A 71,658-nucleotide genomic window follows, 5' to 3' on the forward strand; every position below is an offset into this window, starting at 1 on the left:
GCTTAGAGAACCACCCACCCCCATGTACAAGACCCCAGACCACAAGAGAATAAAAGCTGCCCCCCAAGCCCAGATCCTCAATCCCTTAAGTCCCTCTCTCAAATTAAAAAAAAAAAAAAAAAAAAGTAACCGCTTAATGGCCATTTTTCACATTCTTTGGCAAGAGGGTGGTGGCTCTGTTCATGCATTTATTCACCCAGTCATCCATCCATTCATTCCATGAACATTGGGTGAGCCTTGTGGCCTTGGTGCTTTCTGTGGTGGATGAGGGGATGGGAAGTAGACCCTCAATCTCACACAGGCAACAGTTACCTTGAGTCTTAGACCCTTAACTCGATGGTCAGGTATAGACCTTGAACTTGGACAGACCAGGGTTAAGATCCTGGTTCTTCCACTTCTGAGCTCTGACTGCACAGGAGGGACTAAACCACCGAACCCTGTGCAAGAACTGGGGGTGTTCTTACCTCCCTCTCATTCCTGTTGGGAGTGGTCAGTAGAATAGTGTGGGCAAAGCACTTTGCACAAAGTGGAGCACTGGATCAAGCCCAGAAAACTGTATCCACCCTCAGAATCACCATCAACATCCCTGTTGTTATTGGGAGAATCTGATCAGGTACACCTTCATGTTGATAAAGCTGACACAGATTTAGAAAAAGTCACCCCTAGTGTGTTCCCTCTTTTTTAAAGATTTAATACCAGGAAACACTGTACTTTTTTCTAGGCCCCTTGATATTTGTTACAATCTCAAAAGCCAAAATTATTTGAATCAGAAAAGAAAAAAGCAGAGAGAGAGAGACTTTTCCTTTCACCAAGATCCTCTGAGATTGTGAGAAAACACAGAGCAGAAATAACAAGGATCTTGGCAGTGCTAGGCTGACAGCAGTGGGAAGTGGGCCGAACCCCTGGTCTGGACGTCAGGACTTTGGAATGCTGGGCCTAGCTCAGTAATCCTTTTAGAAGAAAAAAATGACAGGCACAGAACGTTCAGAAAGAAATAAAATTAAAAACAACAACAATACATACACACACACCACATCTTGTGCCTTTGTGAGGCTTTACAATCAAGGGCTTAGCAGAGATGGGGGTGGGGGGGTGGGGGGGTGGGGGAGTGGATAGATGGGGGTGCCGTTAGGGAAGCTGAGCTGGTTCTCCTTAATCCTATTTTGGCCTGTAAATTACCAAAGCAGAGAAACAAGGAGGAAAAATGAGTATTTTTTCACCATTTCTGACAACTTTGCAACTTTGAAAACCTTGTAATTAATTACCACCCAGTGATATCGCGTGGTGTAGAAAAATCAGAATATATCTGATTTAATAGTTTTTAATTAATAAACAAGTTTTATTTTTTCATAATTCTCCCAACTGGAGGTAAACACTGAAAAGTTGGTCAATGTGCATCTGCCCCCCCCGCCCCGCCTCCAGCGCCCCAGTCTTTCTCTCACCATATAAAGCGAGCACACAAAGTGTACTTTCTCACCTCGTGTAGCAGGGTTAATAGTTAAGACCAGGCAGTCTGAAGCCCCAGGGCCTGGCTTTCAATCCAGGCTCTGCCTTGCCAGCTGTGTGACTTTCGACAAGGGCTTCCCTCCTTCTGCCTGCATTTGTGTCTTCTGTGAAATAGGGTTCTTTTTTTCTCTTTTTAAAGATTTTATTTATTTATTTGAGGGAGAAAGAGAGAGAGAGTGAGAGCGAGGGAGTACAGGTGTGTGTGTGTGTCTGTGTGTGTGTGTGTGTGTGTGTGTGTGTGTGTGATTGGGGGTGGGGGAGACAGAGAAACAGACTCCCCACTGAACAGGGAGCCCAATGTGGGGCTCGATCCCAGGACTCTGAGATCATGACCTGAGTCAAAGGCAGACACTTAACCCACTGAGCCACCCAGGTGCCCCTTCTTTTCTTTTCTTTTAAATATTTATTTATTTACTTTTATTTAAGAGAGAGAGAGTGCAACAAGTGTGCAAGGGTGGGGAGGGGCAGAGAGAGACTCTCCAGCAGACTCCCCACTGAGCACAGGGCCCAGATATGGGGCTTGATTTCATGACCCATGAGATCGTGACTTGAGCTTAAATCACGAGTCGGACACTTAATTGACTGAGCCACCCAGGGGCCTCTGCATGTGTATGTTTTTAAGTACTCAAACCTAGCAATATACTCCATTATCACTTTTGTCCTGGAAGTCATAAAGTCCTTCTCTACCTGTCAAATGATAACAATATACTTTTTCATTTTCTTCTAAAACATTTATAATTTTATTTTTTACATTTAAAAATCAGATTTATATCAAATTTGCTTTGCAACTTGTATCTAATATGTGTGGTCTCACCTCTAGACTCAACAATTCTATAAACCGATCATTAACCAAGTTGGTTAATTTCTTTGAACGTCAATACTTTCCCTCCAAAAAGTGAAAATAAGGAAGTTCTTCTGCTTGTTATGTTGTAAATAAACACGTGTTGAGAAGTATTGAATGGCATAGCCGTGTACACAATTACTGCCAAATTCAGGACGTGAAAGGAGCGAGACACAGAAATGCAAGGTTTTCCGAGTTCTTCTAAGACCGTGAAAAGAAGCGAGAATTCCCAACTGTCAGCTTCCCTGATTCTGAGGGGCCCATAGGTTCATTCAAGTTCCCGAAGCTGGGTTCAGGGAGGCATTTGGGATTATTCAAGTGTGTCAATGACACTTTATCCTTTAGAATATCACAGAATTGACTTCGGGTGCTGTCCAAAGGGGGGGGGGGGGGGAAGAAACTCGAATTCTAGAACTTAAAAAACTAGAAGTTAACCACTATTATCACACATTTCAGTTCTTTTCAGAACTTCGATTTCCTAAATGACTCTGATTCTCCGGAAGCCCCGTGCCAAATGTATCAGAATCACGCAGGATTGCCACTTCTATTGCACAATATTTGCAAACTTTCGCCTTGTTCTTTTCTCTAAGGAGAACGGCGCCGCTAGGAACAGGCCGGAGGCGGTCAGCCCGGCCGCTGCTCGGCCCTTGGGGTCCCGGGGTGGGCTCGGGGCGGCCTCCGCCTCTACCGGTGCTCGGGATCCAGCACCCCAGGGGGCGACGGCAAGAGCCAACAAGCACCCACCGTTTTGCTTCCTCCTTTGGTCCTTAATAGAGATAAATCGTGCCTCTGACAGCTGTCATGGACTCAACTTCAAAGACAGAGACGTTACTTAAGGGGAAACAGCACCAAGTTTATGAGCCAACAGTTAAGAAGCTGCTTTTAAAGTTTCTGAAAGGATGCGAGAACCTGCTGAATAATCCACAGTCATCCATCTCTTTTATTGTTCGTTTGCTCAAGGTCCTGCAGGACATTATCAGAAACATGAGACATCTCGAATGGTATTCAAGGATGTGAACTAAAGGCTCCCTCATTCTTTCAGATGAGTGTCGGTAAATTTAGCAATGAGAGATACAAGAGGGCAGTGTTCCACCCTCATTATGCAGCCACGATTGAATTTTGAGTAAGAAATGTTGATTCTCTGGTGTACCATGTGTTCTTTCATTTCATGCTTTTTCCTTTCTGTGCTATTGGACACTTTCGAAGATACGTCTTTTTTTTTTTTTCTTTTAAGAAAAGCAAGAAATAAGTGTGACAACACTTTTTTAATGAATCCGAGTTTGTCCTACTTATATAAAAAGTACAAAATAACAGCTGCCACTTCCTATGTGCCTGGTATATGCCAGGCGCTTTATACGTGTATCTAATTGCTGTAACCCCCTGTTAAGGTCAATATTATTACTGTTTTCCTGGTGAGGAAAGGCATCTCAGAAGAATTAAGTGACTTGCCTGAATTGTCGGATATGGGATTTGAACTGTGCGCAGTCTCAGTCCAGAACCTTTGCTCTTTACACTCCCCAGGGCTGACTTTTCCCGAACCTGACCTTCAAAAAGCATCTAACAGGCATTTCTCTCTTTTTCTCTTTCATGCAGGACACAAGAAGAGGAAACAGACCCTTGCCGAGTTTTTAAATCGTGAAAACATCTTCAGCCATCGATTCTATGAGTTTGGGTTTGTTTGAGGTTTCTATAAGATAGAAGCAGTTGCACTGCTTGGTCACGTCTTCTTCTCGTTTTACAATCTATCCCTGGAGAATTACAATTCTATTTTCCTGATCACTTGGTTGATGGTTCATCCCCACCGGGCGATCTTCCTTCTGCTTTCTTATTACTCTAAACTCTGGCAGGGTCTCGAATCTATATATTGCTTTTGCCTGTAAAGTATGGATTTTTGATCTACTGTGATACAAACTAAAATTGTGCAATTCAATCTTAATGGTCCCCCAGAGAGTTGAATGAGTGGACATCCTATGTGCTGCCAGAGAGGGACTCAACATTAAGAAGACCATAGTTCAATATTTGTGAGTTATTCAGACGGCACAGAGCACTTACAACTGTTGACATGGCTTTCTACCCAATGAGTCTGTTCTCAAAGTGAACGAGGCAGAAACCATACATACATGCAACAGAAAAGAGAAGATTTAAAACACAGGGATCCTTCCTAGCAAATCATTGCAGGACTTTAAATATATATTATCTTTCAACTGTTTGAAACTTTTCAAAGAGCACAACACTATTAAAGACATCAACAGTTTTCTTCTTTTTCTTTTTTCTATTGCACTAGAGGTGCAAATACAAATTACATACAAAATATAGTAAGCATTTGGTAAGTATCTATCGGAAAAATTAATGAATACTTGAAACAATAATTTAAACAAAGAATATATTCAGCTCTGCCCTTCAGCTTATTATTCATTCAACTAATATTATATCCAGTTGAAAAGTATGGAAAAGACACTGAGAATATAACTTTAAAATACACATGTAATTCCTATCCTCATGTAACTTTTCTATGTAACCGTCTGTGTAACCTAGGGCAATGCCTTCATAGTCCCTTTCTTCATGTAAAATGAGAGGAATAACAGCCTTTTTGAATATCCCTGAGGCGATGTTGTGAAAATGAAGTAACATAATGTGATTTGTAAACTGTCAAGTTATATACTAATATATCATCTATAAACTATATCAGCAAGTTACAGAAAGCCTCACTCAAAATGTCTTAAACCACTAAGTGAATTTGTTAGCTCAAGTTTAACTGAAAATGGTAGAGGTCAGTAATATTGCCTTCCAGCAAGCCTTGATCCAGTAGCTCAACAATGTCACCAAGAATCTGATTTCTTCCCAGCTTTTCACTTTGCCCTTTTGGGGGTCAAATTCTCAGGCTTACTTCCTTTCGGTCCCCTATGGCTTCCAGCAACTCTCAGAGATGGTACTTCCTCATTCTAATCCACAAGGGAAGAGAGAGCCCCCCTGCCCAAGCTTTCCAAGGAAAATTTGAAGATTTATTCTGATTGGGCCCCCTAAGGTCACATGCCCACCCTGTGACCAGTGTTTATGCCCAGAGAAATGAAAGGGACTTATTGGCTTAGCTTACACTACATGCCCCAACCCCGGAGATGGGGGTGAAATCAGATTCCCCCCAGCTTCATGAATTCCCAGTAGAAAGTGGTTGGCTGCTGGGTAGAGAATGAGGATGGAGATGGATGGATGATGAATGTGTGCTAACAACCTGTTCAGTTAGCTGGATTTGAAACTTGAGTTAACCAGTAATACTGCCAGAAATCCATTTTATGGTCCCAGGTGAACTGAAAAAAATCTCAATCTTTGGAAAAATTAGAGACTAGAATAGACATACCATGATGCATATCAATGTTATTTACATATACATGCTCTAAAAAGTAAGATAGTAAGTAGAATCATTTACACAATCCACTATTTTACTCTAAATCCTGGTCATATAGTTTAAGGGAATTTTTGACATTTATTAAAATTATTAGAAAAAAAAGAAGGACCTGCCTGTCTGATCATAGATATGTCCAAGGATTTTTTTTTTTTAAGATTTTCCTGTTTAAACCCCTTATTCAGATCGCTGGTTAGTCAGATATGATGATTCTCATTTCCTTAGAAAGATAAAATACCTTTCACCTCTGAATAATCTGGATAAGGTTTTGCCACCCCTAGGTCAGCCTCATATAGGCATATATACATCCCAAAGAAAAGAAAGTCTAAATCTATAAAACTTGTGAAGTGATATACATCCTCACTGAAAGTACTGCAAAGGCCCTAAGAAAGCCTTACACAGAGTAACACAAAAAGACAAACAAGCCTTTGTATTCAACCATTGCCCACTACATGGGCAGGAGACAAGTGGCGTCCCTCACCTGATATGCCTCTTGCATCAGGGCCATATCCACAGTCAGGAGAGATACACAGACAGTAATTGTAAAGCATCTCTTTGTAGGTGGAACTCAGAGCCCCTATACTCACTACAGGTTTGAAATACTTTAGTTTGAAGTATGAGACCCACCTTACCAGGTCATCAGAGAAAACTTGGGGAAGTAGATGGGCTTTCCCTGAGCAGAGCCAGTAATGAATGGCATAGTAACTTCCTGAGCTCAGAAAACGTCAGTTCTCTGCATATGAACTGAGATCCTTTTTCCCAGAGCCAAAAATAGAAATTTCAAGGAAGGTCCAAAAGAGGTTCCAAGTTTCTCAATGGGAAAAAAGTGATCTGTCACTGGTGGAGGCAACGGGCTATTGGGATCGTGGTGCCAACTGTCAAGGCATCTGGCTGCTGCTGACGCTAAGCCATGATATAAATGTTGGTGAGTGGTTTTCACACCACGCTCCTCAGAGTCCTGGACACTCCCTGCAGCCTCCCCACAGGCCATTGTGAGAGAGAAGGGAAGCTGACTTGTGGAGTCTCCACCCTTGCTTCAGCCACAGTGCCTCATTTTATCTTTTACGTCCCAAACTTCTGTCAAGGTTTTATCTGAAGCCTTGCTTTTTCAAGATCATGGCAAAAACACCTACAACGACCTATCCTCCAGCATCAGGTTTTCAGAGATGATAGAAAATGTACGTAATGGAACAATACTCAGAAAACTAGAAGGGGAATTTTTGGTGAACCAGAAACTGTGAAAATCCCTAAAAGAAGAATGGATCAGATGGACGGGAAAGAAAGCCTAAGATGTGTGCGAAGGGTCCTGCACCAAGCAGAGGCAGCACCAAGTATCTGTCCCACGTGAGAGGTGGAAGCCAGGAGCCAAGGTGGCTCAGACACAAGGGCATGTTTGCTTATTTGGGAAAGGAGGACCAGAACCACCCTGGCTGGACCCCTTTCTACTCACAATGTGAAGTAGAGCGCAGTAGGAGGCAGCCACTCCCACCTCTCCTGTCAGCCATCTGGGCAGACAGCCATCGGATATATCCTGGTTGATAAATAAACCCCAGCAGGTGGGCCAAATATCCAAATGGATGCAGGTGAATGATGGAGGAAAATCCCTCAGAAAGCAACACAAAGGGATAAAGAAATGGAATACAAGAAATGAAGAGTAATCTTTTAAGAGTTCCAAGGAGGAAAAAAATTGAGAGAAGGGAGCAGAGGTCACATTTAAAGAAATGAGAGAGAGGAATTTCTGAAAACTGAAGTCCTCAAATTGAATATATCTGGAAGGACAAAACAAGATACATTTAAAAACAAAATGAGGGACGCCTGGGTGGCTCAGCAGTTGAGCATCTGCCTTTGGCTCAGGGCATGATCCTGGAGTCCTAGGATTGAGTCCCACATCAGGCTTCTTGCATGGAGCCCACTTCTCCCTCTATGTCTCTGCCTCCCTCTCTCTGTGTCTCTTGTGAGTAACTAAATAAAATCTTTTTTAAAAATGAGGCAAATTCACCCCTAATGACACTGGTATCAGAATATTAGGGATAAATAAAAATTTCTAGAATCTTCCAGAGAAGTAGGTCATCTATTGCAGAATGTGAAACAGTCTGACATCATAGTTCATCAGCAGCACCCAGAGCAAGGATGCAATGGGGTAGCAACTTTCTGAAATGTTGAGGAAAGTGACTTTTTCTAGAATTCTCCATGCAACCACACTATCAAACTATCTTTCTAGTGTGAGGGCAAAAACTAAGGTACTTTTGAACATGTCAGAGCTGAGAAAATGTTCCATCCACAGACTTACCTGAAAGGATTGCCAGAAGATCTAATCTAACAAGAAGGAAAATCAATCAGAAGAGAGTTTTTAAAAATAAAGATGGGGACAAGCTTCTGCTGTATGTCACCTCTGGGCCAGTGTCCCTGCTGCCAACTCTGTCCACAGGATGTGTTTTCACTTATCCTCGGGGTGGCAGGAGGAGGACAAAGTGAATCAGCGGAGTTGCCTTGACCATCCCCAATAAGCATTACCTGTCCCCTCTGCCCTCCAAGATGGGACAGGAGAGACCATCCATCAGATAGATAGATGGTCACGAGGAAGGGGCCAGGCACCCCCTCCTTGACCTCTTCAGACCAAGCACCTGCTGGGAGGGAGTCCTAAAATTGTCCTCACACACTGCAGACATGAAGAACTCTCCTTCTCTCCTCCAGCTCTGGACTCAACATTTCCCTCAAAGTCCTCGTTCTCTCTCTACATTAACTTTTTAACAACTTTTACAAAATTGCAGTGAAATACACATAACTTAAAATTTCCATTTTAACCATTTGAATTTTTTTGAATTTCAAAAAAATACAAGTAACATAAAATTTATCATCTTCACCATTTTTACGTGTACAATTCAGTGGCGTTCGGTACGTTCTTGCTGTCGTGCAACCATCGCCACCACCCATCTCCAGAGCTCTCCCGCCATCCCAAGCTGAAACCCTGTCTCCATTAAACAACAACTCCCCACCCACCCCACCAAGTCCCTGGCAACCGCCATCCTACTTTCCATCTGTATGAATCTGACTACTCTAGCTCCCTCCTAAGATTGGAATCCTAGAGTATTTGACTTTCTGCATCTGGCTTATCTCACTTGGCCTATGTTTATAAGATTGATCTATGTTGTAGCATCTGCCAGAATTTCCTTCCTTTTTAAGGATGGATAATATTCCATTGTGTGGATAGACCACATTTTATTTACCCATTCATCATCAATGGACATTTGGGTTGTGTCCATCTTTTAGCTACTGTGAGTCGTGCTGCTAAGAACATTGGTATCTGAGTATCTGTTCGAGTTCTTGCTTTCAATCCTTCTGTGTATATACCCAGAAGTGGAATTGCTGGATCATGATTTTCTGTTTGACTTCTGAAGGAACTGACATCTTGTTTTCCACAGCAGTTGGACCATTTGACAGCCCCAGAAGCAGTGTGCACAGGTTCTAATTCTTCCACCTCCTTCCCAAAACTTGTCACTTTCTGGTTTAGGTGAGGTGGTTGTTTTTTATAATAGCCACAGGAATGGGTGTGAAGTGGTATCTCACAGTGGTTTTGATTTGCATTTCCCTCATGATGAGTGATGTTGAGCACATTTTCATATGCTTGTTGGCCATCTATGTATCTTTAAAAAAAAAAAGATTTATTTATTTATTCATTCAGAGAGAGCGAGAGAGAGGCAGAGACACAGGCAGAGAGAGAAGCAGGCTCCATGCAGGAAGCCCAATGTAGGACTCAATCCCAGGTCTCCAGGATCACACCCCAGGCTGCAGGCTGCGCTAAACTGCTGCGCCACCGGGGTTACCCTCTATATATCTTTTTTGGAGCAATTTCTATTCAACTCTTGCCCATTTTTTTATCAAGGTTTTTTTTTTTTCTGTTGCTGTTGAGTTGTAAGAGCTCTTTATATATCCCAGATATGAATTCCTTAGTAGATATATTATTTGCAAATATTTTCTCTGAGTCCATGGGTTGCCTTTTCACTCTTTTGATTGTGTCCTTTGATGCATACAAAACCCTCCCTACCTGCACCCAGCTCCTTCTCTCAAGCTGCCTGGCACCCCCCACAGGGTTAGCTGGTGTATCCTCCTACCTCTCAGGGTGGGCTCAAGGGTGGGTGCTTCAGTTCCATTCACTGTGATTTCAGCCCCCCAGTGGGGCTGCCTCAGGGCAACTTCCAACACTTAAACATCAAGACAATAGCCTACCATCAGGACTTACTAACAGCTTCTTAAAAATATGAAAATGGGTTGTGAGCTTATTTTAGGAATTTTTTTTAAGATTTTATTTATTTATTCATGAGAGACACTGAGAAAGAGAGAGAGAGAGCGAGAGAGGCGGAGACACAGGAAGAGGAAGAAGCAGGCTCCATGCAGGGAGCCTGATGTGGGACTCAATCCCAGGACCCCAGGATTAGACCCTTAGCTGAAGGCAGGTGCCAAACCGCGGAGCCTCCCAGCATTTTTTCTTTCTTTCTTTCTTTCTTTCTTTTTTTTTTTTTTTTTTTTTAAAGCAACCTGTGTTTTTGAAGATGGAGGGAATGTAACAACTCCTCTGCCCCAGCCTGAGGGAGAGCGCTCTGCTGAAAAGTGAGTGGTAGCAACTGAACAAGATAAAAAGGCAAATGTCTGCCTGAAGACTATGAGGGAGACAGTGAGGATGGCTCGAGGAAACCCAGGTCAGGAGACACACCTGTGGGTTCCACTTCAGCCCCCCCACCACCACCAACACCCCTGGGAAGCCTCTGGTGCTGGTCCAAGGTAGTCCTTGGCGGCCTCTGGGTGAGGCCACCTGACGCAGATGAGAGAGCCCAGGAGTGAGGAAACAGACCACTCTGTGGGTCCAGCTTAACTGTCATGATTTGGAGCTGTGTACACTGTACCCTCCCTGAGCCTCAGTTTCTTACAAGGAAAATCAAATCAATAATCATTATAAATCTCATTCCTTTGTTATATGATACAATTTACACAGTGCTTTGTATGCATTATCCAATTTAAGAAAATACTACAGAGCGAAGCACTTTGAAAATAATAAAATGCTTAACATATGTAAGAAATTCTTTTCTTTCTTTGAAAACTGCTCTGGGTGGTTCCGCTATTGTTTAGTTAAGAGAATTATACAATTTTGAGACATGGTTCCTTATCTTGTGTAGACTGAAAGGCAATTAAACAATTATTCATGTCAGAATGTGAGGTAAGGAGAAGGCTGCTTCAAAGGGTCCACTTGACAAAGTGAAAAGCAGTTGAGTAGAAACAGAGAGCAGTATATAATTTCCTTCTGGAATATCCACTCCATATGGCCCAGAGCAAGAATTTCAAACTCATCTGTGGGGAGAAAGAGACAGAAATAAAAACATCAAATTTTTTGCTCTGATTTCTCTCAGCCATTTTCTGAATAGGCTATGAAAACCACCCATTCCTGTACACAGAAACCCACTAAGAGACTGCACGGATGTTTTTTTCTCTACGTGTAGGGATTGTTCAGTCATGAATTAATGTCTTTTTCCAAACCAAGGTGCAAACAACAAAAGTTGATCATACAGAGGGTGTTAAACTCTAGTGTTCTCTTCATTGGCCTCTCCCACTTCCAACTGCCAAGAACAGAGGCAACCAGAGTGTATTGAAGGCACCTACCCCATAGCCCACTGGCCGGGTAACGGGGACCCCAGCTCCCCTGGCAGAAGAATATTAAGTTTATGGCAAACACATTTGCACATATACCAATGCCAGCCCTCACTAGCACTGTTGCCTATTCACCCCAAGTCCTCACGTCCCCCTCAGCCTTTTACTTTTCTTCCATAGGTGCTCTTGTATTCTGGTGCCCAGGGCATACAGAACCTTCTGCAGGCATGCCCTGTTGAGACGAGTGGGTCCGTTATCCATTCCCACATGTGTTCTTCACCCAACCTGGACCCTCATGGAGAAGCCAAACACAGTCCTCCATCCCAAAGGAATTTCAAAGTAACTCCAATTTTTTACTCATTTTCCTAAAAACCAAAGGGGATCCACAGACATCGTCCATAGTATACTTTAAGGAAGTATCCTCTGCCATATATATATTTCCAGCCCACACCAAAGTTTCTCACTCCACAACTACACCCAAACCTCATCCAAACACCTGGCCCCCTGCCTCTTTTCTCTCCTCTCCCTGCACCTGGTTCCCACCCTATTCTATTTCTATAGCTTGACCCAATGTCTACCCCTCGAGGTTTTTTACTCTTTGGAGGAGGGTGTGGGTAACCACTGGGCGTGGCTGGGACAAGAGTGTCTGATGAGTTGAGTGGGTGAGTGGCTGAGTAGGGCTCGGAATACCACCCCCGCATAAGTGACTGTACCATCCTCGAGTGCTTTAGTTCCTTGGACTCCTCCAAGCCCTCCACCTGGGAGTGGTAACAGCTTCAAAGCCTGAGCTCCTGCCTGGACATCTGGGGGGAATGGCAGCTCCAACTAAAGCTCAGTTTGAAAGATCTGGAGAACTCTAAAGAAAGTTCTCCTTACTGCCCCCCTCCTCATCCCCACTGCAGCCCCTCCCTATGCTCCCTTTTGAAATCTACTTTTCCTGGCAGGAAAATGTGACGTAGATGGGCTTCCACTAGTGGGGAGTTTATTGTAAGCCCGCCCCAAGGTCATGCCCCCCACGGAGCCCCACTGGGTAGAACTGTCCCTGGATGGAGCTGAGATTCACCATTGTGCCACTTCTAGAATCTTTCTCATTACCGCCTCTGGGAGGTAGAGGGCACAGAATTGGAGAGAGGTGGGGGAAAGCTGGGACTTCTTTTTAACTAAATGTAACCTTGGCTACAAGGACAGCTGTTCCCCTTTGAAAGAATGTATCAAATGAGCATTTGGTGTGCCTAGTAAACCTTGCTGTAATACAGCTTTTAGCATTAGTCATCCTGCTGGGAAAGAAGTTAGAAGTTCAGAAATAAGGATATTGCAGAATGGGAGAATGGGACCGTGTGGTTCACGAAACCACAGGGGAAAGGGTGGAGAAGCAGCCGGTGCCGGCTTAAAGGTCACAAAGCATTATTTCTGCTTGCTATCCAGAGTCCAAGTGAAGTAAACTGAGAAGGTTAAGATCTAAGTGAAAATTAACTGTGAGGGTAACTGTATCATTCTGACTCTGAGAACACGTGTGCAGACCACCTCCCTCTCTTTCCATGAGCAGAGCTGAAGAAGGACTAGGTATTAACAAGGAGAGATATAAAGGGAAAAAATGTTGGACACCTGGGTTGTTCAGTGGTTGAGCATCTGCCCTTGGCTCTGGTCATGATCCCGGGGTCCTGGGATCGAGTCCTGCATCGGGCTCCCCACAGGGAGCCTGCTTCTCCCTCTGCCTGTGTCTCTGTCTCTCTCTGTGTGTCTCTCATGAATAAGTAAATAAAATCTTTAAAAAAGAAGAAAAGGAAAGGAAAGGAAAAATGCTAATTATTGGTACAAAATGGCAAGAAAAGTCTGTAGAATTCATTTCCTTGCAGATTCTTGGAACAAGACAGATGTGTGAGTTAGGTACCGATGCTGCCTGGGAATGAACCAACTTCTTTCCCCAGGACTAGGAACTGTGCTGCGTGTAAGTCTGAGTTCTCAAGGTGGCCCTGGCCTGGGTGAGTCATTCTAGCAGTGCAGGGTGCCATAGGCTAATGCAAACCCATTGGCTCCGAGCCGCCCACACCTGGAAGGGCTGTGGGTGCTCTGACCTCCTTTTTCCTGGCAGAGTCTCTGGGAGGTCATATCCTCTTCTTGGTGATTAATAAAGATTTCTTGTCTCTCTCCAGCCTATGACTTAATGGCCTTAATTTGCCACCATTTCTGTTGCAGATGGTCAGGCTTGCATCTGTATCAGTCCAATCGTTCTTCCAGCTGTTGAGTTGGCTTTCCTGCACTGGATGTTCACAGAGAAGGGGGTAAGAAGCTCTCCTCACCAGTGTTTCTAATAAAAAAAGGGTCCCCCTGCATTCTTAGCTCGTTGCTGCATTTCTGCTGCTGGAGCTAACCATATGTTTTCTGGCAATTGAAGGAAATACGTGGGCACCTTCCTCAACACACCTCTCTCAACAACACTCAATTCGCCCTCCAGGACAGATGTGATGAACAAGAAATCTATACCAAGGACTTTTCACATACAAGACACAATACTAAATGCTCTACAAGTATTAACTCGTTTGATCTTTTCTTCAACCTCATAATCATCATTATTCCTCTTCCACAGATGAGGACTCAGTTGGGCAGAGACTCTGTGACAGTACATTGAGAGGGTGGAAGCAGCCTGTCCTTCAAGTTCAAGAGGAATTTTCACCGTGTTGCAGTACAGTGCTCATTGTCATCATTCTGCCTGTCAAGTGTCCCTTGGGTCATCAGGGCAGTAGGTTTCAGGGGATGTCACTGGTGTGCCTGGTGTGTAGGTGGACATTAGGCTCACTACATTACATGCACTGATAACTCTTGATTTTCCTTTGGTTACAGTGCAAAAAATGCAGATAAAAACTCAAGAATAGGAAAGGTAGCCCGAAGAACAACAAAGGCCAGGATCCCAAGTATTTAATATTCATGTTCTGTTCCATGAGGACTCAGTCTTCTTAACAACCCTAGGAAATGGGGACTATTATTGTTAAGAGTTACTTAGACAATTAGGTAATCAGGGCCAGGGTCCTCAACAAGAAGATATGGAGTCAGGACAGCTCAAATAAAACTACTACCACCCACTTTGCAGCTTAGACAGGACCCCACTGGCATTCTGCTTTGCAGCCTTTGTAGAAGTGACTTCCGGAAAAGGTCCTAAATAAGACAATTAACCACAAGGCATTTGTCCTTACTGCAGGCAAGGGGCAGTTAAGCCCCCAGACATCAGGAAAAAAAAAAAAAAAAGGACCATCAGCATGTTGACATTAACCTAATAAGTAGACAGATCCATGACCCAAGCCCTGATCGGCACAACTCAGCACACCCTGCTTGTTTAAGATTGTTCCACAAAAGAGCTCCTACAAACCCCTAAACTTAGGAACTCTGAGGGCAACTCTCTCGGGTCCCCCTCCCTCTCCAAGAGCTTTATACTGTTGCTTAATAAACTTTGCTTTACTGACCCAAAGTCAGATTCCCCCAGCAGAAATTCATCTGGTCTACCTTTTCATTCTCTGAAGGGTGTTACCAGAACCCTGGGCACTAATGGCAGAGAAATCCTGCAATATTGCTATCCCCATTTTATAGGCATAGAGAAGTTAAGTAACTTGTACAAGATTGCACAGCTCTTAAGTGGAGAGGCCAGCATTCAAACCCAGCAATGTGAGCCTGTTCCTTGCAAATGCCAAATACAGTAAATCTTTCAATCTTCTTGTTTCTTATCACACTTCAGAAAAGAATACACTGAAAACATCAGAATTAAAATAGGATGTGAGAAGTAGCTAAAGCAAGGGCTCCAGTCCAAGGAGTAGTGTGGGGAGACCGGGCTTGGTCCCTTCTCTCGGTTCCGCAAGAATATGATACTAGATATAAAAGTGTAACCAAATGCAAAGAGGCGAGCCAGCAAGTGCCCTGAGAAGAATACACATACAGCCATGTAGGAGCTTAGGTAACAAAAGACTCCCCCGACCCACTCCTTAACAGAAGAGGCACCTTTAAATTAGGTCTTGAGGGCAGCCCGGGTTGCTCAGCGGTTTAGCACCACCTTCAGCCCAGGGCCTGTTCCTGGAGACCGGGGATCGAGTCCCATGTCAGGCTCCCTGCATGGAGCCTGCTTCTCCCTCTGCCTGTGTCTCTGCCTGTCTCTCTGTGTGTGTATCTCTCATGAATAAATAAATATAAATCTTAAAAAAAAACAAACAAACAAAAACTAGGTCTTGAACAATCACTAGCATCTCCATGGGTGGACATGAGCATTGAAAGCTGAAAAACAACTTTGTGGCAGCAGTATTCTGGGGTCCAGAAATAGTTACTGGGATTCCTCCAAGGAGGACAGAAGAGATGATTCCAACAAGAAAAGATGCCAGGATTTACAAGAATGCAGGTGAAGTTAGCAACATTTCCAGCATACACAGGGCCTCCAAAAAGCCCTCAGTAATGAATGGCCCAGGGGACAGAAGAACTACATCTGTCTGGGGGAAACCTAGGTGGCTATTTGCCATGATGTCCTGATTTACACCTGCTATTCTGGCATCCCATCCAGTGAGTAGCCCTGTCCACCCTCAAAAGAGACCTTGCATGGACAGTAAATTATGTGTCTACCCTGTACCTGGCAGACTGAAAAAGTCAAGAGGTAGGGCCCAATACTTAGGCGTATGAAAAATGCTTAGGAGGTTATGTCTTCAAAAGTCTGTGACACAATGCTAGCTAAGCGTTATAAGGAAGATAGGGTCATTGGCATTTGTACTTGTAAGCAATTGCAACCACAGTTAGTTTTGACAGCCAGGACCAGTTATTCTTCCCCCCACCTTATTTGGTCTGGGCCCAATTTTACACAGAATAACCCCAGCCAGTACCTATCACAAAGATATACAGGAAGGGCCAGCTCTTTGATAAATATCCCATCCATCCACAGCCAGTTATAGCAAGGAGAAAGCTTACAGCAGGTTTAAAACACACTCTGACACAAACTGATAATGCTAATTTTTATCCAGCCACACTTTTGAGTTTAAAATAACTGAATTCAAAGAAGTTAATTAAAACCAGATATAGTTGTCAGGGAGTTTAAAAATCAAACACTGAGGACTTTGAAACAATGAGACTTACTACCTCTGTGGTAGACAAGTGAGCTAGATTTTGCAGAGGAGCCAGCCTATTTGTATAGGGGCTAAAATACTTTCAGAAAAGAAAGAAAATTGCAAAGTGTTTGCAGAGCAGAGAGCTCAACAAGGAGGAGGCGTTTCTAACCATCCTTTCAACTTGGAAGTGGAATCTGTCTGCAGGGCTCCCCCAGGGGTGAGTGCAGACTCCTTTAGTGAAGTCTTATTTAGTTGATTGATGCTAGGTTGTTGCTGGGTTTTATTACTATGTGAAGTTGAAAGGCATCTGATGTTAAGGCATCTTAAACTTCAAGCCTGGCCATGCATGCTCGCACTTACACTTGCCTGTGTTGGTCAGCTCCTTTATTGATAACACAGCTTGTGTGTTTCTGCCATCCTCCAATATGTGAGGTGTGCTTTGAGCATTGAGACAGGGAATGCTCTTTCTCGGACTCTCTTCTGATTCTTCTGTTGTTTGTTCATTGGAAAAAAATCACAAATAATGATAAAAGTTATTAATAAATTGTCCTCCCCCCACTCCCCTCCCCCCCCCCCCCCCCCCCCCCGCCAAAGCCTTATATTTAAAAGAATGTGGAATGAAAGCAATGAAAATAAAGCAACTTGAACTAATTTACGCTATGAATAGGGAATATGGAATTTGGGCCTTCCTTAATTTTGGATTCCAGATTCCAAACATTTCATAAATAAAATATGACTAGCTGCATGAAATTGCAAGGTATGTACCCTGTGAATTATATACACAGAGAGAGGTTGTTTTAAAAAGTTCCTGCTGGCAAAGTCAGACTTCTCATTGCCACTTTTAACCTTGTCAAATAAAATCATTCCAGATCGGGAGGTTGGAGAGACTTCATGGTACATTTTAATATGAAAGCTTAAAATTTGCACTCTAGAGTAGGAGAAAATCTGATTACATTCATTTACTCTCTATTAGGGGCATCACACCTAGCTATATTTTTAAAGCAAAAAAAAGCATGTCATTTCCTTTGTACATGTATCATATAAATGAACATTTGGAAGTTGGTATCAGGTGTCAGTAAAATGCCATAGGACAGAAATAAGATCACCTATATAAAATATACCTTTATAAAAATTGCACTCTTATAAATGCACATCTTTTTATCCTAATAAATATTATGAAATTTACACATAAAAGGTTATCTCATAAATAAAATCCAAGTTATTTTCAGATGCTGAGGGTCTGAGAAGACCTCACTCTGGGGAAGAAAAAAAAGCCTTCAAACATATTTGCTTTATTCCTAGATAACTCCTGCATACTTAAAATGGGGTAAGTTGGGAAAATGGCATAAAATGCTATAACAGATATCTCTGAGGGAAAGCATGAAACTATTTAATTAGTCGGGTAGCTATTTTCATAGTCAAGGGATGCTGAAAACATTGAGCTTATTGCAAACACATATCAACCTTTCTTCAGAATCAAGTGGATAGAGAGTGCTTGAGTGCAAGGTTCAGTTCCAAATCCTCAGATACAAGTTACATGAACGCGAACACCCACTGAACTCTGACTGTGTGCCAAGTACTGTTAGCTCCTGAGAGATAAATGAAGAATACTGTAGTGGGCTAAGGGGTGACCTCCCCCAAAAAGGATACAACTACAGCCTAATCCCTAGAAACTGTGAATGGGATCTTATTTGAAAAAAGTCTTTGCAAATGTAATAAGTGAAGGACTTTTAGAAGAGCTCATGCTGGATTAGCTGTGTGGTCCCTAAATTCAATGACAAGCGTTGTCCTAAGAGATGCACAGGGAGGAGGAGACACAGGGACAGGAGTGGTACAGCCACAGGTCAAGGAATATCTGGAGTGAGCCACCAGAAGCTGGGAGGAGCAAGGAAGGCTTCTCCCCTAAAGCCTTCAGAGGGAGTCACAACTGAGCTAATGCCTTCACTCTGGATCTCTGGCCTCCAGAACTGTGAGAGAATAAATTTCTATTGTTTTTAAGCCACCAAGTCTGTGTCCGTTTGTTACCAGCTCCAGGAGACTAATACAAACACCATCTCAACATCCAGGAGCTTAAAGACAATATTCAGGGCAGGGAAAGGTCTGATAAAATTTACTTTATAAGTAGCTTCTTCATAACAAAGAAAACAATAGGCAGAAAAAAAAATTTTTTTTTGATTAATGGTATGGTTTTTTTTTTTTTTTTGAAAATTCAAGCTAGATGGGGGCTCCCACATCCAACCTTGAGCGCTGGAGTCCTGGGCTGCCTGGAGTTGGGTCCAAGATCACGGCACAGTGTCTTTCCCAGCAGAGCTGGAGCGGTCTTTGCAAGGGGCCCCGAGGAACAGGCTTGAGGAGGAAATACTTTCTTGCACGCGCTTATTGGTATACAGCCTCTGCAGAATAAGGGATCTGATGGTTGTTGTGCACGCTGGGGTGGGCCTGGGCTACACCCACTGCATGCACGCGGGCTTCAGGCCAGGACTGGGTGTGTCCGGCACACTAGTGAATTGTGGACTGGATCCAACAGTTAAGAAAGCAAGACTAAGAAAATTCTTGCAAGACAATTCTTTCCTAGGAGGATTCTTCCTCAGAGGCCCAGGCATGGACTTCTAAAGTCTGTGAACATCTGTCTCTGAAGTGCTGGCATGTGTGCCTGTGCTCTTCTGGGACCTCACCTTTTCCAAAGGCTCTATACCCTTCCCTCACCTCGCCCCCATAGTAGTTAGGGTTTGTGTCCTCAGAACCGAGAGGAACTCAGAGAGCATGATGCCTTAGGACAGCCTCCATTGTCAGAGAAGAGTAGGTTTCCAGGTACAAAGATGCAGCTTTGACCCAGGGGGGCAGGGCTGGGCCCAAGGTGATGAGAGAAGACCTAAGCAATAATCGAAAGGCTGAGAGACGAGAGCCCAAACAGCCTGGCTTCTGGGGTCCCATGAGGCCTAAGGAATTCTCCATCCCTCCACCTTGCACCCAGGAAAGGATGAGCACACTGAGCCTTCAGGAGCCACCAGTGGAGAACGCCTGCACCTGCAGCACAGCATGCTCGTGAGATGCCCCTGGAGACACCCAGAAACCTGCAGGTAAAGCTGAGCACCCTGCTGCAGGAGGTAATGGGGTCAAGCAGAATTCAGGTGGTAATGTTTTATAAACCCCTTTCCTCCCACAGACATGGGAACATTTGGGTGACACACCACTATGTCACAGGATCTGTACCCCCCAAAAGACTACACAAATGTACCTGTGTCAATCAGTGCTCATTACATTGGTGACACATTTTAATATTCAACCCCATTTGCAAAAATCCCTGCTCAGATTCTCGTGACCAACACAACAAGAACGGTAATGCTCATTCCCTAACGTGCCAGAGGACTAGAATGTTCCCTGAACACTACAGAATGAAGAACCGCTCTGTGCATGTGGAGAGCCCTGGGGTTATGAGGACTCGCGCATCCCCACGGCCGCGGTTGCGCGCATCTCCAGGGTGCTGGGCTGGGAGGCCTGCTGTGTGGACGTGGGCAAGCCAGGCCTCCGCAGCAGCGCGGCTCCACCGCCCAGAGCCCTCGCCTCGAGGTGAACCAGAAAACAGGCTCTTTTCTCAAAACACTTACAAAAAACCCCAAACCCAAACCCCAAATGCCAAGTTGCCGTTTTGCTTGTTTTTTTTTTTTACGCTCTCATCAGAGCCAGGTAAGGGCTAGAATTTACATTTACACAGAATGGTTTTTTGATAAAATAGAAAAGGAGCTTAGGGAGTTTCCATTTTGTGATTTGCTTAAAAAAACAAAAAAGCTAAAGCCTCAGCCCTAGTCTCTATTGAAAAGGGGTGGAAAAAACGGCAGAAAAGAGGAACTTGTTGCAAAGTGGAGTGAATGCTGGCTTCTTCCCTCCGGCCCACTCCAGCCCGTCACCATGGAGATTCCTGAAGGTTCCAGGAATGACTCACGCGATTCGCTGGCGAAGCCTTTGAAATGGAAGCAGCGCCGCGGCACAAAGGCAAGTTAGACCGCAGCCCTTGAAGAAAGAGCCTTTGACTTCTGACTGACTGACTGGCTGACTGGCTGACGACTGGCTGACTGACTGGCTGACTGGCTGCCCGGGCAGCTCGGCCTTCCCCCTTCCCTCCGCCCCGGGGCCTCGTTCCCCGGGCCCTTGCTCACCAGAGCAAAGATCAGAAAACACTTTAGCCTCGGATGAGGCTGTCCCCACTGTGGGAGAAACAGGGGTGTCAGCCCCACCTGGGAGGGCAAAGGCTGGAAAGGGGAGGTGGCCTGGAGGCTGGGGTGGGAGTGGGGTGGGAGGCCTGGCTCGGAGCCTAGGGAAGGCCGGTTCCAGAAGCACAGGGCTGGGAGTCCACACAGAGAAGGGGGTGATCAGCATCTTCCTGAGGAGACTCCCCTGCCACGTCCCCGGGGGCTTCTCTCTTCAGGACCTCACTGACACAGCAGGGCCTCTTTCCCCAGGGCGCCTTGTCAGCGCCCCACCTCAGGGGTGACCCCGGGTGCCAGTGGCTGCTGCCCGTGCCCTACGTGCCCCGGGGCGCTCCCTGCCAGGGGACTTGTCTGAGGCGTTGGGGCTCCCTTGGGCAGCTGTCATGACCAGCTGGGCTGTCCCCGGCTAACGGCTCCAACGCCTGCCAGCCACAGGGGAAAACCTAAGGACATGGAGAAATTTCTGGCCTTGTCTCTGACTGAACAAAAGCACTAGCCTGAGACCCCGCGCGAACACACCAGGTTTGCCTCCACCACACTTTTCCAAGACAGAAGCTCACCAGAATTCGAGTCCAAGAGGCAGGGAAACTGCCCCCTTTCTTCCCTCGAAGGGGAGGACCAAGGGGGAAGACGTGTACTCTTTCCTCCTCGCCCCTAAATCTACATGCTGGTGACTGCAGACCTGCTTAAGCAGGCAAACAAATAAGAAATAAAGGTCTGAGCAGAAGCCCCAGACGTCTCCTCTCAACTATTTATTCTGATTTCTCGACAAGTGAGTTAATTGGATGGGCCCCCGTGACAGACATTCCATACTAAAATTCATAGCTTTCTGCCAAAACAACATATTGTGCGCTGCTATATTTTCCACGTTGGAACTTGGAACTGACGTGGATCCTGAGCAGTTTTATGTGGGAAAAGGGAGACCGAAGGCGTAGAAACGCAGGCGGCAGCTCCAGAGGTTCCGGGCCAGCCTGGGAAGGGCAGCAGCCTGTCCCCTGCCCTCGGCCACAGCACCTGCTTCTTTGCAGTTTCCTCACTGCTGGGGCTTTACAGGGTTGCGGTTCAAAGGAAGCCACAGGGAGTGAAGAGCAGATGCGTCCCCAGCTGGGGCCTCCCTGAAGCCTGGGAAGGCCTCCATGGGCCTGGCCGTGCCTGGCACAGTCAAGTCCCTGCCATGAGACCCTGTCCCTTGTCCCCAGCCCTGTGCTCAGGGCCCAGAAACAGGCACCTGGATTTGGGGGGACAGTATGGTGCCTGCTGACTGCTTCCCCATGGAGGCAGGGCTGGTCCTGGCTGCCCAGAGGGAAAGGCATGGGCAGGAGCAGGCTCAGGGCTCCAGGAAGGTGCTGGCCAACCTTCAGCGACCCATCTGCAGCCCCCAGTGCTGTCTGGTGGCTTCCCTTCCCTTTCATACTCCCATAATCCAGCGATGTTTCCCCTCTGAAATATATCTCTCTTCATTTTCCAGGATTTTCTATCTCAGCATCCTGCCATCCATCTGCCAGGGTCCCTTAGTGTCCACCATCCTCCTGCCTCCTGGGCCCTTTCTCTGGTCCCCTCACATTCAAGGAGCGCCATGTAGTGATGCCAGGGCCGTGGCTCTCCTCCCAATACTTGGGGCTGCCCCCACCCCCACTTCTCCACCCTCTGTAGCATGTGCTCTCAGCACTAAACAGGCAGAGACAGGCCATAGTCTCCCTGGGAGGCAGCAGCCTGGAGCTTTGCTTCCCACTGCAGGCCCCAGAACACTGAGCAGCGAGCAAGCAGATGCCAGACTGGAGTGCACTTGCCAGAGACAAAAAGCAAGCCCCTGACTCTGCAGAGCTGCAGAGCCCCACCAGCTTACCCCAGTGTGCACCACTGAGCCATGTGGGTTCTCCAGACCTCTGCTGTCACTCTCTCCCTGCTCCCAAAGGGGTTCACCTATAGACTTCATACAGCGTTCTTCTCCACGAACTCAAGGAACACCTAAGAGCATCCTCCTCATTCTAGAGTGAAGTCCTTGGTGTGGGGTCTTCCCTCCAGCTCTCTTGATGCACCATCTCACTTTTCTCCCTGGCTCACCTCACCCCTGAGCCTCCAGTTTGGAGTCTCGGTCCTCTTGTGGTCCCTTCTCCCCTAAAGCTACCCTCTCCCTGGGCAACCTCACCCACGTTTGGCTGCCACTGCTGCTTCCAAGCAGAGACTCTCCAACCAAGAATCCAAACCCAAAAAAAAAAAAAAAAAAAAGAATCCAAACCCATACATCAATGTCCAGCTGGACCTTTACCTCAAAGTTCTGAGGTCACTTAAATTCGGTGTGTAATGAATTAAACAGAGCACCTATCTCTCAACCCTGTTCTTTCTCTGGTGTCACCTGTCTTGATGAACTGCCCCACTACGCACCAGTCACCCAGACACTGGAGCCACCCCAGATCCTCCTTCCCATTATCACCACCATGCCTGGTCTGTCACCTGAAGTGGACCTGCCGAACTACCACATGCCAGGGCCTGAGCTGAGCACTTAGAGCATTCCACTCACTTCCCACCACACTCGAGAGGAAACACTATCTTAATCCCTATCTTGAAGATGAGAACGTCAAGATTTAGAAAGACTAACAAACGAGCCCCAAAGCTCACAAGTGGGGAGCAGCGGCATTGAGAACCACACTCGGATGAGCTGAACCCAGAAGAGATGCACGGTTGTCCCTGCACTCAGCCAGAGCCTGCTCTGCACAGGAGAGGACCCGCGAGCTAGAGAGAAGCCATCTCATAAGGGAGAAAACCAAGGTTCAAAGCCATTGGAGACCTGTCCTGGGCCCGCCAGAGCTACAACTCTTCTCAAGCCTTTGAGGGAATGCTTCCAGAGCATTCAACCCTGCTTTCTGCTGTTAAATGCCAACTGAGTTTAACATTCTTGTGTGAGTGATGGTTATTCCCGCGATGGTGAACAGTTGTTCTGAATTTCCACTGACAGAGAATAAAAAGATATAGTATAAGTTGCAGCATGAAAGATCTCCATTAGACTGTACTCCCTTGCTAAGAGTGTCTAGGAAACCTCTCTCATACTCTTGTGGGAAATCCTTACAAATGGCTCAGAGACCTGGTATAGGAATGAGTTTGGAAGAATCCACAAGGAAGGTAGCTCCACCGCTATATACCACAGGCCTTTGGCCTGTACACACATTTGATTTGGCACCTCTAGTGTTTCATGAAAATCCCAATTTCTGGTTTCTCTTGAAAGATCAGTTGGTATGACCACCCTGGGCTCTCTGTCCCAGTTGGCAACAGCTCCTGGTAGAGCAGGGGCAGCCCGGCTCCTTGGACGGGGCCCACTCACTTCAGCTGCTCAGCCGCTCCAGCCAGCTTAGCTACTGATGTTACCTTCCTGGCCTCTTTAGCATGGTGAGGTGGTGACATCAGACGACACTAGGAAGGGTCAGTCTTTCATATGTAGACAAAATCTGACCTGTGCCAAACTTTGTTAGACAGCATTAGCGCACAGACTGCAAGTTGCTTTGCGTTTGGATCAGTGGGCCTGATTGCCACACTCCCATTTTATTTCTCCATGAAAATATAGCTGAATCAAGTTATCTTCCTGCTTACCTTCTGAGAAAAATCAGAAGTATTTACCAGGTGTGGAAATACAAACGTATTTCTCAGAATTGCCAACTTCACTGCATTGAGTCACATGTTGATCTCTGCCTAATGAAAAATCCAGAGCAGGCTGGAGTCTGATAGATAGAGCCCAATCGGCTGTTTACTCTGGTGCTAATCACAATCATGTTTACAGGAAAATGCCCTCATCTGCTTCCAGCAGCTCCAGCCACTCAGCCATGTGAGAGCTGTCTTCAAAGTCAATTGCCTGTCATTTTGCTGATTTATGTTGAGCAACTGCAAGGACCCCTCGAGGTATTTGTAGCTAGCTTGATGATTCCCGGCTTATAAAGTGGCAGTGGGCAGAGTATTTCAGTTCAAATTCCCATCAAGACAGAATTTAAATCCCTAGCTCTGCTGCTCATATTTGCAATGTGAGCACTTCAGATAAGCAGAAACCATCATACCCTAAATGCTGGGGGATGTACAACCTGGGTTTCTTCAAATGGAGAAGCCTGAACCCAAATCTTCTAGACCGTGGCTAGCAAAGTGATTCTAACAGTCTTTAAAATCGTGATCACATATGCTGTTTCCCAAGAAATACTGATGATGGAGGCAGGATGGAGGCTATCAGGTAAGATTGGAGAAGCATTCTCTTACTGTCTGCCTGGATTCTAACATTTCTGCCGGCAAAATCTAATTTCTGTGGAATAACTCGCCTCTTTTAAAAATGAAAATATTACTGGAAAGGGTGACCTATTCGATTACTAACCCATTAGCTTCTGGTTTAACTTCATTTTTAATGGGGCACAACCTCCCTTCTATGGCGATGGCCTCTCAACACCTACCCTCCTCCCCCACCCCGCCCCCCGGGATTCCCCCCAGGAAAGTGCTGGAAGGTTCCAGATCCCAGGGAGCTGGCCCTTCTCTACTGATGCTGAAAGGTGAAACTGCAGGTTCTTTCTGAGAATCACCACATCCTGCGGGGATACTGTCCCAGCACCGAAACTCCAGAAGGTGAAAATGGATGCATCTCTTATGTCCTCCCTTACAGCATTTGGAAGTTGAACATGGATGATTTAAGGATTGCCCACGGCTTACATTGCCTGCATTTCTGCATTGCTTGCTCATTCGGCATCTCAGATAATAAAGCCGCACAATGTTAGGGCTGAAGGGAGATCCAGAGGTCTAGATCAGCCCCTTTGGGTCCGGTGACATCCCCCAAATAGGTAGAGCTCAGGGATCCTTAAGAACCCAGACATGTGAGAGACTGAGTCATCCAAATTGAGGCCAACTCCAAAAAGAGTGCCATTGACTCATCCTCCCGTCATCGTTCTCCTACTCTCTCTTACAGAAAGTGTGTGTTTCTTCCATTTAGAAGAAGACTGCTCAGATGTACTATGCCATTAGCTTCCTTACCCTTCTCTTTATAATTCAGCCACCTTTCTCCGGGTTTCTGTCACCTACCCTAATTAGCCAGCTCCAACCTAGCTATCTGTCTTCGTGCCACGCAGGGTGCTTTTCCGCAGCTGGCCTCACGGTCCTTGGACAGCTTTCACACATCTCTCCCTCTTCCCCTTCAGCTTATAAAACTGGGTTCCTGGCTCCCTTGCCGGTGTGCTGTGATGCCTGGGGCCTGCCACTGGGTGGCAGTGTTTCAGAGCAGTCCCGAGCCCTGCGACGTGGCCTTGGGCTGGGTTGGGCTGCTAAGGGTTTGTCTTTTCCAGCACAAACAGGGCTGTGGAAACAGGCAGAGCATAGGGAGACGCTCATGGTGCTGGGGAAATCGAGTATTAGATATTATGGTAACGAGGGACAGAGGTCTGCGTACTGTCTGTGTATGCTCAGAGCTTGCTCTAGTCACAAAGCTGACATCTGCCATCGTTCTAACAAAGGAATCTCAAATCCTAAGGCTGTTTGAGAGGTGTCCTTGGAGAGAATGGCCATAACCCTCTGCCCTCCTCGTTTTGATTTTTTAACCGACCATTGGGCCCCGACTCATCCATAAAAACAACAACCAAAGGGAAAAAAGGCAATCCTCATGAGCATTATGTGTTTGCTGGACAGGATAGTAATGGCCTAATCCTTCTAATGGCTTTGGTCACTGCAGGATATTAGCTATTAGAAGGGTCTGTTTACAGGGGGGCGGTGGGGGAAGGTAGGGCCATCTGCTGATTACAGCATGCATGAGGAATGGAAAGAACATTTAAAGAGACACTGTCCGTCTCCTTGGACACAAATAATCTCCCTGTCATTTAAAAGGTTTATTTAGGGCTTGGATTTTAGTATCTGAATTATTTGCATGGCCCAAACTCTAAGCGCAGTGTTTCAGACTGGAGACGGTCCCAGGAACTATTTGTTTCCACCCTCGTGCTTTCTGAAAAGAACTTCTCTGGGGACTAAAAGGAATGTGGCCTAAACACTTGAGCATTTACATCATGGGCTGATTTCTGGGGAAGTCAAACCAAATGTTTTTATTATAAACAAGTCAGCCCAAGACCAAACCGTGAAGCACCGGTTTGATTTCCAAGCTTCCCACCCCAGCGCCAGCCTCCACACAGGAAACAGTCCTCTGTGTCCCACCAGGGGCCAGGACCCCTCTCCAGCTCCTCTTTCATTGCTTGCAAGCTGTACACCTTCCCTTCCAGGTCTGACAGGCAACTGAAATCTTCCTGACTATCAGGAGGGACAAGTGTCTCTCGCTTTTTGGAAGTTCACGTCAAGCTACTTGGCTTTCACGAAAGATCTGCCTGAGTACCTGTTTTCATTAACCATAAGACATCAGAATTGGATTTTCGCTTTTACGCAAAAAGGTGAAAAGAGAAAATAGCACTGAGCGTATGTTTGCAGTGAGCAAGATAGAGGCAGCTCGGACTCCAAGAGGCGAGAGTGGCACGGCCAACCTCCTTCCCCTGGAGCATCTCCGCATCAAGCTGCCACCGCTTTGAACTGTTTCTGTGAGCATCTGTGCTTTATCTCAAGAAATCTTGTGCCTCCACTAGCAAGATGTGTCCTAAGATATCAGAAAAGCCTAAGAGAGGTTATTTGGGGGGACTGAGAGTGCTCAAATTTTTTTCCAGAGAAATTAATGGTGATTGCTTCTTTGCTTTACATCGTTTCAGCTTACAAAAGATTTCATAGGAACGCTCTACTTTCCAATAGCAAGGGAAGCCTGTATCAGGAAATGAATGTAGGTACCCATTCAGAAAAGCTAGAGGCAGGCAGACTTCACATCCCAGAAGGGGTTAAGCCTAGACAAAGAGGTGAGCAGATCCCCGGCTTTCCCTCCTGGCCAGGCCCTGGCTCAGTAAGGCAACAACTGTTGTCTCATCTGCAGGTTTTATATCCCAGCTCAATGAAGAGGAAGATGTCAAGGATATATTTGGTATCATTTCATCCCATCATCACACAAAATCAAATGTTTGGTCCCTGAACCAAGAGAATGTGAAAGCTCAGGGAGAGAGAGCTCCTGAATATTGAGAGGTGAATGCTGAGTAATGGAAGGTGGCAGACACTGTCCCGTAAACAGCCCAGGCGGGAGTTGATGCCAGTATCCAGAGAAAGGCCTCGCTGCTATGATAGTGACATCAGGTAAGCCTCAAAGGAGAGGTGAGACTCAAACTGGATCTTGGGGGAAGAGTAGATTAGCCAACCATGCTACAGTGGAGGGAGGAGGAGGGCATTCCTGCAGTTAGAGCTTGGATTAACAAGATTCAGAAGACAGGCACATTTCTGGATAAAAAGACATCCTGTGTGGTTGAGGCTGAAGGGTCTGAGAAGCACAGTCAGAGAAAAGGCAGGAAAAGTCGGTACAGGTCACATCTGCAATCCTGTAGCTGGCTTTTTTAGATGGCGAGAAGGAGAGCCACTCAAATTACCTTAAGTGAAGGGTGGTGAATCCAAGACAGGAGAGGTGAGGAAGAGCACAGAGATAAAGCAGGGATAGCCACACTGCCGAGCTCCCTAGACATAGGAGTGTGGTGTGGGAATGGAATGTTTGAAAGTATAGCATATTAATAGAAAACTTGAGGTTTGCTAGGCCAACAAATCAGAAGATGATTGCTACTGAAAAGACAGCTTGTTACTCAGAGTTCCCAAGAGAAGGGGACATAACACACCACACAGGGCCACACAGGAAAGCACAGGGCCAGTCAGGGGGCAGGAGGAGGAGGGGAGAACTGAGGGCAAGAGCCTTTATTGTGGTGCATGTGAGAAGGAAGGGGTGAGACCAAGGTAAGCCCGTTTAGGATGGGCTTATCTGAATAATTTCAGCAGGCTCTGGGGCACCAGGCTGTCTCGTTGTGTGGTACCTGGCCCTGGAGTGTTTAGTGGAGGTGAACAGGGGCCCAGGGTGTGAGAACAGAGAGAGGAGGTGGTGGGGGTGTGAGTTCTGGACCAGTTGGTTTGTATTTGAAAAGCTCCCAGATGTGTACTAGCTCTTGGTCTTGGCTCACCCTGGGAAGGGCAGTCCCTTCAGGGTTTGCAAGGCCCTAGATGTCAAGGCATCAGACTACAGAAAAATAAAAGACCTGGTTAAGACACCAGGAGATCACTCAGGACACTGTGTGGTTCTAGCAATGCTGCCGTCTTGTCCCTATGGCTGCCACTCTAGTGCAGATTGGGTGACTCATCCCCACCCCTTGCTGACTCTCCTCTACTGTCCTGTCTGCAGTTGGACTCCCAGGAGAGGAGCAGATTGGCCAAGTGGCCTCCATCCAGCACCAGCTGTTCCAGTGAGGCAGATCTTTAGGCCAGGCCACCCACACTGGCTGCCCATAAATCAAGTGCCCACTCATGGGCTAACCGATTAACTAGTGGATCTCATGGCTTGGCAAGCTATGCCTTGAGCCCACTGGCCAGGGAGATCTGGAGGGGGAGGTAGATTGACATCCTGAGGATTCCCAGAAGGAGAAAACACAACCAGCCACCCCTCTCCCCGGCATAAAGCTTCTGAAAGCCAGAAATGAATCTGAGTTACAACTGCAGATACACCCAAGGAGTTCAAGCAGGATGGGACAAAAAAGACAAATCTGGCAAAAACATAATAAGAATGGATGGGAGAGGGCAGAGCCTGGAAACTGGAAAATGATGAGGATCCTATAATAGGTCCTCATGGCTCCAGGCACCTGGAGTGGATAGTGACTATGGGGACAGGGAGGAAGGGGCAGTTCCCAGAAATAGGCTAAAGGAAGCATTGATGGAACTTAGTAGCTGAGTAGTCAAAGAAGAAAAGGGAGAAGGGTGCCCTAAGGTCAACATAGAAGCTTTGAAAGTGGGGGGAGGTGGGAACCTCATTAACAGAAATAGAAAATAGAAAGCGAACAGATCTGAGGGGAGCTTGCTTAGATATATGAACTCGCGTCTGGTGATGCACACCAGTAGCCCTCCAACAATTGCTGCATAGGAAACAGTGCGGCCCTAGCAGTGAGTCACCTTGCTGAGTAGACAGCTTAGTAATGCTCTGCTTTACTCACGAATCCAGGAACTCCAAGAACACAACTACCACTTTCTAGATTTTGCCCAGTTTTCTTAGATTCCTCAAAGGCTGGGACTGGGTCCCCAAGCAACTAAGTGCCAACCACACTTCTCTGATCTCCTCCACCCACCCCTGTCCAAGTGATTTTTTTTTAATGATGTTTAAATCATTAAAAGCACAGCTCTCCTGCAAATATATACTGAGAGCATGCCGAAGAGTTCTTTTACACACTAATGAGGAAACCAGCAGGATGGTAAAACTGGTTCAAAGAGCATTTGTGGAACAGACGTGTATATGCTCTCTCAGGAAAAGAATGTTGAAATAATTTTGCCAAGTTGGATCCAAAGCAAGTTAATGTCCTATAGAGCAATGCAGCTGTAACCTGTTAGGCTGTCTTTTCAACTGGACGGAACTGTTTGCAACTCTACTAGACAAAAGTCATTTGCCACTTAACAATTGTCTACAAGATAACGTCTAATTTCACACAGCTTTGGCCTTGGTCAATAGTTAATAGTAGGTCAAATTTGGTACATTCCTCTAAAGAGCTACACAGTTCTTGCGTGGACTTTTCCACAATGTTACAGTTTGGCACTGAAAGGTCATGCCATCACCCTCTTGCTTTATTTCCAAGTTTTGGATGATTCTTAACATTTGTCTTCCATCCTTCCTCAAGATGGAAGATCTTAGCTCAAGCATCATTTCCTCCCATAAGCCTTCCTTGACTTCCCCGATGAGATCAGATCCCCATATTTGTTTGCTTCCACAGCCCGGAGCTTTTCACCTTCACAGCAGTTAGGGTATGGAGAAATTCTTCTGATCCTCACTACAATGGTAATGAAGACTCACTCAGAATTATTGCAATAGGTGTCAAGACTATCATAGGGAAGAGAGATGAGGCTCAATGCTTAATATCAGGACAAGTGGGAGTTTACAGGCAATGAGCAGAGGCGGCAGGGGATGGAAAGTCACTAAGAGGATACATTAGGGGCAGGGAGATTCTTGCTAAACCCACTTAACTAGATTCAAGCTGAAGGCAGGCCAGGGAGATCAGATCTCAAGGAGAGTGGGGAGTGGGGGGGGGGGGTTCCCTAAACTAATTTAGCAGGATTCTTGCTAAGACTGGACAATGAGGTCAGGTAGGTGGCATGGACTGGGATTGACTAGAAACAGACACCAAGTAAAAATGGGAGGGGTTCAAAAACCATTTTGACATATTGCTCAGGAGGTCACTGGGGAGAGGATTGAGAATTGATACCCAAATCCTACTCCTGGTATTTTGTTCTTAAAGAAGTTGTTTCCTGAAAAAAGGATCCCTTTCTCAATCCTTGGTGCTCAGCAAACCTCTCTCTACCCTCCCTCTCCCAAGCAAATTAAATAATGGAACAATGAAATGGCCACTGGGTCCTCACTGGCCCCCTCTGCCCCTCGGCCCCCAACATAAGGCTGGCAGGGGATCCCAAAGCCCCTGGAAAATGAGGAAGGAACAAGAGGCAGAGGGCAGGCTGTACAAACCATCTGCACCACAGACTAAGGTTAGCTGCTTCCCAGTCTTTGATCAGTGTGTTTAGGCCTCAGCAGGCAGAGCTGGTTGAGTCAGCATCAGCAAGCTGCGGGAGCAAACAGTTTGACTTTGCTCCGAGTCCCCCTGGAGCTGAATTCCCAGCCAGGCAGTCAAATGAGAAAAGGTGCAATTAAGCAAATAGAACAAAGAAGGGAAATAATGACAGCCAGGCAGAGAATTAGCTGCAGTGTGTGGACAACTGTTTCTTGCCTTCCAGGGCAATTCCCCTGCTGAGCATCCTGGGCATTCATTCATTCATTCATTCATTCATGAAATAGTTACTGAGCACCTTCTATGCTTCAAGTCCAGTATAGGTGCTGGGATGGGACAGTGAACAGAAGCTGGCAATGGCCTTGTCCTCGGGGAGATTATCATCTAGAAGAGGAGGCAGATGCAAATGACATGGTTGCACAGATACATAAAAATTAGAGGAGTGGTAAAACTCTCTCCTTGACCCAATTTTAGATAGGCTCTCTGAGCCCTCTTTTTGACTCAGCTTCAACCTGGCTCTCATCCTGTCCTTGCTGGCCTGCGTTGTCTAGTCTTTTTTTTTTTTTTTCTTAAGATTTTATTTACTTATTCATGAGAAACACAGAGAGTCAGAGACATCGGCAGAAGGAGAAACAGACTCCCCGTGGGAGCCTGATGCAAGACTATCCCAGGACCCAGGATCATGACCTGAGTGAAAGGCAGACGCTCAATCACTGAGCCACCCAGGTGCCCCAAGAAGCTGTGTTTTCATCTGAAGATTCTACCAGAGGAGACCCATTTCCAAGCTCACTCATGTGGCTGTTGGCAGGATTCAGTTCTTTGCAGCTATCATTGGACCTACGGCCTCAGATCCTCACTAGTTGCTGGCTAGAAGGAGCTCCCGGTTCCTGGCCATGTGGGCTTCCGTAGGGTAGCTCACAGCACGGCACCTGGCCTCCATCACGGTGAGCAGGTGAGAGACGAAGAGAGGGTCAACAGAATGGAAGGCAAATCTTGGATCAGCAACATCCCATCACTTTGGCAGTATCTTATTTGCTAGATTCAGCCTCCACTCAACAGGAGTCATAAACACCAGGAGTGGGGATCACTGGGGTCACCCTAGAAGAGGCTGCCTTCCACAAGATGTGAGCTTGGTGTTCTGGGAAGAGGGCTGGGCTGCACACAGACATTCCTGAGCTGCCAGGCCAGTTAGAGATGAGATAGCAGGGATCAAATGTCCAGACTGGAGAAGAGCTCTGAGCCCTCCAGCCTTTAGGAGTCGCCATCTGGGAAGGAACAGAAGGAACAGAAGAAGACAGCTTCTTGATTACAGCCCTACAAAAGTCCCCAAACCCTGAATCAGAGGACCCAGCTAAGCCATACCCAGAAACCTGCCCCACAGAAACTGTGAGATACTGAATGTTGTTTTAAACCAGTTAAGTTTAAGGATAATTCGTTGCACAGCAATAAATAACTAATATTATATATAACTATCCACTGAGACATCAAAAGGACTTCTCAAATGTAATATCTAAACCAATCTTGATTTCCTATCCTCAGAGGAGAGAGAACAGAATATGTCAATCCTAAAGCAGTACAGACAGGGCGGCGTGGAAGCACCATGCTGCAGATAGTGCTGAGGGTCAGGGGATGGACCTGTAGGAGAAATCTCACGGCAGGAAGTAGCATGCCAGTGAGATGAGAAAATTACAGTTGGCTCACAGATGCAGGGCGGGCACCCCAACTCAGGGTGACAGCCTGACAGTCACATGATAAACACCCAGCCTTCCCCATCCTTGTCTGGCCTGGCTCTCTCTATCGTGAGTGCCAGTTTCTGCACTCAACCAAACCTGTCGATTATCCCACTAAGTCATGTGGATTGGCTGAAGTGGCTCACTTAATGCTGCCTGCACTGATACTGTCCACTGGACAGACATACAGACCACCGAGCTGAGAAAGGACAGACTTCAGCACCGTAAGAAAACCCACAGACACTCAAAGCCAAGTGCGTGTCATTTAAACATTTCAAAAAATCTAACTGAGCACTAACTACAGAGAAGTGGAGAAATGCTTTCAGCTTCCTTCTTAAGTGAGCAATTTTGAAATTTTATTCCAAGTCTCCCTCAATAAAAATGGCAAAAAAAATTGAGCTCATCTCCAACACACCTCCATTCCAGGCAGAGATGGGGGGAATCCTAAATCTGAAAATTTAAAGATAAGCTCCCTCTGTGTATTTCGTGTTTTAGTAACACCTTATATGGAGATTGCGTGTGAAATAAAGTGTGTTCTTTCACATATGCTTGCTCATTTGAGCCTCACACAAGCTGTGGAAGAAATGGAAATCATGACTTCATTGCCATTTTAAGTGGAAACTGATGCTCAGAAAAGTCAGAGACTTGCCTTAAGGTCACACAGCTGGTCCATTCTGGAACCTGCTCTAGAATCAGCTTTCCTGATGCCTGAGCCAGATAGTCACCCGTTCCTTTGCAGTGGAAGCCTAGCCTGATCTGAAGCTATGTCCATCCTGGGATTCATCTGGCCTTTTGGAAGAATAGGACTATAACTATAATCATGTTATAGTTATGTTCATCAAGGCACTACACTTCAACAGTGCTGAAAGCAGGACCAGGAGAAAAGGGGCTTGGCTGTGGACCTCATATGCCCATCACCTCACGGTCTACAGATCTTTGCAAGACTGGAGTCCACAACAAAGCAACCAAAGATGCTGAGTTCAGGGTCCAACTGTGGTGAGAGGGAGGTGGCACTCTTGGGTAGGGAGAGTGGAAGAGAACCAGGAGTGATGATCTGAGGCTCTGTGCAAAATCAGTGGGGACTTGGGACATCGCAGCTCTCGAAGTGGAGGTTTGAGGCATCTTATCCTAAAATCTGGGGAGGTCCCAATGTCCGATTACCCTGATAATGAAATTAAGGCCTGAAAGGTTTAAGGACCTGCCCAGATCATTGAACTCCCAAGGCAGTGCTCTTTTCACTGTATCATGAATTTACATGACACATCAGATCACTCGACTCTGTGGGATTTCCCCAGCCGACTCTGGGTGACAGCCTGACAGTCACATGATAAACATCCAGCCTTCCCCATCCTTGTCTGGCCTGGCTCTCTCTATCGTGAGTGCCAGTTTCTGCCTGTCCTGTGCCTGTGGACTCAGTCTAAAGGAATGCTCATTTTCTAAAGGTTTGCTCTCATTATACAGTCAGTGACAGGACTTTGCAAATCCATCCCTAGCTTATTGATTCTGACAGCATGCTCCAAGGGGGCATGGGGCGAGCACAGATCTCCTGTGTGAGGACCACCCAGGAGCAGCCTCCGTGATCTCTGGCTGAGCCTGCCTGCTAGAGCAAGGCTTCACTGGCCATGGACGGCACGTTGTTCACTCCTTAACAGCTAATCCAACAGCAGCGATCCGAGGCCTCGATCTAGAAGGGCAGGTCATGGAGCTCTTGACTCTTTTATAGCACTTCCCCAAAAATGGAGGCTGGAGACAGTTTAAATCACCCGGCAACGTGGTCACATTCACAGCGGCCAGTCATGACTTCCTTCAACACATGCTTATTAAGTGGAAGTATGTGCCAAGCACTGACCTATATGCCCAGAATTCACTGGTGAGCAAGATTGACACGTGGTCTGGTCCCAAGGCAGAAATGTGGAGAAGACAGAGAAGCAGCAGTTAGAGCTGTGCTGGGGAAGCATGCAGCCCAGGTACTGACCAGTGGGGGTGGGAGAGTGGGGGGACCAAGCCGGTGAGAATCCACACAAAGTTAGCTGTGGCAGGACAAGTTGAAGGTGCCGACACAGTGGCCAGAAATGGATTTGTTAGACACATCAGGCTGTGAAGAAGCTGGTTCTCTGAGACTTAAGAGTCACTTTTCAACCCTAACTCCTGGGAACCCTTTGGCAAATATGGTGAGTAAGGAGATATATGACATATACTTCCGTGTTCATTTCTCCAAAACTCCCTGGCTAGGCTTCTCTCACTTCAGTGAGCCTGGTGAGACCTCATATTATGGCATTGAAACCACAGATTATGGAAACAGACCCAGCTCTGCCTCTCACTAGCTGGGTGACAGGGCAGGTTCCCTAATGACAACGCCTCTGAGACCCAAACTCCTCAACTGCAAAAATGGAGATAATCGTAGGATTGCCAGAAGTTTCGTTAGTCCAGATTCCCCAGAAACACAGAATCTCTCTCTACCTCTCTCTCTATCTCCTTCATGTATATCACAGATTTATTTGAAGATGCTGGCTCATACGGCATGGGGACTGCCAAATCAGAAGCCCATAGTGCAGGATGGAAATGCAGGCAGGATTTGATGCTGGCAGTCTTGATACAGAATTTTTTCTCCAGGAAACCTCAGTTTTTGCTCCTAAGGTCTTTTAACTGATTGAGAGAGACTCACCTATATTATGGTGGGTAATCTCCCCTTGCTTAAAATCAACAGGTGCGCCTGGGTGGCTCAGTAGGTTATGCGTCTCACTCTTGATTTCAGCTCGGGTCATGGTCTCAGGATGGTGGGACTGAGCTCCATGTCGGGCTCCATGGTCAGCATGCAGTCTGCTTGAGATTCACTCCCTCTCCCTTCTGCTCTTCCTCCTCCCACTTGCACTTTCTCTCTCTCTCTCAAAAAAAAAAAAACAACTGATAGCTGATGTTAGCCATATTTACCAAATACCCTCACAGCAACACCTAGATTTGTTTGATTAAGTAACTGGGTGCTATAGCCTAGCCAAGTTAAAATATAAAACTAACCATCACAGAGCACGAAAATGAGGTAAGATAAGCGTAACACTTAATCCCAGTCCCCACCACAGAAAGTGCTCAATATATTGAAGAGATTCTTATTTTTAATTTATTTGGAGATATCTGGTGGAGGAAGTACATCTAATTTCACCCATGTTGTGAGAGAATATTAGTACCCTACTACTACCTAGTTTGGTGTCCAGATCTAGTACCCTGCTCCTCTCTGAGCCAGCTCCTGACCGTTTGTGCCTCTAAAAGCCTCTCTCTGTACTGGTCAGAGGGTATCTCTTCATCACAAACTTCACTGCCGCAGGAAGCTATTAATAAAGAGCTCTGTAAATGCTACCAGAATTCTACTCCTCACTCAGACATTGAAGGGAGCTCAGGACTACATCTCTCTCTGTTAGAGCCAATATGAGGGCTTTTATTTTTAACCAAGACCTTTATTAGTATTTTCACAAGCTAGAATTCTAATACCTTGAAGGAAAGAAAAAAGAGAATCTGCTTTCCTCCTGTCTGGTGAAATTCCTTTCCTCGTCTTATTTTCAATGGTGCAAAAACTTTTGGCCGATGGAGGAGGTATGGGAACTAGAGCAGCAGAGGCATGTAAAACCAGAAATACAATTAAAGTTTACTTTACTAATGCCTTTGCCTTTAATAGGATGTAGCTGGTAGACCAGTATCCCATCTCCAAAAAAAAAAAAAACATAAGCATCTGGAACAATAGGCACTATAATGGTGGCTATAGTCCTTTTCATGGAATTTCTTTCCTTTTCTATGCCTTGATCTAGAATTCAAAGATACTTGGAGGGGCGGAGCGGGGCACAGATGTCTGTCCTTCTTCTATTTAGTTCCTCCATGGTTGAGATCAGAGCAAATATAAGCCACATACAAATCACAGATGTGAGAAGGTTTGCCCTAAATGAAGGATGCTGGGAGGCTGCTCACAGGAGGAACACCTTGATTCTTTTAGAGAGAGGTCCTGCATCCTATGGTCAAGGGTACAGGCCTGAGTCAGATTTTGAGTTCAAATCCTGACTCTGCTACTTACTGCTTGAGTAATTTGGACAAGTTACTTAACCTCTCTATTTGTGCCTCAGTTTCTTCATCTGTAAAGTGGGTTACTGTAGGAATAAAAGTTCTCTGAGTATAGAGAACTTTGCACATAGTAAACATTTAGTTTAACTACATTATTAGTATTAATATTATTTTCACTACTCTTAGTGGTAGTAGATCTGAACTCAAGCAAACATAAACACACACACACACACACACACACACACAACACAGGAATTTAATTAGAAAAACAATGACTATTTTATAGAATCCAAGGATTAGACTTTAGGAAGGCATGAGCCAAGGCAGCTCCAGGAGCCTCAGGGAGGAGGGTGCCCAGCATGTTCACATCTTTTTCCTCTCTGCCTTTCTCTATCTGTTGTTCTCATGCATGGGTGGCTCAGTCAGTTAAGCATTTGCCTTTGGCTCAGGTCATGATCCCAGAGTACCAGGATCGAGCCCCACATTGGGCTCCCTGCTCAGTGGGGAGTCTGTTTCTCTCTCTCCGTCTGCCCTTCCCTCAGCCCCTGTCCTCTCACTCTTGTTCACTGTCCGTCTCTTAAATAAATAAAATATTTTAAAAATGCATATATAGGTTTTTTCTCTTTCATGCTACACATTCATCACCATTTGGCTGTTGCCCAGCTCCACATCATCTTCCCCCAGGGAGTCAGGCTAAAGGAGCAGCATCTTGTTGCCAGAACAAAGAGAAAAGGAAGAAAGGCTGACCAGTCAGTGCTGCCAAAAGCTGCTGCTCAAAACTGTGGCACCAGTCATATTTGCTCCCAGGTTCCATGGCCAGGCCTGAGAGCAATAGGGTGGAAATGCATAATCCTCCTGCAGGAGAAGTATTGCCAGTGGAAGAAGAATAAAACAATCTACTGCAAGAGTCATTGAAAAGATTTCCCTTCAGTTGGACCATATGGGTAGAGCGTTATAGAGGGGCAGATCCTCTCAACAGAAGTGAAGAAGAACGCTATGTGTTTTCTAAGGGAATTCTATGCTAAAATGCTGTGTACACACACACACACACACACACACACACACACAAACACACCTCAGATGGTACACAAATAAAAAGAAACAAGAAAGCTGATTCACCATGGGGCCCCTGGCTGGCTCAGTCAGCAGAGCATGCAACTCTTGATCTTGAGGTTATAAGTTTAGGACCCATAATTGAGTATGGAGATGACTTAAAAATAAAATATTTTAAAAAAAGAAAGAAAAAGAAAGCTGATTCACCAAAGCAAAACTCATGAATGAAGATGATCTGACTGGCAGGAAGGAAGCCACATTAGTAATTAGAAATATTTAGAACAGGCAGTTAAACGTACTCGAAATCAAAGGTTACCATAAAAACAACATAAGAATCTCGGAAAGGCATTCACCAGGGGACACTGTTAACTGGGGAGAATGCTATGTCTCAGGAGGCCAAAGCTGCCCTGAGAACATTCTGGTCCAAACTTAGGACCAGGATCTGGAGAAACAAGGCAGATTTAGGCTTCCTCATGAGCATCCAGATTACACAATCAGAGACTTGACTGGGTCTAGACAATGGACCCAAAGAAGGAGTGAAACCAGAGACAACATGCAAACACATTCAGTACCAAGACTGAGGTGTCCCAGCCAGGCAATCCAGCTGTGCCTGTGCTCCGAATTTCCATTCTGCTTCAAAACACTTCTAGGATTCAAAACAACTGACTCAACACACACCACTGAAATATGTCAGAGTTTTTAAAAAGTGAAAATGAAATTGCAGAAATTCTACTCACAGAGAAGTCATTGAACCCCTTGTGGGTGAGGTGGCTGAGGACCAGCCAGCCACTGAAGAGGTAGTTTTGGTTTTGGTTCCATTGTTTCGAGGGGTCTTGATCCAGTACTATCCAAAAAGAAAGAGGTAATAATAATACTTACTTACTTGACAAGTATTTATTGTCTGTGGTGTTCTAGGAGTTGAGGATACAGCCGTGAGCAAAAAGACAAAATTGTGTGACCCTGTGGAATGTACTTCCTACCTGGGAAAGACTGACAAAAAAAACTAGTGTGGTATATATGATGTTGGAAAGTTGTGTGTCCTATGGAACAAATAGCAAAGAGGACGGAGACTGAGAGTGTTGCCGGGATAAGGTCTGAGATTTTAACAACAGAGGTCAAGGAACCCTTTACCAAGAGTTCAATTAAAGACCTTGAGGAAGTGAGGAGTCGGCCAGCTGTGCACCTGGGGAAAAGCGGTCCAGGACACAGAAAAACAGGACAAGCAAAGGCCCTTGGGTAGAGCCCACTTGGTGTGTTGAGGCACAAGGAGGTGAAGGTGGGTGGGCTTGGTAAATGGAGAATAGAGGAGGTGATGTGGGGGTGGGGTGCGTATCGTGTGGGACGTTGGCCGATCCATACCAGCATCTTGCAATGACAACTCTGAGATCTGCTGTTGATAACCCCAGGGAGGCTAAGTCACAGAGCCAACATGCAAAGGGGTCAAGACACACCCATAAGTGTGCTGCTCCAAAGTCCTCACTTTTCCACTGCTCACCACTCACATCCTTCCTGTCACACTTAACCAGGTACCACTCACCAGCATGGTTGCTAGCTACAGCTCCACACACACCACCGTGTGGCCCTGGGCAGCTTACTTCACCTCTGTGAGTCTCCGTGTCTCATCTGTAAGGTGAGTCTGCTAATACTTCCTAGGATTCTCCCAGGATTAGGTAAGATACCGACTCAGCAATGAACTGAGTATGCTTGTGTGTTTCCAAGCTACTCTGGGGCTTTTTGCCCATCGCATGAAATTTTTGAAAAAAAAAATTTAAATTTATGATTCACACATACACACGGGTGCACGAAGAACTCAAACCAGACCATAAAAAGAAATAGAAAGAACAAGAGGACAGAAATGGGAGACGTGACTAAGAAAGAAGCAGAGAAGGAGGTCCTAAGGAGGATGGCAGGCAGGAGTCCCAGGGTGGGGACACAGACACTCAGGAAGATAGGACAAGCATGACAAAGCTGAGACAGACCGCGTTGAGTGCCAGCACCTCCCAGCGCAGCACGCTCTGCATTTCCAGCCCACACAAGGCCTTTCCTGTTGGATGCTGCTCTTACCATGTCTCAGAAGCCCCGCTGGAGTGGCCATGCCTGTCCTCTTTTGATCCCACAGCTCTAGTCTCCCTAGCAATCAAGGACCACAGTGCAGGCTCTTGGGGCTCTGGGGGCTCTGGGTTGTTCATTTGTTCCCCAGCAAAGATATATAGAAGGACTGGCTGCAAACATTCAGTCTCCGACTGCTGTGGCAGAAATATCTGTCTCCCTCTGAATTCATATGTTGAAAGCCTAACCCCGAAAGGTGATGGTATTTAAAGGTAAGCCCTTGGGGAGGTGCCTAAATCATGAAGGTAGAGCCTTCAGGAGTGGGATTGGCGCCCTCATGCAAGCAGCCCTGGAGAGCTCTCTACCTGCATAGCCTTCGTAAGCATGTGAGGATATAGCCAGAAGCCTGGCATCTGGACAAAGGCTCCCACCAACCATGACACACCCTGATCTGGGACTTCCCATCTCAGAACTGTTGTTCCTAAGCCACTTTGTTATCACAGCCTGGATAGACTAAGACACCTACCTGGCTACCTTCACTCTCTGTTGTCTATGAAGTATCATGGGAAAAATTTAAAGCTACCAAAGAATGGAATAATTGGAGAAGAGATCACTTGACTGGATGAAGGTACTGGGGAGGCAGATGCATGGGTGTGAGCATGCCTGCACATTCTTGCTGCCTGTGCCAGATGGCAGGGCTTTACCCCTCTCGGATGCCGACCGGCTCCTGAGCTACTCACACTAAGTAGGTCAAGGTGTGTACAGTGTGACTCCCATGCAAGTGTTCACTCCCCAGGAGGAGGGGGAATGGCTTGTCATCTGCTTGCTACAAGACTTTCTGCTCACTCAAAAGGTGCATCTGCTGCTGTGCCCCCAGTGGGTGCACATCACCCATCCAAGCCCATCCTGTTGCTCTGCAGACTTGGGGGTGGGGGGAACTGGCGTCTGCACCAGTCTGCTGACCCTCTGTGAGGTGAGGCTGCTGTGAATAACAAGTTTCTCTTCTCTGATCCAGGAGACCCATGTCTTCTGACAATTCATCAAATGCCTTGCTCGCAAGGAGGTAAAATCGCAGCCTCTCCATGGATCTTGACATGAGAACACAGCTATTATTCTCAAGTATAACTAGTGTGTGTTACAAAGCAGTCATCAATCCCCTAACAAGGGAACTTGTGATTTGGGAGCTGGACACCTAGTAATGAACACTAATGGCTCTTTTAACAAAGGACATGAGCTTCTATTTAATTTGGATCTTGGACTGTTGGGCATAAGATGACATTAATATGAAGGAAAGAATCAAAATGTAGTCAGTCTTTTCTTTTTGAAGCGTTTCTTGTGATTACAATGTTCTTGGCAAATTAACGATGCTTTGTTTTAAAAATGAAAACTCCTATAACTAAAAGTCTTGCCATAAAGGAAGAACATAAGCTTAGGAATCATCCATGAGGTGATTTTCCTGAGAAGCAAGGATGCTTTGGACAGGTGGCTGTCTTTAGGGTGAATTCCCACTGAATTCAGGAGGCACAGCAGTCTCCCAAGAATCTGGGCAGGTTGTTGAGGGGGTGTTGGCTGTGGCTGGGTGGTGGGCTAGCCCAGAACTGACCTGCACGATTCTCATCTGAAGCGGCTGTCAGTTAACAGTGACGTGGTCTCTCAATCACGGGGAAGTGTGGACGATGCCCTGGTAAGTACAGTGAGTGGAACACGCAAGACCCCTCATTTCCCTGTGTCTCTTTCAAGTGCTTCTTCCTTGCACCTGTATTGAACTTTAGCCTCAACATCAGTCCTTGGCCACAACCTCCTCAAAAGGCTCCTCCTGTGGGCATTTGATGATGGTGACAGGAAGACAGGCCCTATGTGAAAGGGTGGTTCAAACCCTTTCCCTTGACAGTTTTAGTTTTTGACTTGCTCATAAGTGAGTCTCGCCGCAGCTAGTCTTGAAACAGACACAGAACAATATGATGGGCTTGGATGGGTGATGTGCACCCACATGGTGCACAGCGGCAGATGCACCTTTTGAGTGAGCAGAAAGTCTTGTAGCAAGCAGATGACAAGCCATTCCCCCTCCTCCTGGGGAGTGAACACTTGCATGGGAGTCACACTGTACACACCTTGACCTACTTAGTGTGAGTAGCTCAGGAGCCGGTCGGCATCCGAGAGGGGTAAAGCCCTGCCATCTGGCACAGGCAGCAAGAATGTGCAGGCATGCTCACACCCATGCATCTGCCTCCCCAGTACCTTCATCCAGTCAAGTGATCTCTTCTCCAATCATTCCATTCTATGGTAAATTTAAATGATGTCCGTGATACTTTGTAGACAATGGAGATTCTGGACTGAGAACCATATCTCCCAGGCAACCCATCTCTCTCTCTCTCGAGAACATAACCCTTCTCAGAAGAGCAAATTAGAATTAAACATAAAATCAAGGTTTTTGCATCATATTCATGTACCTGGCCTATGCTGATTTATTTCATTTACAGAGTCCCTGGGGCCAAGAGAGATACTCATTTTATGGCATTGCTGGGGGAGTGGATTGCTGGGGGTGGAGGGGGTAGCTATGTATACTCTGTCGTTACATGTAGCTCTTAAAGCAGATGACTAAGTTAAGTGCTGGGTGGTAGGTATGTTGGGATATCTATTAACAACATAGCTCACAAATGCTTTTCAAAATGTCATTAGGCATCTTTCCTCTAAGCATGGTTGAACTTTAGGTCACCTTGAGGTGCCCAGTGTGGAAATCTGTTACACAAGGTGGCAATTCATTAACTGTGTCTTTTACTTTTCTGCATTCTGATGCTTTGACATGTGGGGCCTTGCTGGCCCTAGAGGGACTGACCCCACCGCCCTCAGGGTTAATCAAGTCCCAGAGCCAGGAAACAACCGGCCCAAGAGCATGCTTCTCAAACACAAACCAGCTAATGAAAGCCCACCCTTTCACCTTCCTCTGGTAGGCTCTTCCGCCCTGGGAAGGTCCATGCCACCTACACCTGTCCACCTACACTGATCACCTACACTGTCCTGTCCACCTACACTGATCACCCCAGAGCTGGGTACAGACAACCTGGGTCAGCCATATACCCCAGAGCCTGCTGAAACTACTCAAACTAGCCAACTGTAAATCTGCTTACCCTGCCTCACCTGTTCTTTCCCACAGGAACTACAATATCTTAAGATCCTTGCCCATAGTTCTCCCCTCCCCACTCTGTCTCCTGACTGACCCTGGTGCTTCCCTGTGTGGCCCTCCATGACATGGCACGCCCCCTCTTCCTCCAAACTGGGTCTAGTAAATTGTCTTTCAATGGCAATCATCTCTGTTGGCCTTACTGTGCCCTCAGGTAGCCTATCAATACACTATATTTTAAGACAGGCAGTAACATTCATACTTGGCCTTTGAGTGAAAGGAGAGAAGTTGCGTTGTGTTAAGGTCTCCTGCTTCTCTCTAGGTGCAACAGGGAGGTTCTGCTCACCTTATATTGATACCACAGAGATCCAGATACTATATCCAGTTGCCCATCCGGCATCTCTGCTGGCATTCCAAAGGTAGCTCTACCTGCACTGTACCAAACTGAACCCTAAAGCTCCCCCGAAATATGTGTGTGCATGTGCGTGCGCACACACACACACACACACACACACACACACACATGCTCACAGTCTATTCCTGCCTTCCTGGCATCTCATTCAGTAAGTTGCTTAAGAAAACTCGCTGTCATCCTTGACCCTTCTTCTTCCTCCATTCCAGTCTACCACCCAATGTCACCAATCATACCACCAAGATATCTCTCCACTGTACCATCTCTCTTCCTGTCTGCCACCCTAGTCTGAGCCACTATCATTTCCAGCCTGGACTATTTCAATAGTCTCTTCCTCCATTTCTCCATATAATAGCCCAAACCACTTTTTAAACCAATGAATCATACACCCAGAATTCATTCCTTTAAAACATTCATCTGTACTTAGAATAGAACACATAAACCTTCCTGTATAAGATCTGAGCCTGGGACGCCTGGGTAGCTCAATGGTTGAGCGTCTGCCTTTGGCTCAGGTCATGATCCCAGGGTCTTGGGATCGAGTCCTGCATCGGGTTCCCCACAGGGAACCTGCTTCTCCTTCTGCTTATGTCTTTGCCTCTCTCTGTGTGTCTCTCATGAAAAAATAAACAAAATCTTAAAAAAAAAAAAAAAGATCTGAGCCTGACCACATCTTCAAATTAACTCGCACTGCTTAACCTTTGCTCACTACGCTCCATCTACCCCATCTTTCCTTCCCCGCCTGGAATGCCCTTCTCCCCATTCCTGGCCTATGTGGTAGACATTACGGGCATTCACCAAGATTTCTGTTCCCTATCCTTCTGGGCTCATGTTTCCTTGAAATTAGGCAGAACCATGAGACTTTCTTTGGCAGTGAAATGTCAGGGGACACATGTCACTTCAGAAGCAGTCAGAATGGGAGGCATTTCCATGCTATTCCCTGCCGCAGAGCTCTTGGAAGACAAGTTAACATGGAGGTGCCATAAGATCAAAGCCTCCTAGAGCCACTGAGCCACACGTGGAGGGCAGCTGCCCTGAAGAGTTACCCAGAACTTCAGCCAATTGAATGTGAATGAAAAGCAAAAGTTTAATGTTATGCCACAGAGATCTGGGGTTGGTTCTTACTACCTATTTTGACTATCACAGTCTGGCTGGGAAATTTTCATGCTCCATTAAGAAGGCTTCCCTGACTCTGTCTTAAGGAATCACATCACACACATACACACACACTTCCCTAAATTCAGTTCCCCTCTGTTACAGCCTTCTTTAGTCTTCCTTCATAGATAGGCTTTATCAAAATTTGTCATGATGTATTTAATTTGTATTTATTTGCTCATCATTTGCCTTGCCTACCAGGTTATAAACTCCACCTGAGTTGGAACCTTATGTGATTTGCTTATCAGGGAGCCTCCACTGAGCCTGTGCACAGAGCCTGCACATAGTAGGCGCTTTACATTTTCCAAATGAGTGGATGAGTGAGTGAATGAATGAACGAACAAGGGTATGAACACTCTGCGGAAAGAACTGCTGCCTATGGCAGGCATGACAGCTTGCATCCCCTTCCACTGAACCCACATCCACCCTCTCTTCCCCTCCCGCCTCCTTGTCTCCTCCTACTCCTTCCTGTGCCTGTACTCCCTCAGGCTCCTTTCTTTCTTCCTTCTTGTCTTTCTTGCCTTTTCTCCACTTTTGTCCCTACCTCGGATGGTGAGAGAGACCAAGAGGCAGGATTGCCTTGCCATCTTCACTAACCGGATGGTAGATTTTAATCTCAAGACGAGTGAAAGGCAAAAGAGCTAGAAGTCTCTTCTCACTGTTCGCCTTGGGGCTCTGAAGGAGAATCTCCAATTCCCGTTTCCTCTGCCTTCTGCACATGTGTGCCCACCTGCAGGCTGTGCCCCTCTACCTTCTCCTTCTCAGAGAGTGACAGGACCAGCTAGAAATCTCAGGTTCTTGCCTCTCCCCTCCAGGCCATACTCAATAGGTCACTTTGTCCTATACACTCTATCTCCAAAGCATGAATCCTGCCCATCCCCTTCCCTGTACCCCATCCTGCCAGTTCATGCTCACTCTCCCACCTGAACACATTGCACCTCCTCCTAACTGGCCTTGCAGGCTCTAAACTAACCCCATGATGGCTTCTGATCTAGTTTGACTGGGCATACCTCCGCTTAGATCCACCGCTCCTCTGCCCCTAAGATAAGATGCACATGGTACAGCCTGGCTTGCAGGGTCCTTCAGACTGAGCTCAGCTGACCTTGTCATCTCTGGCTCTTGCCTTTTGCCTCCCCACACCCAACATTGTGGCCACATTGGACCCTGGCATTGTCAAAACCGTGTGACACCCATCCTGCTAAGAAGAGTTTTCTTATCTTATGTTAAGACATTCCTCCTCAGGGAAGAACTGCCTACACTTAGCAAAATACCTAGTAAACTGCTTTGGGATAGAAAAGTAGGCTCTAAGATGTAGTTAGAAGGAGGTAAATAAGAGATAGCTGAACCACACTACATAAGAAATGAACAGGAATTTTTTCCTTCTTTTTTTTAAGATTTTATTTATTTATTCATGAGAGACACAGAGAGATAAGCAGAGACATAGGCAGAAGGAGAAGCAGGCTCCCCATGGGGAGCAGGATGCAGGACTTGACCCCAAGACCCCAGGATCATGACCTGAGCCAAAGCCAGATTGCTCAACTATTGAGCCACCCAGGTACCTTCTTTTTTTTTTTTAATGTAAGGTGTATTAATACATATAGAAGAGTGAGCAAGTGACATATATTCAGTTTAAAAAATAATTAACAAGCAAATCTCCATGTAGACATCACTAAAGTCAGGACAGAACACGAGCAGGATCTCAAAAGCCCTCCCCTCATGAGTCCCTCCTGGTCACAGTGTCCCATGAGTCTGAGGCAAGGTCACACTGGAGGAGAGAACACCTGAGCAGGGGGACGACACCACGGAAGGCTCGAGAAGACAGTGGTGGAAATGGCCAAAAGAATTTTTAAGTACAGAAAGCCTAATATTTGTGTTTCAATTACCTGATGTGTGTCTTTGCCATATAGGCCTTCTTGGCTTCGATTTTCAGGAGAATGTTCCGTGTATTTGATCATTCAAATGGGGGCAGGGATGGGTGCTGCAGGGAAATCAAGGGGGGTTGGGTCTGTCCTGTGCTTGAGCTGTCTAGGGGCAGAGGTCAAGGGATGTCTGCAAGGAAAATTCGGGAGAAACTGGGATCTGGAACCAGAGGAGATCCAAAGTCTTGATGTGGAGGCACGGCCACCCTTGGCGCTCTTCTTCACACTCACATCCTGATCTCTGCTTCCCCGTTCTCTCTTCGTAGGGTTCTATAATATCCTCTTGTTGGCCCTATGCATGCATGATGCTCAGATATTGGCTGTTGGAACCTAGCTGTTGGGATGTTGTCATAGGGACACAAGTGCCAAGAATGTTGAGAGCCCTTAGATCCATCGGGGCCTATTTTGGGGGTCAAATGCAAGCATCAAATCCTGTCAAGGGCCTACAAGAAGAAGATAAGAAACCCCCATACAGAAATACAAGAGCACCCCCATTCCAGATATGTTGACTGTGGCTGACTGCTTATTCTGGGATACAGGTTGTTATGGAGATAAGAGAGAACTCAAGTGGGGAAACATTGCAATGTAGAGAAATGCATTGCTTGTATAAATTTTATGAAAGTTTACTCCTCTCAATCAGGTTGGAGGTATCACACAGGATAGTTACTACTAGCTGTACTAGTTAGTGCTCTAAGGTTGCACACAATTCTGCAAATCTGGTTAGTTTTCTTCTTGTATACGCAACCCCAGGAACTTGGGAGAATATGACTAGCAAAGGAAGGGGTGGCGAGAGAAGCTCCAGCCCCGTTAAAGCTTCTGTGATGGAGGATGACCAGATCCAGCTCAGAAGAGGTATGTACTTCCTCACCCTGAGCCCAGACTGAGAAGGAAGCATGAGATAAACATTAAGCCGTGTCTTGGCAGTGAGAAGTGAGAAACATCTGCTCTCAGGATGTTGACACTTCTCTAAGGGCTAAAAGGCAGACGTTGGCAGAAGTCCAACCCACAGAACCTCAATGACCCCCACATGGGTTTGCCAGGTTGAAAGGGGAGTCACGCGCCCCACCAAAGGCTCTGCTGCTCAGGCCGAGTCCACCCATCATGGTCATCCGTGGCTTCATTCCCAAGGTTCTCCGGCCGGACCTGTGTCAGCAGAGGTGCCTTGGGAGCCAATCTAGGAGCTAGAGGCTCAGCATGCTTCCCACCCCCAGGGACCCAGGGTTTGCAGAGCACCTGCCCCAGAGCAGGGCAGGGACCCTGGAGGAAAGAGTCCATTTCCTGCATAGAGTTGGCTTGGAAATGATGATTGTAACCTAAAAAGAAGTTAAGCTTTTCATTCCGGATGCCAGCACCATGGTCACAGCAAGATGTTAAATGCCAAATTCTGCTAACCTTCGAAAGGAAGCAGGAAAATGCAAAAGGACACAAATGTCTACCACTTTGTACTTTTGATTTTTTTGTTTCAGTACCTCTAGGAGCCTTTTGCCACATCAAAGCCAACTTTTTTCATTGAGTTAATCCCTGTACTGTGTGTGCCTCAGAGATGGGTGTCCCCTCAAGAACCCAAAGTCCAAGGGGACAGATAGAATGGGTAGACAGATTACCACAGGTAGGAAGTGATAAATGGAACTGAAATGTTATGGAGTTCCGAGGAAAGAAAGGTTTATAGATAAAAATCAAGATGCCCAGTTACATTTGCATTTCATAGAAACAATACTTTTTTAGCATTTTTTTAGCATTTTTTAGCACAAATATTGCCTGGGATATACTTATACTAAAAAATGATACAATGTTTAGCACTGTTTATCTGAAAATCAAAGTTAACTGTGTGTCTTGGGTTTTTATGTGCTAAACCTGTCTCCCCTATTTATGGAAAACTTCATGGTGTAAATAATATTTCATCTAAGTTTTCAAACTTGGGCAAGGCGGGGACATGTGGAAAGCCATGACTGCCACCACAGATTCGGGATGCCCTCTGACCCACTGCAGAGCCTTCCTTCTGCACACTCGGAAACTCTCCAGATTTACAGAGGAGGACAGGAAATTTTATTTCTGCTGCCTGTCACGGGGGCCTGCAGGTTACTGGGAGGGGTGGGTGGGTGCAGCAGTCCCCACAGGCCGGGTCATGCTGAGGTAGCAAACAGCCCCCAGCATCAGCCTCTCATGTCCTCACTCCAGGACCTAGGCTGTCGGAGGGGGAGAAGCAGGAGGGGGAGGCCACTATCTAGGACATTGCCAGTTGCCATGGCAAAGGGAAAGAACGTTGCAAAGCAAAGCATAGGCTCTTAAAACTTACACTCAGGAGCGACACACTCACTTCCATGCAAATACCCAAGCTCAACAAGACAAGAAAATGCCATCCCACTCCGTGCCTGGGAGAAGAGGAAAATGTAATCTCCGGGAACAACCCTAAAGACCCCCTCAGTCAGCATGCTCCAATTTCCAGTCGCTGACAACCTGGCTTCAAACGCTCCTGCCAGCCACCCCGCCCCCGCCCCCAATGCCAGAAGCACCGCCGCCCCGCCCCCACCTAGTTCGGTGCCGTCGCTGACACGCTGGGCAAGTAGCTTTACTCCCATTGTGCCTGCTCTGTCGGAAGATGAGCACGAGGCCCTCTCCCTCCTGATGGCAGCCTTGCATCTGGGGAGAGATGCCAGTGCCAGCCGCTGGGGCAGCATCCTGCTCCTCAAACAAAGGAGCCGCCTTCAAGGTGATTCTCCTAAGAACCCAAGGGGGGGGTCCCTGGAGACTGGCATTCGTGTCTGGAGCCCACCTTTCCCCAGGGGGCCGCGGCAGCGCAGTTCAGCTCTGCGGGGGCCCGCGTGCCCTCCCTCCCCACCCGAGCCAGAGCGTCAGGGAGCGGACCCAACACTGACCCGGAGATCTCTGGCACCAAATAGCCGCCTGCCTTTAAAAATCAACATGGAAAGGAAATGAAAAACACTTGCCCAGGGCCACCCAGGCCCAGCAACGGTTTACGAGGCGGTTTCTGGAAGAGGCATGACTAATGTTGTTATTGCTGAAAGTGCCCTGGCCGCGCGCCAGGAGCGCCGTCACCACCTCCGCCGCCGCCGCCGCCGCAGCCAGGTGTGGCCCAGACAAAGGGGCCTTCTGTGCGCGGCGGGGGCGGGGCCGAGGCTGCCTGACAGCGACCCCGGGGTGCGGGGCCTGCGGAGGCGCCCGGGAGCCGAGGGCGCGTGAGGAGCACGGCGGGGCGGGCTGCGGAGCCCTCCCCTCCCCTCCCCTCCCCTCCCCTCCCCTCCCCTCCCCTGCCCTCCCCTGCCCTCCCCTCCCCCTGGCCTGCCGCGGGCCCGGGGCGGCCGAGCTCCTGCGCACCTGAAAAGGGGAGAAGCAGAACTGCAGAGACGCGGGGAACAGGGCCCGGCGCCCTCCCCCACCCCCAGCCCCGGCGGCAGGAAACACTCTCCCTGTGCCCTGTGCCCTGTGCCCTGTGCCCTGGACGAAGCCCCGAGTGCCCCCTGCAATTACATCACTTCGCCCTCACAGCAAACCCTGTCCACGGGGATTCGTTAGCGCCCGGTTACAGCGAGCGGAACAGGCTCAGAGAGGTTCCTGGCGTGTCCGCGGTCACACAGCTCGAGCCGAGACGCAGATGCAAGTCCTCCCCGCGGGAGAGCCGGTCCCGCAGCCCTAAGCCACGCCCGCCAACGCTGCGGTGACCTGCAGTGACCGCCCCTTCCCTTCCCCAGAATGAAGACGGAGTCGCACTGGCACCTGGCGCCAAATTGAACAGAACGCCAAAAAAAAAAAAAAAAAAAAAAAAGTAGTAATCAGGTTAGATAAAATTTTTAATGCAACATTTTATTATTTTTTCTTTTTTTAAAGATTGTATTTATTTGTTGGAGTGAGAGGGAGAGTGCATGAGCAGGGGGGAGGGGCAGAGGGAGTCGGAGAAGCAGACCCCCCCCCCCCAGAATGAGCCACCCAGGAGCCCCTTTAATGCAATATTTTTTAAAAAAATCAGAATTAATGCAAAATATCTACAAGGAACAAAATATCAAAATTGTGAATAAAGACAGGATCCAGCCTACATTTGTGCGACCTGAGGATGACTCCCCCTTCACCTCACCCTCTACTGGCTCTGCCTCAGAAGGAGGTGGTGAGACAATGTGCACCCTCATGTACACACCCCCCAAAACATCTTCATCCCAACAGACAGAGATTCCTTCACCCCGCCTCTCACACCTGTTAGATCACAAGACCTGTTAGAAGTTCTCGAGCGTCCTCCGCTCCAGTGTGGCCAGCACCAGACAGAAACATAAGCTCTTTGGCTTTCTAGAGTCCCTTCTCGATTCCAATGTCTGCCTCTACCCCTGGCACCAGTTTTGCACACAGCTGGCTCTCAATGAACAGATTCCACCTATGAAGGTTTCATGCAGTGGTGCTCATGGCTTTCAGCTCCAACTGCACCGAAGAATCTAAACATGCAGCAATCTAGGCCCTACTGGCTAATTGAACAGGAGCTCTGGGCGTGGCCCAGGTCTCTGTGCTCTTTTTCTTTTTCTTTTTTTTAAAGATTTATTTATTTATTTCAGACAGAGAGAGAGAGAGAGAGAGAGAGAGAGAGCAAGCCCACAGAAGGGCAGAGGAAGAGAGAATCTCAAGCAGATTCCCAGCTGAGCACAGAGCCCAACACAGGGCTTAATCCCACCACCCAGAGACCAGGAGCTGAGCCAGAATCAAGAGTCAGATGCTCAACAGGCTGAGCCACCCACATGCCCCCCAGGTATCCGTGTTCTTAAAGGTTCTCCTGGTGATTGTCAAGTGCAGCCGGGGTTAAGAGCCAAGGATTAAAGGAATTACTTATTCCTGAGGTTGGATTTGCATTTTCGTAATAGATATTTAAAGGCAAAAAATCCTTTAAGATCCATTTCTGAACTCAAATTATGGGATTCAGTCTCCAGTGGATCAGTAGATACTTCCCAGCATCTCTTCATTACACATAGGCAGATTCTTACTCAAAATAGCACCTGTATCTTCTATCTCAATTATCTGTCAGCAATCAGAGGCCAGGATAACATTGCAGCAGCTCCCAAACCTCACTCCGTTCCATGGCTTTAACTCTTGAGAACGCCCAACAAGGAATGATGTTACTACTTACTTCTCTTTGTATCTCCAGCATCTAGCACTATGCTGACTCCAAAAAAAAAAAAAAAAAAAATTTTTGCTGAGTCGACCAATGAAAGATGAATTGTTATTTATCTTCTTTATTCAGCTGTTTGTGTGACCTTGGGCTGCACCTGACTTACACAGGCAGGGGATGTACCAGCTGTTGTCCCCACCCCCAGCTGCTCAGCACCCGCTCTCTGTCCTGAGAAGCTCACCTGTCTACCACAGGAGGGGCTCCTTAACCCTCTGGTCTTTGATTGGGTGTGGCCAATGGGAGCCCTGGCAGGCTGGAAGACAGAGAGTGAGGTCAGCCTGTCAGCCAAAGTGGGTTTGTTTTGCTAATTCCATGCTTGGAAAAATCTGGGATCTTGAAACTTGGGATGTCCTCTAGGACTTTAGCTCTGCAGACCTCCTGAATGCTCAGTATTTACAGGGGTGGTTCAACACCTTCATAGTAAGAGCTGGCACTTCCCCTGAGTGGCAGGATGCTGTGCAAGCCTCACACCCACCCTGCCGTGGGAGGCAGAGGAGGTGCCCCCAAAGATGTCCATGCCCCAATTTCCAGGACCTATGAATAAGTTATCTTGAATAGCAAAAGGGACTTTGCAGATGTGATTAGGTCAAGGGCCTCGAGGGATGCCTGGATGGCTCAGTGGTTGAGCACCTGCCTTTGGCTCAGGGCATGATCCTGGAGCCCTGGGAGGGAGCCTGCTTCTCCCTCTGCCTGTGTCTCTGGCTCTCTCTGTGTGTCTCTCATGAATAAATAAATAAAATATTTTTTAAAAAGTCAAGGGCATGAGATGGGGAGATTGTCCTTGGTTATCCGATACTCACATGATCACATGGGTCCTTACAGAGAACAGTGGATCCCAGTTATGGTCAGAGGGAGATGTGACCATGGAAGAATTGTCAGAGATCAGTGTCACTTGCTTTAAAGATGGGGGAAGGGACCACAAGCCAAGCGACATGAGTGGCCTCTAGAAGGTGAGAAAGTCAAGAGGCTCTCCCCTAGAACCTCCAGAAAGATGTGTGGCCCTGCCAGCATCTTGATCTCAGCCCAATGATACCTAAATTCAGTTTTTAGTTGACACAACTGTGAGATAATAGCTGTTGCTTTCAGCCACGAGGTTTGTGGTAATTAGTTATGACAAATAGAAAATCCACTTATCATTACTCTCAATGATCCACTTGGGGACTGCCCTAGTCCGTTCAGGGGCTGGAGACTGGGTGGCTATAAACAACAGAGATTTGTTGCTCATGGTTCTGGAGGCCAGAAGTCCAAGATCAGGGTGCCAGCATGGTCAGGTGAGGGCCCTCTGCTGGGTCACAGACTTCTTGTTGTGTTCTTACACAGCCAGAGGGGCAAGGATTTTCCTAGATCCTTTTTTATTAGGGCATTAATCTCATATATGAGACTCCAGCCTCAAGACCTAGTCATCTCCCAAAGATCTCCCCTCCTAACACCTATCTTGAACATTAGGATTTTATGATACTGTTATTTATTTATTTATTATTTATTTATTTATTTATTTATTTATTTTTTAAATGATACTGTTATTTATTATAAGAAATGTGTATGTGGTCTTCTTCCATAGTTCCTGGCACCTTTGTAATTTCCTGAGTGATAAGAGCTATAAGGGCATCTTTGTTCCCAACTCCTAAAATAACTCCAAAGAGATAAAGTTCAAATCAGTGTCTTTGCTCTTCATAACAAGCCCTTTTCTGCCACACTTGAGTTTATGTGAATGAGGGGACTTTTGGAAAGCCTCTAAGGAGGGAGTTGGTCCAAGGGGATGAGAGCATTAAAAATTGAGTTAAATCACCAACGGCCAATCATTTAATCAATCATGCCCATGAAATTAAGCCTCCATAAAAACCCAAAAGAATGGGACTCAGAAAGCCTCTGGGCTGGTGAACAAGAAAAATACATCCACGTGTCAGGAGGGTGGCAACCCAAACTCAGAAGCTCCTGTGCTTCGGACCTTTCTGGCTCTTGCCCTGGGTATCTCTTCCCCTGGGTGTTAAAGGGAAGGAAATATTGGGACACCTAGGTGGTTCAGCAGTTGAGCACCTGCCTTTGGCTCAGAGTGTAGTTCCTGGGTCCCAAGATCGAGTCCTGCATTGGGCTCCACGCAGGGAGCCTGCTTCTCCCTCTGCCTATGTCTCTGCCTCTATCTCTCTCATGAGTAAATAAATAAATCTTCCAAAAAATAAAAGCAAGGGAAATATTCCTCCTCTGCCCTCATGGTCTTCCAGCTAGACTAAGAAGTAAATTGACATGAGACAGAATAACTGGAGGAAAAAACTGAAGTTTTATTACGAGCATGAGGAAGCCCAGTAATGAAATGGAGCCCCAAAGAAATGGCCAAAGCAGACAGTTTTTATACTTGTTAGACAATGAGACAATAAATCTGTGAGGAATAGACAGGACAAAGAAAACTTACCTTGGGAGCTTCAATTAGTAAGGAATGCTAGACAGAATTTGGGTGAGGGTCGTAAATTTGTAAGAGTAACAGGAGTTGTCCATATAGCCTCTTCAGCTCTAAATTTCCCATCTCTGGTGATAAGGGTCTATCTCTTACCTCCTGGTACAGGGAAGGTACCTGTCACGGGGGAGATGTACTTCCTGCTTCCAGGGGGATAGAGGAGAGTGAGTGTCCATTTGGCATAGGCTGTCTCTTAAGGAGCTTCTATTAAAAATAGTCAAAATGCCAGGGCGCCTGGGTGACTCAGTCAGCTCAGCACCCAACTCTTGGTTTTGGCACAGGTCATGATCTCAGGGTCCTGGGATCGAGGCCTACACGGGACTCCAAGCACAGAGCCTGCTTCGGATTCTCTCCTTCCCCCTTTGCCCCTCCCCATCCCCCCACACTCACACACTCTTTCTCTTTCTCAAATAAATAAATAAAATCTTAAAAAAAAATTAGTTGATATGCCAAAGGGGCACATTTGGGGGCAGCTTGCCCTTGGCCCCTACATAGTGCATATATTTCCTTAACAGCCTTTGTAATAGACTGGTAATCTACTAAATAAACTTTTTTTTTGAGTTCGGTGAGCGGCTCTAGCAAATTCATCAAACCCAAGGAGGGATCGTGAAAACCTCTGACTTCCAGCTCACTGGTCAGAAGCACATGGACAGCGACACGGACTTGTGATGGGTGTCTGAAGGCTGGGGGGCAGTCTTGTGGGACTGTGCCTGGAAACCTGTGGGATCTGACACTAACTCCAGGTGGATGATGTCAGAATCGAGTTAAATTGCAGGACACCCTGGTGGTGTTGCAGAATTGCTTAATGTGTAGGAATCCCCCAGGTCAGGTGTCAGAGGTGCAGTGGCACTGTGGTAGAGTTCTGAGAGTAGAGGAGGCACAAGAATGTTTTTCCGTAGCAGATTTCAGCACAAGAATTTTGAGGGGACACAGTCAGGCCATAGAAGGGACTTTGTGCTTCCTGTCCCTACAACTCTGGGCTCTGCAGGGTTAGAGATCCTGGACCCCAGAGGGAATGCACTCTTGCCAGAGGACACCATGAGAGTCCCCTTGATGTACAAGATACAGCTGCACCCAGGGCTCTTTGGACACCTTGTGTCCACTGCCAGTAAGCAAGAAGAGTCGCCATGTTGGCGGGGGTAATTAATCCTGATCAGCAGGAGGAGATGGGACCACTTTCCTTCAGCAGAGGTGGGCTGGAATATGTGGGGAACCCAAAGGAGCCCCTGGGGTGTCTCTTGGTACTCCCTTTCCCCATCACAACCGTCAATGAATACATGCAACATCCATCCTGGCCTGAGGAGAATATGGCCACCCAAACTCAGAACCTCAGGAGGGAGGGTATGGGCCACAAGACCTTTTGGGGTGACAGCTTAGGGACAGAGGAGCGTAAAAAGCAGAGCAAAGAAAAAAAGACATTGGCAGCAGTAGCGTTACAGGACCTACTGCAATGGTAGCAGAGGTAGTTCTTCCCACTCACCTCCTTCTCCTAAGGTTCTCCTTGGGTAGAAAGGCCCACAAGAACCATACCCCCCACACCTGCTTGGGGAAGGAATCCAGCCTGGAAGCAGGCTTCCACCCCCACAAGGGCTGGAATGTAGTGGCCCTGGAGGGTGCTGTTCAGCTCCACTTTCGAGAAAGCCTGCTTCAGGGATCATGGCAGGCTGATGGTCTCTAGAGGCTACACCTTTGGCTCCTCTGGGGCCTTCACTTCCTCTGGATGCTTCCAGCCAATGACTAAGCACAGTGGATACTAAGGCCAGGCCACTGCTGATCATCCTAGAATTCTTCCAACAGGCACCTCTTGCCTGGTGTCTCCCCAGAAGCCTGCAAAAGACCCTCTCAGGGCACCTGCATGGCTCATTTGGCTAAGCATCTGCCTTTGGCTCAGGTCATGATCTCAGGATCCTGGGATCAAGTCCCACGTCAGGCTCCCTACTCAGTGGGGAGTCTGCTTCTCCCTCTCCCTCTCCCTCTGGCTCTGTCCCTCCCCACTCCGCTCATTCTCTCTCTCTCTCTCTCTCTCTCTCTCTCTCTCTCTCCCCCCCCACCCCCCGCAAATAAGTAAAACCTTAAAAAAAAAAAAAAGCCCTCTCAAAACTTCACAGCATTAAGACAGCCTCCCCAGCCAATCTTCCTTCCCTATCCCTCCACGGTGTCAGACCTGCCTCCCTGTCTGCAGGCTCTGCCCACTTGCACTCATTCTCCCCTTGTGCTACACACACACATCCCCCAATACATCTCTTGCACATCTCATCCCGACCCGGGATCTGCTTCTCAGAACATCTAAAGGAAATTTCCACCTCATTCCCAAGCCAGAGGTCCATGTTGGCCCTCATTCAGAAGCACAGAAATCTGGGGCACATGTGTGATGGCCCTTGGGAGGCAAGTCTGGAAGAAGGCAGGAGGCCTGCCCAGTAAGCTATGCCAGGGTGGGTCTGGGTCTGCAAGACAAGGTGCCATATTCTGTGTCGTGCTTCCCTTCCGTTTATCCCAGAACCTTTGTTGGAGCCCTATAATCATTTCAGCCTAGTCTCTGCTCTACAAAGAGGCATTGAGAGAAGGACCTGCTCCACACCCAGGAGAACAGTGTCCTCTCCCCCACTGTGTGGTCAGAGTAAGATCACGACTGGGCCTCGGAACAGGAGTCCCACACGGGGCCTCAGCAACAGGTGGCAGCAAGGTGGCGAGATAAGGAAATGGGAAAGGGGCTCTGAAACCTCTCCCCAAGGCCACCAAGGAAGCCCTGGTGGCTCTCAGAAAGAACTAAGGGAAATGTTGCGTGAGGTGCCAATGTCCAACCAGAAAGCCACTGGGAGCTTGTGATATCATAACTGAGGTTGAACGGGAACATACAGGAGTAAAAGGACCCCTAAATCCTCCAAATGAATAATAAAAAGTGGACCGCATTTGTGCTACTTGGCTGCCCGATACATGTCTGGTTTTTTCCCTTGATTCCTGTGGTCAGAACAACTCTGATTTTCCCAAGCCCCTTAAACCCAGAACACCCACCCTTCCAGGCCCTGACTCCCTTGGCTTTCTATCAGTGTTTCTGTAAACTTTAATGACCACAGAATCCCCAGGGGCATTTACTAAAATGGAGATTCTTGGTGGATCTCAGATTTTCACCTAGCAGGTCTGATGTTGGTCTCAGGGTGTAAGTTCTATTTGTTTTCTTTTTTAAGGATTTTATTTATCCATTCATGAGAGACACACAGGGAGAGGCAGAGACATAGGCAGAAGGAGAAGCAGGCTCCATGCAAGGAGCCCGATGTGGGACTTGATCCCAGGACTCTGGGATCATGACCTGAGCCAAGGGCAGGTGCTCAACCACTGAGCCACCCAGGTGTCCCTGCACTAGTCTTATTTAGATTGTATTTTATCGGGGGGAAGTTTGGTGGTAAAGGATAGAATTGATGAAGACTGGAGGGGAGCAGCTAAATTCCAAGCCACCTCTGAGAGCTGTCCCTGGAATGGGCAGGCTATCAGCCCAGTGTCAGAAAGGGAGAGTTAAACCAAGAGAGAACAAGTGGTAAGAGTCGGAACACAGGAGACCCACATTAAGTGGCTGAAATCACAGGAAGACACGAACAGATGGGAGAGGAGTAGGGTTTCAATTTGTGGGATGGGATAGAGCAGTAACCACTTGGAGACACTGCCTGAGTCTTAAAGCTCCACCTGGCCTGGGGGCCTCAGCCCTGCCTACTTGGGTTCCCACTTGGCTATGAGCCCTTCCCTTCCCACCGCTGTCACCAGAGAAGATGTGGGTGGTGGTGGTGGTGGGGAATCTGATAAAGTAAGGTCCGGGATAGTCCCCCTCATTGAAGGTACTTCTCAAAGTCCTTCTGAGTATTTGAACAGAGTATAAGGAGAATCACAGCTGTCACCTTCATTTTGGGGTTCCTTTTGTAGCAGGAGGTATTAGGGAGTCAGAAAACCTGGAGCAAAGTAGCCCCCAGCATAATAAGATGACACTCAGCAAAACAAAAATCAGGGCAGCAAGTCTCATCTCCCGTTCCCCTACACACACATGTGCACACGCACACACACATAAACACGTGTGCACACACATAGATATCCTTGTTTGAGTTGTGGTACTCGTTAGTACCTTCTACCAAATATTTTTGGTTCTCCTCTTAGGCACCTGACAGATTTGTGCTTCCTAGCCTCCCGGAAATTATGAGGGAATGTGTGACTTTATTTGAACAATAAAATGTAAGCACTTCTCACATTTCTGTGAGAAAATTTCAAGAGCCCACGAGAGATTCCCTGCAGTATTTTCACCTCGGTCTCATCGATCAGATGGAAGCTTCTCCATCACGAAGGTCCCAGAGGGAGGTCCAGATGATCAGTGATAGACATAAAGAAGGAGGAATTTTTTTAAAAAGACAAATGCTTTGCTGCTTCAAACACTAAATTAGGGGAGTTACCTGTTACCAAGGCTAGACTCTGCTCCCTAATGTGGGGTATGTTGCTTGACCTCTTACCTGCCCCTGTCACATTTTCCCTGGGACTAAGGAGGAATGCAAGAGATTTGAAAGTTAGGGACAGACTCTGTATGCGCTCAGTGGAGACTGGTCAAAGACAGGAAGACAGAAAATGAGATGTGACAACTGTCCCACGCCACCAGCACCCATGTCTTCTCATTTATACTTCATTGGTCTGTGCAACAAACACGAAATAAAAGCTATGCAATCCAGACCTGAGGGTTGCTCTAGTCTTTAAAAAACAAAGATGAACCAACCATCAACCAACAAAGATGAACCTCTGTCCTGGGGACATCCAGGGTGTGGTGGGGTGACAGGCATGAAAACAAATGGTCACCACACAAGTACAGTTGGAGACCCAAAGACAGAGCTCCAAGGGGAGCAGCAGGGAAGAGTGGCCTTCTGCTTCAGGCAGCTGGAGAGGGCTTTGTGGAGAAGGCTGAGGGCACCCCAGCTCTGGGGACAGATGGGCGCTGTCCAGGTGAACACAGAGTGGGAATCCATTCACAGTCACAGAGTCTGGCCCCACCTGTGACTTCTCTGTGAGCATAGGGCCCAGCCTCATCTGACAGAGCAGGCCTCTGGTCCCTGGAGGTCATTGGCTGGCTACTGGTAGCTGTGCTAGAAAACAGCCTGTCCACAGGAACTTCACAAGTAGAATTGTTTTCAAGCTGGGGAACTAGCAGGCTGTTCCCAAGACGGGTTTCATTGACCAAATCAGAGTCAATTTTAGCATGACCCCCACAGAGGTGTTGATTAGCTGGGCCTCGGCTCTCTGTATTTTCAGGAGGCCTAAACACTGAGGAACAAGCCCACAGTCTGCAGGAATAATGTTAGGATCACAGACTGACGCTGGACTCTGAGGTGTGAGATGAGGACATTATGCAGAATCTCCCAGAACCTGGAGGAGAGCTTGCCGTGCAGAAATGAATGCCATGAAGATAAAGATAGATGATAGATAGATAGATAGATAGATAGATAAATAGATAAAATAAGATAGGTGATAGACAAGATAAATAGGTGATCAATAGACTGATAGATGATAGGTAGGTAGATAGATTCAATAGATAAAAAGGTAGATGATAGATGATTGATTGATAGATAATTGCTAGAGTAGATATAGATAAATGATAGATAGCCAGCCAAAATGAGGGTATAGAGCTCAAGATTTCTGGGGTCTCTTGGAATGACCCAGTTTCTAAAACAAGTCTCAGCACCAACTGCCATCATTTTTTTTTATTATTCTGATTTGTTTTATCATCAAGTTTTATAAAAATAGGGGCACCTGGGTGGCTCAGTGGTTGAGCCCTTTATTCAAAAGCATATGCCTTTGGCTCAGGTTGTGATCCCAGGGTGCTGGGATTGAGTCCCACAACGGGCTCCCTGCATGGAGCCTGCTTCTCCCTCTGCCTGTGTCTCTGCCTCTCTCTCTCTCTGTGTGTCTCTCATGAGCAAAGAAATAAAATCTTAAAAAAAAAAAGTTTCACAAAAATATTAAACTGTAGTCTTTTTATTTTGTCATATAATAATTGCTTGTACTAAAAATATTTCATGACATCAAATCAGGAGATCTCAGGTGTACAGAGTTCCACACTTGGCTCTACCCAGGGACAGGTCTGACTTGTGCCTTGGTAGGATGTGCTGGCATCTCTGCTTAAAGGAAATCAGAAAGTCGATATATTTGTAAATTCTTTAAGTACAGGAGTGAAGAATAGGTCGTTCTTGCCTCTCCCAGCCCTGTCTCACCTGGTCATTAGAGGATAGACCACTTGTTGAAGCTGAGTCCATTTTACTTATGCCCCAAAGTAATTACCCAAACTTCACCCTCTGCTGGGAAGAATGACTTAGACTCCTAAAGAAGATGACTCAGATGAGGCACAAGGCCTCTGTTATATGAAGTCCAGTGCCAAGGACTCCGGGGACAGTTTTAGAAAGACCAGCTCCCAATATAACAGAAGCCAATGTGAAACAAAGGGCTGTCATTTGGATAGCCATTTGCGGAGTAAAATTTGCCTCCCAGTGTGACAGTCACCCCTTTATTCAGGGACAGCCTCAAGGTCAAAACAACTAAGAAATTCTTTAAATGAATGCACATACTGGTTGTCTTCTTTGATAAATGGGAAACTACCCAAACACAAGGCATTCTCTTCTCCTTTCCACTTTTCCTCCCAATCTCTGCTTGGACTAATTTCTCTCCCTTTGTTTTGTCATTCATGTTTCACCTTCTTTCTCTCTTTTCCTGATACTCATTCCTACTCAAGAAGACATGGGACTTTGGATTAAGTGCCTGCCACAATGTTTGTAAAAATCTGCTCCCCAAAATGACACTAATGGTCTGTGGAATGTCTCTAGCCCTAATTACTTGGAAGTAGAAATCTCTGTGGGCTGCTTCTCCTGCAATCAGTTCGGCCCGTAATTACCACAAGCCAGAGCAGCTGAAGCCATGTGCTGGGAAAAGTGTGGCATTGGGTCAGGCTGAAATGCCTGCTGCTGACTTCATGTGTGCATGACAGATAACAGAGAGGTGAAATGTGGAGCAGGAAGGACCCACAGAGTCCACACAGTTCGAGAACCAAAGTCAATTTCTAGAAAAAGAGAATTCATTTCTGTACAACTAATACTGTTTTTTGTTTAGGCCACTTCACCTAATCTTAGATGGTTTTAGATCAACTTGCCTAGAGTGAGGTCTTGACATCTTGGCTCTAGAAGTCTGTCACACAAGGAGAAGACACCAGGGCACATCGAAGGCCAATGGACAAGACTTGGCCTTGTCCAGCCCATGCTGCCACAGAGCGAAACTTTTAATATGAAAGATAGCAGATTAAAAGTGAGGAACAATGCTAGTGTGCAGAGGCCTCTATTACTCTGAAAACGTAGTGAGGAAGGCCCTGGAAGGAAAGAAACGAGTCTCACTGTAGCTCTGTCTAGTACTTTGGGCTACTTTGGGCTAAAATATTATAAAATCCAATTACAGGCTCCAGATTGTCATCCTATGTTTCTCTGAGTTACAATTTTTATTGAACTGATCTCAGCCCTGTTTTTCATAGCTTCCAGGACCTGGAAGAGCATTTTCAAAAAGCCTTTAATTTACCCTCTTTTAAAAGGTAGCACCTACTGCATGATAAAACACATTCATTGCCTGTATCCCCAGCACCTAGGACAGTGCCGGGTGCACCAGAGGCATTTGGTACTTACCTATTAAAGGTTGATTTAATGAAAAAGAACAGAGCATGTTATGGGGTAATTTGCTTACAGGCCTTAGTTTTCTTACTAAATGTTCCAGTAATCATTCCAACACCAAATTCATTAATTCAACAAATATTCATGGAGAATCAGCTTCATGCCAGTCTGGGACTCTGAGGCCACTGTGGTGAGCCAGGCAGGCAACCAGCCTTGTTAAAGTCACTAAGAACCATGGTCTCCACCCTTGAGCTGCTTATAATAGGGTGAGGGAACAGAACAGATCAGAAGCAATTAGAAAACAATTAAGTGTTAAATTATATGCCTCTGACTAGCCCAGGGTATTCTCAGAGGGAGAAGACGCTAATGCAGTCATTGCTGTTTTCATGGAAGAGGTGGGTCTTTGGCTAAGCCTTGAAGAATGCTCTGGATTTGGGAAGCAGAGCAGAGTGGCTAGAGGAGGGGAATGTTCTCATCAGGAGCTAGCTACCTGGTAAGCACCCAACGAAACTGAAGCCTTGAACATGCAGTTATACACTGGACGAAAATCGCTCCCAATTAAAGAGCTGGAAAATGCTCTAAGGGTTTGTAGAGTTTGAAGTGAACCTGGAGATAATAGTCAGTTGTGCCACAGAGGCTCATCTTCCTTCCTCTAAAATGCCAGAACGTGACCCTACGGTTATTTCCTTCAGGCCACCCTGCTGGAGGAGAAGCTAGAAACATCCTCCAATTGCTGGCCCAGGCTGACTACTTGGGCACCACCTAAGGACCATCTCTCCTGATGCCCCCCCCCCCCCCCCCCCCCCGCCAACAATCTCTGCTTCAGTAACTCTGGGATGGGATCCAGGTATGTTTTTAGTTTCCCAGGTGATTCTATTCATCAGCTTGATTTAGGAACCACTCTCTTAGATTTATTTCAAAGACATTCTCTTTTAGGATGAAAGGGAAGGCATCTAATAATATCCAGGGAAACAGATAGGACTTATACCTACAAATCCCTGTAATAGACTGCCTGGAGAAGTCACAGAGGAAAGAACACAATTCAACACATTCTACTTCTTTGACCTCTGAGTCAAAAATGGTAAAATTTTGGCTAAAATGAATTAAATTTTGCTTGTATGGCATAGGCACAGCCTGATGAATGAAAATGACAGATTTTCTTTTTATTTAAAATATTAGGAAGATAAACATGTGAGCCAATTGGAGCAAAACTAGATGAACATACTGACTTTCTATATTTAGCTGTGTCAGTTTGTGTCTCCAATCTCAGAAACATGTCCATTGGTGTATAAGGTGTTCCAACCTTAAAAATCAGGAATAGCATATCTTTTTGGTCACATATACTGTGTGGAGAATAATGCCACATCTATCAGCATTTAAGAGGGTTGAGAGGATCATTTCGGACCTCGTGTGCCGTGTTCCATGTCTCCATCTCCCCCTTCTCTAATAGGTGATGCTTATTAATGTTTCAAGATGTGTTCCTCCTCTTGGATCACCTAGCAAATCCCTGGTTCTATATTCGTTTATGTAGCTAATTTATACTCTGCCCTGGGAATTGGTTTGCATTTTCTCTTTGGGTGTTCAATCCCTATTACTATCAATGGGAGCTATGTGCTCAAATTGAAAGCTTAAAATCTACATCCAAATTTTTTCTTGGGCAATACACATATATGCGCCACAGACACACACACACACACACACACACACACAAGATCCTTCTCTTTCCACTGTGTTCTTGACCCTTGCTTAATCCAAGATACCAGCGTTCAATTTATTTGTGACATTTCTAAAATCTGACTGAGGTTCCCTGAGGTCATCCCCGCACATGGAAGTTAACTAGTTTCTCCCATTCTGAAAGCAGTACTGGTTTCAGAGGTCTTAATGGCTCAGAGGATGTACTTATTCTCTGTAGACCTAACTGTATGACCTAGTTTATTATTTGTTCAGGATTAGTTCTGAATCGCTGGGAGCAAATCTCACTGTATTCATTATTTTCTGCTTAGAGCAGGTTATCATGCAATGGTACCCAATTCTTGGCTGGATTTGTCTCTACATTGTTTTAACAAATAACCAGCCCAATAATTATCATGGAGTTACAATAACACAGAACAGAGGAGACATCGTGAGCGCATACACCAAAAAAACTCACCTGTAAATATTCCACATCATTATTTCTACGATGTCATTGCAATTTTAGCATCTACTTTAATGATAGATTAGGATTCAAGATGTATTTCCACAAAAACTGATAAGTGCAAAAGGTAGGGCACAAACACCAGGTCTAATTATATCTATAGTCATGTTACATTAGTCACAATCCTACAGGAAAAGAAACATCAAACTAATCATTAAAGTGACAAGCTAGACTCTGTCTCCCTCATATACATGCCTTAGAAGGTTCAGAGCATTCTTTTCTTTTAGAATTCTTTGTGGCATCAAATATATACTTTTTTCCAGAGCTGCTAATGTTGGATTATTCTGATGAGTTGGCACAGACATCAAAGGCCCTTTCTGGAGGTGTCTTGGTGGCTTTATTCACTCGATAAGCATGTATTGAGCAAGCACATTGTGCGTGGGCACCTTGCAAGTGGCTGAGAGTACCCTGGTTAAAAACAGACACGGTTCCTAGTTTCATGAAGGCCTGGGCTAGCAAGGGAGACTCTGGAAAATCAAGTAATGACAGATAAATGTATGACCAGAAGTTGTACTGAATGTTAGCACAGATAAGCAGGTCTCTGAGAGAGATGACAAGACACCTGGCCTGGGCTGAGGGTCAGGGGACGTATGAATAAGACAGGGCTGTGTCTGAGCTCAGTTATGATGGATGGGCAGGATCAGGAAAGCCATAGGACTGGCACGTGCAAAGAGCAGGTGGAGAATGGACCCAGCCCTGTGATATAATGGGCAAAGAAGACAGGTGTGGCCTGAGCAGGGGCTGACAGGACAGGAGCTTCCTTCTCCCTCTGCCTGTGTCTCTGCCTCTCTCTCGCTCTCTCTCTCTCTCTCTCTGTGTGTGTGTGTGTGTGTGTGTGTTTCTCATGAATAAATAAATAAAATCTTTTAAAAAATAAAGGGAGTAGAAGAAGCAGGCATTGGGAATAATCAGATGTCTGGGAGTGATGGGCAGGGCGAGGGGGGGTGTCAATAAGAACTTTTACACTTGTGACTTGCATAATGTGATGAATGTGGTGTCCTCAGCCAGAAGTAGACCAGACTTATGGGATGGGGTGGCAGTGAAGCATCTGAGTGGTGATGTTTGAGCAGCCATTGGAGACACACAGATGAGAGATGTGGACCAGAGGACACTTGGAATTCATCATCACCGAGCTGGTCATTGACGTCACAGGCATGAACGAGGCAGCCAAGAGAGAGAATAGAAGGAACCTCGGTTTTCTGGAGAAACCATTCTGTAATGTAGAAATTATACGAGTCATGGAATTTCAAATCAACCTTCTAAATTTTAATACCCACATTGATTCATTGTTCTATGCAACCCATCTATGATTTTAACAGCTAGGCTAAAGGGTCATTGCTATTTCTACATTGGGGAAACCTTAGAAAAAAGGCTTAGTTATGGCAGACCACCAATAACACAGGATTCCATTTTTTTTAAGTCATTTATCACAAAGTTTCAGTCAAATATGCTTCCTTGTGCCCTGATCCATTCTGAGAGATTAGGCTGACGCAGCAAGTGGGAAGCCAGCTCAGTGTCTGCCGTGATTAAGATGGAATGAGCCCCAGAGTTTTATTTTCATGGCTCTCTTATACAAAATCAAAGAAGCGTGCTCCCGTCTCTCTGCTCATTTATCTTGCTCACTAATTTTATTAACCTCTATCAAGCAGGTCCAGGATACATACGATCTTGGGGCAAAGATCTTTATTTTTTATTTATCAGCCCTCTAAGAACATGTTGATCGAGGTACAGTATAATTATCAATCCATTAACTCACCAGCCAACTTTTTGTTCTAGTAAACAAATGCAAATTCAGGTTCTTGAACACTCTTGAAAAGCATTTCTTCCTTCCGTTGTCTTCCCAAATAGAGTTTTCTATAATCAAACCCCTGTGTAATCGGCCTGTTTTTATGTTGCCTTTAACTGGGAGACCAGCAGTCAGAATTTCCCAGTGCACCAGTTACTACCAAATTTTGGTCTAAGGGGCCCACCCCAGGCTGGGAGAGGAAAAGATGTGAAGCGACAGATACTGCTCCCTAAGTCAGAGAGTCCCAGCGGGTAACACCATGTAGAAAGTGGCGGAACGTAAGATTTTTACAATCACTTCTCAGATTTGAATTTCTAGAACCTGGTCACCCAGAATTGCTGCCAGACTTCCCAGGAAGTCATCTGCAATTCTAATATCTATATTGACACAAACTATTGACAATTTACAGTCCTTCAGAAATCCTTTTGATTTCCTCGATTCCCTGTGATTCCTCTCTTACCTCCAGATGTGTTACCTATTTCTGTCCAGGATCCTCTTTTCCCTTCCTTGTCCTTCCTCTTGATGGAACTCAATCTTACTGGTCCAGCTTCAGCTTAGCTGTCATTTTCTGGAACCTCTCTTGGACCCCCTCATTCTTTGAAGCTCCTGCCACATTGTTTCCATGATACCCTTCACTTGCCTCCTCCTAACTTTCACTTCATTGTGAATGTGTTCTCACTTAAGTGTATCCCTTCTATACCAAAAGGTCTGGATCAGCCCTCACAGGGCCACGTGAGCATCATTGTCACTGTTAGATGCCTCTTGCATAGTGCCATCGGGTAAATACATGAATGAACAAATTAAATCGCCAAAGGACCCTGCCACTACGAAGGGCCCTGCGTATATGGCCCCAGAGGGAGCCAAGCAGGCCAGGCCTTGTAAGATGAGAGTGTGACTATCCGTCTATGAAGTAGCACCTCCCTGAATTAAGCAACCTCCCTTAAGCTGGACAATTCCAAGTGCATACGTCACAGGTCATGCAGCCTTTGCAGAGGGCATCTAGACAACGAAGGCCACTCAGGCAACTATATTGACATTGCCAGTAGATACTGGGGTCTCCTTCCCCTCTCCCAGACTATGTATCTAGAAGACTCTGTGTCCAATGGCTCCCTTCCAGACACCAAAGAAAGACCATAGGTAGCATCAGGAGCAAATGTCTTCTTAACCAAGGAATACTGAGGCCAGCCCAGAGCCACAGCCGTACTTTACCCTCTCTACATCAATGACAAAGAACCGATGGTCCAATTCCAGATATAGCTTTTTAGCTGATACAAAGCAATGGTGTGGGGCAATTGGGGGTAGGTTAGGGCTGGAGCAAACATAGCAGAGTGGGCCTTGATAGAGCCATGCTTCCTGGCACATCTGTTCCAGAAGTGTGGTGTGACCATAGTTACAGGGGAGAGGACCACAGATTGGCTATGAGATGGCCCCATAGGACTGGAGGGCTGCATCCCAGGGAAGCTGAAGCTACAGTCTACATGCCAAGACCTCTAGGTGTCAGAAGCACAGCTCAGCGCAACTCAGAGCTAGATAGATGCTCTTACTGTTTGTAAGAAACATCAGAGACTTGGGTCCAGTTCATTTACTTAGAAGGTGGTCCCAGGAAGAGGGAGACAGGGAGGGAGACAGGAAGGAAGGCAAAGCCACTAAAGGTGAGTTACTGAGCAGGTTACTGCTGTGACAGCTGGCTCAATCCTACTGGAGGCCCCTGGGAAATAATGTATGGGTTTCACAACTGTGCTTCTGAAGGATGTGGGGCTCTTGTTCACATGGGCTGAGGCATGCCCCAGGGCACATTAACTATCCCAGACTTCTAAACTGCACCATAAGATACTTGGCAAATTCCCACAGCTTCCAGGCGGCAGGCAAGCAGACAGCCACTCCGGCACTAGAGCCAGGACACTGGGTCTTGCTCAAGGGTATTTTGTGGCTATGCACACAGTCAAGACTACAGTCAGCTCATTTCTTGGTGTGTGCAGGACCTTTCAGCTCTCTTGAGCCTCAGTTTCCCCATGTACAAAATCAGGATGAGGATAATACCTAACTCCAAGGATAAAAGAAAATATGTTATAAAAAAACACGTAACATGCCCTAACACACTTTACAAATGTAACAGATGAAACTTTAAGGTGGGAAATCAGGTTCTTTTGTCAGTAAAATGTAAAATGGCACAACCCTCCAGAGAGGAGTTCAACAATATCAAGCGAATTCACATACGTATTTGCCCTTTGAAGTGACAATCCCACTTCTAGGAATTCATTCCAAAGATAAGCGGGCAAAAATATTTTTTAAAAATATGAAGAGAAAAACACACGTAACTACTTTTTGAATACCTGAATTATTTTTAAAGATTGTATTTATTTATTCATGAGAAATACAGAGAGAGAATGAGAGGCAGAGACACAGGCAGAGGGAGGAGCAGGCTCCATGCAGGGAGCCCGATGTGGGACTCGATCCCGAGACTCCAGGATCATGCCCTGGGCCGAAGGCAGGCACTAAACCGCTGAGCCACCCAGGGATCCCCAATACCTGAATTTTTAAAAAGCAAAACCACATTGAAATAAAAACTTAACTCCATACCCTCTTGGTGGTATAGCCACACAAACAGAAACTGTACCAACAAACTTATTTTTTCAACAAACACCATTATTTTCTTGTAGATCTCTGATGGGATATAACCTAAGCACAAGAACTAAAAAACAAAAAACAAAAAACAAAAAAACCTTAAACTTATTTCAGTAAACATTGTTCTGAGATTAAGCATGCATATTATGGAATAAAGCAATTTTAGCATGGAAGAAAGGAAAGACATCTCCAAAACCAGTGGGATTAAGTAAAGTCCTCATAGTTCTAAATTAAATGTATCAGTATAAATTCATGATCTATTTTATCTTAAATGAATAAATGTATAATTCCTGACTCTGACCACTGGAAAGGCAGGAAAGCCGATCTTGGTGGCTTCTAAACACTGTCTCCCACTAAAAGGAGCCTGGGCTCCTTAGAGAAATGGAAGGTAACACATCAGAGGAAGGACATGTAGGAGATAAGCCAGGACCATCTTTCCACATAAGGAAATAGAGAAACTATCAAAGACCAAGGTATCATGTCAGATGTCAACTGAAAAGGCCCCCGCTGGTAAGAGGACAGTTTAGGCACCAATAAGGATGCTAAATGTAATTGATTGAAACACACAAAATGTTTTTTCATAATAATACTTAAAGAAAAACTCATTGGTTAACATTAGAGGTGTGAGGGAACCAATCCAAAACTTTAGAAAAAATTGATAAATCAAGTGAAAGAATCAAGCATTTACCCTTTCCTTCCTAAATGACCCATAGTCCTGAATAACCAGAGAGTTGATGAGAGCAATTTTCTTACAGACAAATGTGTCAGCTAACAAAGTTCACCATTTTCCAACTCCTTAAAAAAAAAAAAGATGGATGAATGAACAATTGGAATTTGAAATGAACATACAATAGCATTAGCATCAAGAAAATGTAATAGGAACAAATCTAACATAATATGCACGAGAACTACATGAGGAAAGCTACAAAACTCCGATGAAAGAAATCAAGGAAAATCTAAATAAATGAGAGATATTTCATGTTCACAGGTGAGAAGAATCAATATTATTAAGTCAGTTCTTCCCAGCCTGATCTATAGATTCAATGTGATCCCAATAAAAATTACAGGAGGTTATTTTGAGGATACTGGAAAACTAATCCTGAAGTTTTTGCAGAAAGGAGAAAGACCCAGAAGAGCTAACAGAGTGCAGTAGAACAAAGGACTAATAAACCCTGATTCCAAGATGCACTATAAAGCCACGGTTATCAAGATGGTGCGGTACCAGTGAGAAAGTAGGCAAATAGATCAATAAAACAGAATACAGCGTCCAGAAATAGACCCACACAAATACGGTCAGTTGATCTTTGACAGAGGTACAAAAACAATTCAGTGAAGAAAGGGGTCTTTTCCACAAATTATACTGAAGCAACTGGACATCTTTATAGAAAAGAATGAACCCAGAACTTACAACTTGCATAGAAACAAGCTCAAAATGGATTCCAGGCCTACATGTAAAATGTGGAATTATAAAACTCCTAGAAGACAACAAAGGAGAAAATTAAAATAGCCTTGGGTTTGACAATGAGGTTTTAGATATGCTCAAAGCATGATCTATGGTAGAAAAGTCAATAAGCAGGCCTTTATTAAATTAAAAACTTCTGCTCTACGACAGACATTAAGAGAATGAAAACACAAGCCACAAACTGGGACGAAATATTTGCAAAATATATCTGATAAAGGACTTGCGTCCAAAATATATAAAGAACTCTTAAAACTCAACAATAAGAAAACAAACAACCTGCTTTAAAAATGGGCAAAAGATCTGAACAGACACCTCACCAAAGAAGAGACAGATAACAAAAGATATGAAAAGATGCTCCACATCACATCATTAGAGAATCACAAACTAAAACAACAGTGAGATTTCATTACACATCTATTAGGATGGCCCAAATCCAAAAAACTGACAAGATCAAAAGCTAGCCAGCCAATGGGACATCAGGTATCCTCATTCATAGCCAGTGGGAATGCAAAAATGGCACGACCACTGGGAAGACAGCTTGGCAGTTTCTTAGAAGGGAAGCAGATTCATACCACATGATCCAGAAAATCCTGCTTCTTGGTATTTGCCCAATTGAGTTGAAAACTTATGTCCACACAAAAGCCTGCACACAAATATTGATAGCAATTTCATTCATACTTGCCCCAAACTGGAACCTTCAGTATAAGTTAAATGAGTAAACAAACTGTGGTACATCCATACAACAGGATATTATTCAGCAATAAAAAGGAGCTATCAAACCACAGAGAGACATGGGAAAAACATAACATGTTGCTAAGTGAAAGAAGTCAATCTGAAAAGTCTATACGCTATATGATTCCAGCTAAGTGACCTTATGGAAAAGACCAAACTATGGAGACAGTATAAAGATCATTGGTCACCGGGGGTTTAGAGGTGCAGAGGTGGATAGAGAGGTGGAGCACAGAGGATTTTTAAGGCAGTGAAACTGTTCTGCATGATCCTGCAATGGTGGGTCCATGTCATTATGCCATTTGTCAAAACCATAGCATTGTACAAAGAATGCGTCTTAATGTAAATTGTGGACAAAACAAGAAAATACTGGTATTGGTTCATCACTTGTAACAAACATACCACACTAAAGCAAGATGTTCATGATAGGGAAACTGAGGAGGAGGGTGCATACGGGAACTCTCTGTACTAATTGCTCAATTATTCTGTAAATCTAAAACTACTTTAAAAAAGTCTTTTTAAAAAAAAAATGGGATCGATCTAGGCAATAATCATCAATAGCTGCCAACACACAAAAAGAGAAACAACCACACGTTATGTACCCCCTGACAGAAGAACACAGTACCACCCATAGAGTAATCTTACCCCCCAAAAATGAACCAAAAACAAAAGAAAACTTGAATCTCATCAAGCTCTTACCTCTAACTTCCAAATAGCAGAAAATAGCACTGTATTATAGGAAATTCGGAGAACAAAGGAATATATCCAACAACGACACAAGGGTGTAATCAGAAATACAGACTATAGGAAACCCTGCAGAACAGAACA

At 46.0% G+C, this 71,658-nt stretch overlaps 1 protein-coding gene and 2 long non-coding RNA genes across 11 annotated transcripts in view; 1 reads left to right on the forward strand and 2 right to left on the reverse strand.

The window, feature by feature from the left end:
- Window positions 1–10,689: 10,689 nt before the first annotated feature.
- Window positions 10,690–50,397, reverse strand: LOC102155390. 9 transcript variants are annotated; one of them, XR_005378395.1, is made up of 4 exons: window positions 50,241–50,378; window positions 18,699–18,852; window positions 16,820–16,948; window positions 10,690–11,090 (listed from the first exon to the last, which is right to left on the reverse strand). XR_005378395.1 is itself a non-coding variant. In XM_038573347.1 (3 exons), exons 1-3 carry the CDS (start codon window positions 35,764–35,766, stop codon window positions 10,948–10,950), a joined length of 366 nt encoding a protein of 121 aa, XP_038429275.1. In that variant the 5' UTR covers window positions 35,767–35,834; the 3' UTR covers window positions 10,690–10,947. The 9 variants fall into 9 exon arrangements, 2 of the variants coding, with proteins under 2 accessions (XP_038429275.1, XP_038429274.1); XR_005378393.1 differs by lacking the exon at window positions 50,241–50,378 and adding an exon at window positions 20,403–20,674; XR_005378394.1 differs by lacking the exon at window positions 50,241–50,378 and adding an exon at window positions 19,698–20,365.
- Window positions 13,517–14,630, forward strand: LOC119865903. Its single transcript, XR_005378401.1, has 2 exons — window positions 13,517–13,669; window positions 13,975–14,630. It is a non-coding gene; the product is annotated as an uncharacterized LOC119865903 (long non-coding RNA).
- Window positions 50,398–70,341: 19,944 nt separating the features above from the next.
- Window positions 70,342–71,658, reverse strand: part of LOC119865904 — a 3,716-nt gene continuing 2,399 nt past the window's right edge. The window contains exon 3 of the long non-coding RNA XR_005378403.1: window positions 70,342–71,658. This exon is cut by the window's right edge and continues 694 nt beyond it. This is a non-coding gene — a long non-coding RNA (uncharacterized LOC119865904).

This window comes from Canis lupus, chromosome 25 (assembly GCF_011100685.1).
Source record: "Canis lupus familiaris isolate Mischka breed German Shepherd chromosome 25, alternate assembly UU_Cfam_GSD_1.0, whole genome shotgun sequence".
Lineage (NCBI taxonomy): Eukaryota > Metazoa > Chordata > Mammalia > Carnivora > Canidae > Canis > Canis lupus.

Excerpts from the sequence above, each read along its gene's own strand:
- LOC102155390 (XM_038573346.1), bottom strand. The coding sequence starts at position 35,766 with ATGACCCGAGCTGAAATCAAGAGTGAGACGCATAACCTACTGAGCCAC. Across the intron at positions 16,949-35,666 it reads GATTACCCACCATAATATAG|AAGAATCAGAAGAGAGTCCG; the intron begins GTGAGTCTCTCT and ends AACAAACAACAG. Across the intron at positions 11,091-16,819 it reads GCTGACCAACACAGGCAAGT|ATGAGTTTGAAATTCTTGCT; the intron begins GTAAGTGCGAGC and ends TTCTCCCCACAG.